We start from the raw sequence: 71,646 nt of genomic DNA on the forward strand, positions 1-71,646 counted from the left end.
TTTCATGGTTCGGGCTAGGTCCATTGGTTCCAGTGAAGGGAAATCTTAATGCTACAGCATACAATGACATTCTAGATGATTCTGTGCTTTTAGCTTTGTGTCAACAGTTTGGGGAAGGCCCTTTTTTGTTTCAGCATGACAATGCCCCCATCCACAAAGCAAGGTCCATACAGAAATGGTTTGTGGAGATTGCTGTGGAAGAACTCGACTAGCCTGCACAGAGCACTGACCTCAACCCCATCAAACACCTTTGGGATGAATTGGAACGCCGACTGCGAACCAGGCCTAATTGCCCAACCTCACTAATGTTTTTGTGGCTGCATAGAAGCAAGTCCCTGCAGCAATGTTCCAACATCTAGTGGAAAGCCTTCCCAGAGGAGTGGAGGCTGTTAAAGCAGCAAAGGTCGGGACCAACTCCATATTAATGCCCATAATTTTGGAATGAGATGTTCGACGAGCAGGTGTCCACATACTTTTGGTCATGTATAGTATGTATGCATGCATGCATGTATGTATGTAAGGATGGCTGGGGCAGGCCAGTATTACAGGTGTTACATACTCTGGTTGAAAACAACAGGGTTGAAGAGAGGTGATTCTCCAAGTCACAAGGCATGATAAGGTGAGAATGGTAGCTAATTGTTAATATTCTGACACTGTAGGGCAGACGAGAGGGTGAATCTCTACAACCCTCTCCAGGGGTAGCTAGTGGGGAACACACACACGCTATTGGGCCATACATGCGTCTGTCTATGCATGCAGCCAATGCAAAGGAAACCGAAAAACTATCACCACAAGCAGGAGATAATATATTACAGTATACTTCATATGTCATCTGAGCAGTCTACTGTTAACTCTACTGGACAAGAAGAATTGAACTGGAACTCAGGCTGTGAAAAAAAAAAAAAAAAAAGTTTAGACATTACAATAAAACAAAAAAGCACAGAGACAAAACACTAAAAAGCTTCAGTCTTGTGTGTTGTGGGTCAGGAGGACTGTCTGTGTGAGATTGGTCTGGTGGTGCAGGACTAAGACTTCTGCTCCGCTCCTGCAGCAGACGTGGCTGTGCTCTCCGGCTTAAGGATCTGATAGGTGATGAGATACTCTGGGTAGGCCTGCAAACACACATGGGACAGAAGTCAATGAGAAGAGCAAATACACTGACCTAAAATATTAAACGCAACAATTTCACAGATTTTACTGAGTTACAGTTCATATAAAGAATTCAGTAAATTGAAATAAATGAATTCGGCCCTAATCTATGGATTTCACATGACTGGGGAATATAGATATGCCTGCCTGTTGGTCACAGATGCCTTAAAATATAGTAGTAAGGAAGTGGATCAGAAAACCAGTCAGTATCTGGCGTGACCACATGCAGCGCAAAACTCCTTCACAGAGTTGATCAGGCTGTTGATTGTGGCCTGTGGAATGTTGTCCCACTCTTCAATGGCTGTGTGAAGTTGCTGGAAATTGGCGGGAACTGGAACATGTTGTCTTACATACGGTCGTACACGTCGATCAAGAGCATCCGAAACATGCTCATTGGGTGACATGTCTGGTGAATATGCAGGCCATGGAAGAACTGGGACATTTTCAGCTCCCAGGAATTGTGTACAGATCCATGCGACATGGGGCCGTGCATTATCATGCAGAAACATGAGGTGATGATGGCAGATGAATGGCACGACAATGGGCCTCAGGATCTCGTCACGATGCATTCAAATTGCCATCAATAAAATGCAATTGTGTTCGTTGTCTGTAGCTTATGCCTTGACATACCATAACCCCATCACCACCATGGGGCACTCTGTTCACAACATTGACATCAGCAAACCACTAGCCCACAGAATGCCATACAAGCTATTTGCAACTGCCCGGTACAGTTGAAACCAGGATTAATCCGTGAAGAGCACACTTCTCCAGGGTGCCTATCGCCATCAAAAGGTGAGCATTTGCCCACCGAAGTAGGTTACAACACCGAACTGCAGTCAGATCAAGACCGTGGTGAGGACGACACACACGCAGATGAGCTTCCCGAGACAGTTTGACAGTTTGAGCAAAAGTTCTTCAGTTGCATATACCCAGTTTCATCAGTTGTCCGGGTGACTGGTCTCAGACGATCCCACAGGTGAAGAAGCAGGATGTGGAGGTCCTGGGCTGGCGTGCTTACATGTGGTCTGCGGTTTTGAGGCCGGTTAGACGTACTGCCAAATTCTTTACCGTAAGCCGCCTCCAAATTTGTTTTAGAGAAATGAACATACAATTTTTTGGCAACAGCTCTGGTGGACATTCCTGCATTAAGCATGCCAATTGCACGCTCCCTCAACTCTTTAGACATCTGTGGCATTGTGCTGTGTGACAAAACTGCACATTGTAGAGTGGCCTTCTATTATCCCCAACAAAAGGTGCACCTGTGTAATGATCATGCCGTTTAATCAGCTTCTTGATATGCCACACCTGTGAAGTGGATGGGTTATCTTGGCAAAGGAGAAACGCTCACTAACAGGGATATAAACAAATGTGCCCAAAATTTGCAAAATACCTTTTTGTGCTTTTGGAAAATTTCAGGGACATTTTATTTCAGCTCATGAAACATGGGACCAACACTTTACGTGTTGCGTTTATATTTTTGTTCAGTGTAATGAGTACAAATTATTTTCCATTATGGATGCTTTTTAGTCCAGGTCCAGGCTTAATCTGTGTCCATAATGTCTGGAATTGCCTTTGGGTATAATTCAAGTTGTATTGAAAGGAGTTGCAGTCTCACCTGCTCTCCTCTGTAGATTACATACTCTGCGTAGGCCAGGCCGTTGACGCTGGGCCGGCCAATCACAGAGTGATGTCCAGGGGGGGCGTGGGCCATCTTCATGGCACTGAACTGGAGGAAGGACTTCCCCAGGGTTACACGGCAGAATAACATCTGCCTGGAGGTCACAAAGAACAGGGAGAAGAGGTGTCAAATTATGTTTCACTAATGATGTTTCACAATTATCAAAGCTCTGATGAAGGCCGGAATTGATTGATTAATTGATCGAAGGGAACTAGTTTGGCAACAGTGGTATAGAATGCTATCGAGTCATCAAGTGCTCTCTTTCATGAGTTAGAGTAGTAAAGCCTTAAATGCACCTAAATGTGTTCTTTCTATAGATCATGTCTCACCTGTGGCACAGGTAACAGGAGCGGTCTTTGTGAGTGGGGCATCCGGTGCCGCCCCCGATGCCATAAACATACTGGTTACTCTTAGAGGAGTTCTCAGCAAAGTAGATCCCTGCTCCAAACATTCCTCCGATGTACGCATGCCGCTCGTCAAAGCCTTTGTGGATGATGGCATTTATGAACGGAGAACCTGGAGAACCAAAAAACACGAAACAAGAACAATGTCAAATACGATTGAAACAAGAAATAAATGATACAGAGTTAACATGTATACAGGGATGATCAGTTAAGACATTATTGCCATTCAGAAATAACAAAAAGCGTAGTAAAAACAAAACAGGTTATAATATGAATATGTCTTGTTACCATGGAAGAGCATGCGCTCATTGTGGTGGTTGTGGTTCTCGTCCGAGATCTCCTTCTGGCGGTGTGTGTATCGCTCCCGCAGCTTCTTGTTGACCACCTTCTGGATCTGCATGGACACACAAACAGGAATCAACTAGAGAAGCAATACTGAGGACTTCTAATATTCCTTCCATTTCAGAAGATGGGCTTGTTAACACTACCCGAGCTCCTGAAACCATAGTGGATTCTTACCAACCAATAACTGTGATCAAGGGTAGTACCAAAGTAAAGATGTGTGTATTTCTATCTCAAAGAGCTCCATCATATGAGCAAATGTAGATAGTAGAGTGTGTTGTACTGTAATTGAATGTAAAGCTGACCTTGATGATGTTGTATCTGCTGAACACCCCTCCTGCGTTCCCTCCGTCCCTGTGTTCTCTGATGCTACTTTGCATCTTGAGCAGAGAGAAGAAAAAAGAAAGTTAAAATCATAAAAAATACAGGATTTCATTACATTTCTCCAAACATGGCACTCTTTCACCCTTGAGTAGGGTTGCAAAGGGAGGGTATATGATCAGAAACTATTAGAATTTTGGTAACCATCAAGGAATATAATTTCTTTCAGGCGACATCTAGTGGCGTTCCCGGGTACTTCAGATAAGAGGTGTCTTATCTCTGGCCCCCTGTTTAACATGTATACAAATTTTATTTAAATAAAGGAAAAACTGAATGACAAAGCAGTAAAACATCCTAAATTTAAAACAGTCAACTTAATGGATACCATTGTTGTTAAATATGAGGGTTTCAGCATGAAATTGTAAAATAAATAAAACATTTTATAAAATTGTCAATATGACCTTGTAAATGTGTCGGGGCCAAACTGGTTGTAGTTGAAAAAAAAAGAAGAAAATAGTTGGAAGGAAATAATGCCATTGTTGATTAGATGCTTTAAAAAAAAAAAATGAATTAGGCTATTTTCTAGGCTACACATATTAAACATTAATACTTTGACAGTACCAGTCACAAGTTAGGACACCTAATCATTCCAGGGTTGTAATTTATTTTTACAATTTTCTATATTGTAGAATCATAGTGAAAACATCAAAACTATGAAATAACACATATGGAATCCCTCCCCCCAAAAAGTGTTATAAAAAATCTAAATATATTTTCTAATTGAGGTACTTCAAAGTACCCACCCTTTGCCTTGATGACAGCTTTGCACACTCTTGGCATTCTCTCAACGAACTTCATGAGGTAGTCACCGGGAATGCATTTCACTTAACAGGTGTGCCTTGTTAAATTAATTTGTGGAATTTCTTGCCTTCTTAATGCATTTGAGACAATCGGTTGTGTTATGACAAGGTGGGGGGGGGGGGGGGGGGGGGGTATACAGAAGATAGCCCTATTTGGTAAAAGACCAAGTCCATATTATGGCAAAAACAGCTCAAATAAGCAAAGAGAAATGACAGTCCATCATTACTTTAAGACATGAAGGTCAGTCAATGTGGAAAATGTCAAGAACTTTGAAAGTTTCTTCATGTGCAAAAACCTTCAAGCGCTATGATGAAACTGGCTCTCATGAGGACTGCCACAGGAAAGAAAGACCCAGAGTCACCTCTGCTGTAGAGGACAAGTTCTTTAGGGTTACCAGCCTCAGAAATTGCAGCCCATAAAAATGCTTCAGAGTTCAAGTAACAGACACATCTCAACATCAACTGTTCAAATTTGAGATTTTCGGTTCCAACCGCCATGTCTTTTTGAGACGCAGAGTAGGTGAATGGATGATCTCCTCATATGTGGTTCCCACCGTGAAGCATGGAGGAGGTGGTGTGATGGTGCTTTGCTGGTGACACCGTCAGTGATTTATTTAGAATTCAAGGCACACTTAACCAGCATGGCTACCACAGCATTCTGCAGCAATACACCATCCCATCTGGTTTGCGCTTAGTGGGACTATCATTTGTTTTTCAACAGCAGAAATACCCAACACACCTCCAGGCTGTGTAAGGTCTATTTGACCAAGAAGGAGAGTGATGAGTGCTGCATCAGATGACCTGGCCTCCACAATCACCCGATCTCAACCCAATTCAGATGGTTTGGTATAAATTGGTCCGCAGAGTGAAGTAGCCAACAAGTGCTCAGCATATGTGGGAACCCCTTCAAGACTGTTGGAAAAGCAATTCACGTGAAGCTGGTTGAGAGAATGCAAAGCTGTCAAAGGCAAAGAGCTGTTACTTTGAAGAATCCCAACTATAAAATATATTTTGATTGGTTTAACACTTTTTAGTTACTACATGATTCCATGTGTGTTATTTCATAGTTTTGATGTCTTCATTATTATTCTACAACATAAAAATAAATAAAAAAAACCTGGAATGAGTAGGTGTCCAAACTTTTGACTGGTACTGTGCGTGTTAAATAACACACACAGTCAAAAGTTAGAACACACCTACTCATTCCAGAGTTTCTTTTCTTTATTTTTAATATTTTCTAGAACACACACGCACCTATTTGGACACCCCTTTGAATTAGTGAATTCAGCTATTTCAGCCGCACCCGTAGCTGACAGGTGTATGAAATCGAGCACACAGCAATGAAATCTCCATAGACAAACATTGGCAGAAGAATGGCCTTACGGAAGAGCTCAGTGACTTTCAACGTGGCACCGTCATAGGATGCCACCTTTCCAACAAGTCAGAAAGTCAAATTTCTGCACTCCTAGAACTGCCCCGGTAAGTTATTTTATTGTGAAGTGGAAACGTCTAGGAGCAAAAGTGGTAGGCCACACAAGCTCACAGAATGGGACCGCCGATTGCTGAAGCCCGTAGAGTGTAAAAAACATCAATAATCTGAAACACTCAGTTTCAAACGGCCTCTGAATGCAACGTCAGCACAATAACTGTTTGTCGGGAGCTTCATGAAATGGGTTTCCATGCGCAATGCCAAGCGTCGGCTAGAGTGGTGTAAAGCTCACCGCCATTGGACTCTGGAGCAGTGGAAACACATTCTCTGGAGTGATGAATCACGCTTCACATCCGACTGTCCGACGAACAAATCTGGGTTTGACAGATGCCAGGAGAAAGAAGGCTACCTGCCCCAATGCATAGTGCCAAACTGTAAAGTTTGGTGGCGGAGGAAAAAAGGTCTAGGGCTGTTTTTCATGGTTCGGGCTAGGCCCCTTAGTTCCAGTGAAGGGAAATCTAAATGCTACAGCATACAATGACATTCTAGACGATTCTGTGCTTCCAGCTTTGTGGCAACGGTTTGGGGAAGGCCCTTTCCTGTTTCAGCATGATAATGCCCCGTACATAAAGCAAGGTCCATACAGAAATGGTTTGTCAATCAGTGTGGAAGAACTTGACTGTCCTGCACCGAGCCCTGACCTCAACCCCATCGAACACCTTTGAGATTAATTGGAACACCGATTGCGAGCCAGGCCTAATCGCCCAACATCAGTATCCAACTTCACTAATGCTCTTGTGGCTGAATGGAAGTACCTGCAGCAATGTTCCAACATCTAGTGGAAAGCCTTCCCAGAAGAGTGGAGGCTGTTATAGCAGCAACGGGGGGTAAACTCCATATTAATGCCCAGGATTTTGGAATGAGATGTTCAACGAGCAGGTGTCCACATAATTTTGGTCAATCGCATTCCACACTGCCCTTTCCCAACTGGACAAAAAGAACACCTCTGTGAGAATGCTGTTCATTGACTACAGCTCAGCATTCAACACCATAGTGCCCTCAAAGCTCATCACTAAGCTAAGGACTCTGGGACTAAACACCTCCCTCTGCAACTGGATCCTTGACTCTGATGGGTTGCCCCCCAAGGGTAGGCAACCCCACACCTGCCAGGCTGATCCTCAACACTGGGGCCCCTCAGGGGTGAGTGCTTATTCCCCTCCTGTACTCCCTGTTCACCCACGACTGCATGGCCAAGCACGACTCCAACACCATCATTAAGTTTGCTGACGACACAACAGTGGTAGGCCTGATCACCGACAACGGTGAGGAGGTCAGAGACCTGGCAGTGTGGTGCCAAGACAACAACCTCTCCCTCAATGTGAGCAAGACAAAGGAGATGCTTGTGGACAACAGGAAAAGGAGGGCTGATTAACATCAAAGGAGCTGTAGTGGAGAGTTTCAAGTTCCTTCACCAACAAACTACCACGTGGTTCCAAACACACCAAGACAGTCTTGAAGAGGGCACAACACCACCTTTTCCCCCTCAGGAGACTGAAAAGATTTGGCATGGGTCCCCAGATTCTCAAAAGGTTCGTCAGCTGCACCATCGAGAACATCCTGACCGGTTGCATCACCGCCTGGTATGGCAACTGCTCGGCATCTGACCGCAAGCCACTACAGAGGGTAGCGCGTACAGCCCAATACATCACTGGGGCCAAGCTTCCTGCCATCCAGGACCTACATACTAGGCGGTTTCAGAGGAAGGCCCTAAAAATTGTCAGTCTCCAGCACCCAAGTCATAGACTGTTCTCTCTGCTACCAAAAGGCAAGTGGTACTGGAGCGCCAAGTCTAGCTGCAAAAGGCTCCTTAACAGCTTCTATCCCCAAGCTATAAGACTGCTGAACAATTAATCAAATGGCCACCCGGACTATTTACATTGACCCCCCCATTTGTTTTTACACTGCTGCTACTCGCTGTGTATTATCTATGCATAGTCACTTTACCCCTACCTACATGCACATATTACCTCGACTAACCTGTACCCCCACAAATTGACTCGGTATCGGTACCCCTTGTTTATGTTAAGTAATTACATTTTTTACTTAAGAAAATATTTACTAAATAAACGTAACTATTTCTTGAACTGCATTGTTTGTTAAGGGCTTATAAGTAAGCATTTCACAGTAAGGTCTACACCTGTTGTTTTCAGCACGTGACAAATAACATTTCATTTGACACACACACGCATCTGTCTGTACCCACCTCCTCCTCCACTGATTGGCCCTCTTTGTCGTCAGGGGCTAGGTCGATGAGGACCGTGCCCTGGTTGGCACAGTGGAATGTCAGGTACGGGTTGGCACCTGGAGAACAAACAAAGCACCTGTTACGCACTCATACTTGGTTATATATTGGGGTGGTTTTCCACCTATACTTTAAGGGCAAGTATACCAGAGACATATTAGGCCTAATCCTGAACTACAAATAACTTTCAATAGAGAATCTCCATTCCAGGAATAGGAAGAAAAGTCTGGGAAGTATTTGATGCAACAATAAATGGGAAGCACATCAGCGCCTCAGAGATTTCTCTGGGAATGTCCTGACCTTGTTGTCCCCCCAGCAGCCTCTCCACTCCCTTGATGAGTTTGTGTCGGTGGCCGTAAGCGTTGATCCCAATCTCCTTCAGTTCCTCGTGACCCATGTCAGCCAGCACATCCAGAGAGATCTGGGAAAGAACAGGACATTTCGTACAGAGCAGGGATCCTGAACTGTGACATGACAACAGCTACTCCAAGAGGGGCAAAGATAGATAAAATATCAGACTAATTAGAAGCCCTATTAAATTAAAAATTATAACATGAAACCCAAATCAATGAACACTCACCTGTTCTCTCTCAAAGATTTCCCTTATATGCTCCAGACCCAAGCTCTTCAGGAACTGACCGATGTTCATATCCAACATCGCCACTGGAATACAAACACCACAAGAGCAAATTCAGCATGTGAGTAAAATGATTGATTCATCTGTACTGACTAAGATTTCAACCATATTCTACCAAAACTAGTAGAATATCAGCTGCTTGCTAAAACCCAGCTCAGTTTTGATCAAGGCTCTTCATCTATACTCACATTCCCCCTCCTTCCTGTCAGAGCCCGCGGCCCCGTCGGCCACTCCGGAGGTCCCTGTGGCCCCGAGCTCGTTGAGGGGCCCAGCCAGGTTGTCGATGCTGCTGGCTGCAGACAGGCAAGAGGGCGTGGAGGCTGGGGAGATGACCGAGCCTGCACTGACCACCGTGGCCTGGGGCTTGAAGCAGCTGGGCAGGGCATCTGGGGGCATGGCATCCATCAGCAGGGCACGGATGTCATCAGCCTGAAAGAGGAGGACATATTTAGAGAGAGAAGTCATGGGTGAGAAGGGGCTAGAACTGTTGGCCTAATCCCTAATATAGGATAGATATAACGCCTTCGGAAAGTATTCAGACCACTCAACTTTTTCCACATCTTGTTACATTACAGCCTTATTATAAAATGGATTAAAAAAAAATATATATCTTTTTTTTAAATCACACAATACCCCATAATGACAAACCAAAAACAGGTTTAGAAATGTTTGCTAATTTATTATAAATATAAAACAGAAATAACTTATTTACATAAGTATTCAGAGCCTTTGCAATGATACTCGAAATTGAGCTTAGGTGCATCCTGTTTCCATTGATCATCCTTGAGATGTTTCTACAACTTGATGATTCCACCTGTGATAAATTCAATTGATTGGACATTATGTGGAAAGGCACACCTGTCTATATAAGGTCCCACAGTTGAAATTGCATGTCAGAGCAAAAACCAAGCCATGAGGTCGAAGGAATTGTCCGTAGAGCTCCGAGACAGGATTGTGTCGAGTCACAGATCTGGGGAAGAGTTCCAAAACATTTCTGCAGCATTGAAGGTCCCCAAGAACACAGTGGCCTCCGTAATTCTTAAATGGAAGAAGTTTGGAACCACCAAGACTCTTCCTAGAGCTGGCCATCTGGCCAAACTGAGCAATCGGGGGAGAAGGGACTTGGTCAGGGAGGTGACCAAGAACCCAATGGTCACTGAGAGCTCCTCTGTGGAGATGGGAGAACCTTCCAGAAGGACAACCATCTCTGCAGCACTCAGGCCTTGGTAGAGTGGCCAGACGGAAGCCACTCCTCAGTAAAAGGCACATGACAGCCCGCTTGGAGTTTGCCAAAAGGCACTGAAAGACTCTCAGACCATGAGAAACAAGATTTTCTAGTCTGATGAAACCAAGATTGAACGCTTTGGTCTGAATGCCAAGCATCACGTCTGGAGGAAACCTGGCACCATCCCTACGGTGAACCATGGTGATGGCAGCATCATGCTGTGGGGATGTTTTTCAGCAACAGGGACTGGAAGATTAGTCAGGATCGAGGCAAAGATGAACGGAGCAAAGTACAGAGAGATCCTTGATGAAAACCTGCTCCAGAGCACTCAGGACCTCAGACCTGTGCGAAGTTTCACATTCCAACAGGACAATGACCCTAAGCACACATGCAAGACAATGCAGGAATGGCTTTGGGACAAGTCTCAATGTCCTTGAGTGGCCCAGCCAGAGCCTGGACTTAAACCTGATCTAACATCTATGGAGAGACCTGAAAATAGCTGTGCAGCAACACTCCCCATCCAACCTGACCTTGAGAGGATCTGCAGAGGAGAATGGTAGAAACTCCCCAAATACAGGTGTACCAAGCTTGTAGCATCATACCCAAGAAGACGAGGCTGTAATCGCTGCCAAAGGTGCTTCAACAAAGTACTGAGTAAAGGGTCTTTCTAAAAAACAGTTTTTGCTTTGTCATTATGGGGTAATGTGTGTAGATTGAGGAGAAAAAAAACAATTTAATCAATTTTAAAATAAGGCTGTAACCGAACAAAATGTGGAAAAAGTCAAGGGGTTTAAACACTTCCCGAATGCACTGTAGATGGGGATAAATGGTAGGCATATCATAATTCAAGCAAATGCCTGCCATTTACAGCAAAAAACACTTGATTTTGTGGCATTGCTAACTGCTCTAACAGTAGGAGAGCAAGACGTTTTACCGTAGCCAGGTCCAGTGCGGTCTGTCCCTCCTGGTTCTTCATGGTGGGGTCTGCTCCGTGGGCCAGCAGCAGAGCACACAGCTGGGTACGGCCCTTCTGAGCTGCTTCGTGGAGCGGGGTGAAGGCCCACTTATCTGTAGCGTTCACACATGTGTTGAACTTTATCAGAAGTGCAGCAATGTCCACGTGCTGTAAGAGAGAAGAGGAGAGAAAGAGGAGAGACAGGAGAGGAGTAGATGAGAGACAGTGGAGAGGAGCAGAGAAGATAGAAGTAGCAGATGAGGAGACACGAGAGGAGAGACCAGCAACACGATTTAATCATGACATGCCCCAAAAACTGATGACATCCAAGCTGTTACATATCTAAGCTTTCCACAAGGTCACTTTCACAGTGTGGGTGTTTTGTCCTGTCCTGTATGGTTTTCTATAAGGTTTTGTAACCTAAACAATGCATACAATACCTTCTAAGATATCCTCCAAGCTGTTACATATTTTAGGCCAGAAGGTCACAGGGTAGGTGTTTTGTATGCATTGTCTATGCTAAAAAAAAACTTATGTCAAACCGTACAGCATGTACAATGGGTTCCAAGGCCTGGTGCGGACTCACCCCATAGGAGGCAGCGTTGTGCAGGGGGATGAGGCCTCCTTTGTCCTGTGCATTGACGTCAGCCCCGTGCTCCAGGAGATACTCCGCAACCTCCAGGTTGTTGTAGCCAGCTACAGGAGGGGAGAAACATGACAACATGAAAGATATTTCTGTAATGTGTCTAAGTAATAATATAGCTCCAAATTATCTACATTCCCAGGGTTTGATGATCTGCCTGTCATAATTGTATGTAAGGAGATAAACGTCTGTGTATGGGTTCCACATTTGCTATTAAATGAATTGATTCCACTGCTTTGCTTGCTATTATGGGTTTAGGCTAGGTAACTAAAGCAATGACAATTGCTAATGTAAAGAGTGCTTTATAAAAGTAGAACATTTATTTGATCCCATGAATAGATTCTGAGCGCTGGTACATCCAGTACCTGCGAGGTGCAGGGGGGTGGAGTTACGTCCCTGTGTGTCTCTACAGTTGATGTTCTCTGGGCTGCAGAGTTTCTGGACGCGGGCCAGACAGCCCTTCTTAGCAGCGTCCAGCAGTGCAGCGTCTCCTCTCAGCAGGTCCTGGATGTCCGTGTCGCCATCCTTCACCATGTCCAGAGGAGTGTTGCCGTCACGGTTCTTCTTGGTGGGGTCCGCTCCATGCTGGAGAAACATAAATATACACTGAACAAAAATATAAAAACGCAACAAGCAACAATAAAAATTCCATTGAGTTACAGTTCATATAAGGAAATCAGTCAACTGAAATAAATTCATTAGGCCCTAACCTATGGTTTTCACATGACTGGGAATACAGATATGCATCGGTTGGTAAGAGATACCTTAAAAAAGGTAGGGGTGTGGATCAGAAAACCAGTCAGTCTCTGGTTTGACCACCATTTGATTGTGGCCTGTGGAATATTGGCCCACTCCTCTTCAATGATTGTGTGAAGTGGTTGGGAACTGGAACACGCCATTGTACACATTGATCCAGAGCATCTCAAACATGCTCAATGGGTGACATGTCTAGTGAGTATGCAGGCCATGGAAGAATTGGGACATTTTCAACATTCAGGAATTGTGCACAGATTCTTGCAACATGGTGCATTGTCATGCTGAATCATGACGTGATGATGGCGGATGAATGGCACAGCAATGGGCCTCAGGACCTTGTCACGGTATGTCTGTGCATTCAAATTGCCATCGATAAAATCAATTGTGTTCGTTGTCCGTAGAGTATGCCATACCATAACCCGACCACCACCATTGGGCACTCTACTCACAACAATGAAATCAGCAAACCAGTCACCTACACGATACCACATCTATCATCTGCCAAGTATAGTTGAAACTGGGATTCATTTGTGAAGAGCACAATTCTCCAGCATGCCAGTGGCCATCGAAGGTGAGCATTTGACCACTGAAGTTGGTTACGATGCCCAACTGCAGTCAAAAACAAATTGACACCTGTGGCATTGTGTTGTGTGAAAAATGCACATTTTAGAGTGGCCTTTGATTGTCCCCAGCACAAGGTACACCTGTGTAATGATCATGCTATTTAATCACCTTCTTGATATGCCACACATGTCTGGTGGATGGATTGTCTTGGAAAAGGAGAAATGCTCTAACAGGGATGCAAACAAATTTGTACCAACATTTTTAACGAAATATGTTTTTCTGTACGGCATGGAACATTTCTAGGATCTTTTATTTCAGCTCATGACACATGGGACCAACACTTAACATATTGTTCAGTATACATACAAAAATCTCATAGTTTAATAGTTTGTTCTGTCGTAGAAAATCTCTTATAGCTATAGATACTTCCCTGTTTTGATTATATAAATGCCTCCTTATAGCCTCAGGCCATTTGGTCCTGATCATTTCAGAAGAGGCACAGGAAGACTAACCTTGAGCAGCAGTTTGCAGATCTCGTATTTGCCCTTGGCGGCAGCCTCGTGGAGAGGGGTGAACTTCCAGAGGTCAGCTACGTTCACCGATGCCCCGTGTCTCACCAGCAGCTCAGCCACCTCGTAGTGACCGTAGGAGCAGGCATTGTGGAGGGGCACCAGACCACTGCAGGACAGACAGAGGCTGACTAGTTACACCACTGAAGGAACAGAGATCCTATAAATGATGTATTTCAATCAATGAAAGTTTCAAGTACCGTGTGTATTTAATGCTAAATAAAATCCAATGATAAAGACTTATTCAAAACAGAATGAAAGCCTTTTTATTGACTATCTGAGGTAAAAGCAAAAGCAGCAGTCTTGTAAAAACAGACAGACCGAGGTAATACATTAACATTTTAATCATTTAGAAGACGCTCTTATCCAAAGTGACTTACAGGAGCAATTAGGGTTAAATGCCTTGCTCAAGGACAGACAGCCAGAGAGATTATATATAGATACAGATTTTTTTTTAAATCTGTCCGGCTCAGGGTTTCGAACCAGCAACCTTTCAGTTACTCGCCAAACGCTTTAACTGCTAGGCTACATTGTCCGCCTAGGGTGGACTAGGAGGACGACACGTACCCTTTGTCTTTAGCATGTACGTCAGCGCCATGATGTAGCAGGTACTCCACCACGGCCACACGGTTGTAGCCTGCAGCAAAGTGCAGAGGGGTAGAGTGACGACCCTCCAGGTCCCGACAGTTCACGTTCTGAGGAGTGCAGAGTTGCTACAAGACACAGACAGAAGATCAAGTGTGAGAGAGGATTGAGGGAGACATCTTGGATTCGTGGTAGTATGTAAAGCATCGTTGATGCATGTAACGGGATTGAACTCACGAACCTGAGACGATGTAGCTGATCAGCTTACCTGCACAGTGTCCAAATCTCCAGCCTTGGCGGCTTCCAGAAACCGGTAGTCGACATCAGAGTTACGAGTTGGAATATTTTCTGTAGGGAAGAGACCAACATTGTTAAATAACACATACCGAGATTTAAAAAAAATTGATTAAAAAAGAGATAAAATTAAAAAAAAAAAAACACTAAAATGATTGGGCAACATAAATCAATAGTTTCTCTGTTATACAACTTGCTAACTTTCCAACATTGATTAGCATAGCCTAGAATTTAAGGCCATGCATCTTACATCCACACAAGCAACATTGTCAATCACATAGAAGAATATGAAAGGTAATCTTTGTATTTAACCAAGACGCTCTACTGCTGTACCATTGAGGATCTGCTGCACGGCCTCGTTACCCATCTGTGAGGCAGTGAAGCCCTGCAGGGAGACGATGGCCGGGTCGGCCCCGTAGCTCAGCAGTAGCCTGCACGTCTGGATGTGGCCCGCCAGGGCTGCCCTGTGGAGGGCTGTCTGCCCTAGGGTGTCCACCGCATTTACCTGGAGGGAGGGAGAGAGACGGACAGAGGGAAGAGTCAGTCACTCAAACAGCAACATACTCACAGCTAAATATGATATTTATTTCATGATTTTTTTTTAGTCACGTTATCAGATAGAGGCAAGTGAGAGCGAAAGGAGAGAAAAGAGCTAGATGAAAAGGTACATTAAATGATATGGTAATAGAGAGACCCTGCAGTGTTCACCTTGGCTCCATGTTTCTGCAGCACCTCCAGGATGTCGTTGTGTGCTCTCTCAGCCGCTACATGCAGAGTCGTCATGAAGCTACAGACAGGACAAGAGAGAGACAGACAACCATTCGTACCTCACTATGGGGCTATTTGAATGCATATGGCAGTGTTTCCAGGCGTCGTGCAAAGGTCCCAAAAACTCCAACATTCTCAATTGAAAACAATAGGTACTAAACTATTTTTGTTGGGGGAGGGGCATCTTATACAGTGGTAGGAGAAACACTGATACATGGTCTCTGAGTTTTAATGGTGTCTTACTCTTTGTTCTTCTCGTTGACGTTGGCACCTTTACGCAGTAGCAGCTCGGTCACCTGCTTCCGTTTGGGGTGAGGGGAAGCAACGGCACAGTGCTGAAACAGAGGGACAACACCTTCCATGAATCACTGTCCATCACATGGTTTATGCAAAATCCCTCAGGTTTTGTACTCGTTTTATAGTGGTCATCCTAGGCTATGCATGTCACAGAAACGCGTTCTGATAGAGACATAATATTATGGCAGCCCTGTCCCCTATATAGTGCTCAACTTTTGACCGCAGACCACTTTTCAAAAGTAGTGCACTTAAGGGAATAGTTTGCCATTTGTGACACATCCATAGCTATATACACTGCTCAAAAAAATAAAGGGAACACTTAAACAACACAATGTAACTCCAAGTCAATCACACTTCTGTGAAATCAAACTGTCCACTTAGGAAGCAACACTGATTGACAATAAATTTCACATGCTGTTGTGCAAATGGAATAGACAAAAGGTGGAAATTATAGGCAATTAGCAAGACACCCCCAAAAAAGGAGTGATTCTGCAGGTGGTGACCACAGACCACTTCTCAGTTCCTATGCTTCCTGGCTGATGTTTTAGTCACTTTTGAATGCTGGCGGTGCTCTCACTCTAGTGGTAGCATGAGACGGAGTCTACAACCCACACAAGTGGCTCAGGTAGTGCAGTTCATCCAGGATGGCACATCAATGCGAGCTGTGGCAAAAAGGTTTGCTGTGTCTGTCAGCGTAGTGTCCAGAGCATGGAGGCACTACCAGGAGACAGGCCAGTACATCAGGAGACGTGGAGGAGGCCGTAGGAGGGCAACAACCCAGCAGCAGGACCGCTACCTCCGCCTTTGTGCAAGGAGGTGCACTGCCAGAGCCCTGCAAAATGACCTCCAGCAGGCCACAAATGTGCATGTGTCTGCTCAAACGGTCAGAAACAGACTCCATGAGGGTGGTATGAGGGCCCGACGTCCACAGGTGGGGGTTGTGCTTACAGCCCAACACCGTGCAGGACGTTTGGCATTTGCCAGAGAACACCAAGATTGGCAAATTCGCCACTGGCGCCCTGTGCTCTTCACAGATGAAAGCAGGTTCACACTGAGCACATGTGACAGCCGTGACAGAGTCTGGAGACGCCGTGGAGAACGTTCTGCTGCCTGCAACATCCTCCAGCATGACCGGTTTGGCGATGGGTCAGTCATGGTGTGGGGTGGCATTTCTTTGTGGGGCCGCACAGCCCTCCATGTGCTCGCCAGAGGTAGCCTGACTGCCATTAGGTACCGAGATGAGATCCTCAGACCCCTTGTGAGACCATATGCTGACACATGCACATTTGTGGCCTGCTGGAGGTCATTTTGCAGGGCTCTGGCAGTGCACCTCCTTGCACAAAGGCGGAGGTAGCGGTCCTGCTGCTGGGTTGTTGCCCTCCTACGGCCTCCTCCACGTCTCCTGATGTACTGGCCTGTCTCCTGGTAGTGCCTCCATGCTCTGGACACTACGCTGACAGACACAGCAAACCTTTTTGCCACAGCTCGCATTGATGTGCCATCCTGGATGAACTGCACTACCTGAGCCACTTGTGTGGGTTGTAGACTCCGTCTCATGCTACCACTAGAGTGAGAGCACCGCCAGCATTCAAAAGTGACTAAAACATCAGCCAGGAAGCATAGGAACTGAGAAGTGGTCTGTGGTCACCACCTGCAGAATCACTCCTTTTTTGGGGGTGTCTTGCTAATTGCCTATAATTTCCACCTTTTGTCTATTCCATTTGCACAACAGCATGTGAAATTTATTGTCAATCAGTGTTGCTTCCTAAGTGGACAGTTTGATTTCACAGAAGTGTGATTGACTTGGAGTTACATTGTGTTGTTTAAGTGTTCCCTTTATTTTTTTGAGCAGTGTATTATGAGATAATGTTAGGTGTCAGCACTGTGACATCGAGCATTAGCCAGAAGGAGAATGGATCTCACCAGGGCTGTCTCGTTGGTCTGTGGGTGTTTGAAGCTAATGATCTCCAGAGCCAGAGTCTTCTTCACTTTGGCCATGTCTGCCTCCCGAGCTGCCTGGAGCAGCGAATGACCTTTAAACTCATCTGGATGGTAGAAAGAGGATATTGACATTAATGTGAGAAGATCTGAGTGCTCAGGCAGGCCTTATCTTCAGTTTAGAAGACGTGTGAGAGTGTGTTGTGTGCTGTCTATAGTCTTTGTGAATAGGGAGTGATGTGTGTGTGTGTGTGTATATATATAAGTATGTTTTTCTTCTTTGTTAACATGTATAAGGGGTGTGTGTATGCATGTCTCCCAGCAGAACTCACAGGTGAGCCGTTCTTTGAGTTCGGGGGTGGGGGCCAAGTCCACGGCGCTCTTGCTGTGGCAGTTGAGCAGGTTGGGGTCGGCCCCGTGGCTCAGCAGCAGAGAACACACCTCCACACGGTTCTTAGATGCAGCCTCGTGGAGAGGGGTGAACTGCCACAGGTCCATGGCATTCACACACGCTCCATGCTGTAAACACATAGACGATTTAATCCATCATTCTCCATCAATAAAAGCATTCGACATTCTAAAAGTCAAATTAAAGCGGGGTTTCAATGACAGGTCTATAAAACCCTTACCTTGAGAAGAAGCTCTGTGACCTCAAAGTGTCCATAGGAGCAGGCGTTGTGAAGAGGGACCAGGCCACTGTATGACAAATATACAGCCTTTTAATTGAATGATCATCATTCATTTCAAGTTCTACAAATTAACATATTCTATCACTATGACAATATGGTTGACTTTCTCAGCTGTGAAAATGTCTGAGAATGGGGCTTAGATGAGGAAACAGGGTAATGGCTCCTAATATAATTCACTACTTTTAACCAGGGCCTATATGATGTTTTTGCGATGCAGTCTATTTCAGAATTGTCTTACCCTTTGTCCTTGGCATGGACGTCTGCCCCGTGCTGCAGCAGTAGCTGGACGATGCGTACGCGGTTGTAACCAGCCGCCAAGTGCAGTGGGGTGGACTGGAAAAGAGGACATGTTATTAGACACACAGAGCCCAGAGTCAATGCACCTCAGAACACACTGCCTTTAGGGAGCCAGAGTGAGTGAATGGCTGATTATACTTGGAAGCAAACTGTATACACTAGGTGGTCTGTGTGTTTTCATTGCAGTCAAGGTAAATGGTGGAAGGATGCAAGCTCAGAAAGGTTGTAGTCCACCCTAAAACAACAACTAGTGCTTTTTGAAGTCGGTTCGGTTTGATTATTAAAAAATAAATATATTTATACATTAAATGCATTAAGAAATAATGACATTAAAATGATTTTAGAGCTTTTAAAAGTAAATTCCCAAGCCAAAAATAGTGAACATTCAATTGCCAGGTTCACTATGAGTAGACATCAAGGAAATTACTATGAAATATTAAAATATCAGTTGTGTATGTTACTTAGTTATTTGATTACTTGATTTTTAATTCCTTAAAGTCATTATCTCTGCTCAGGCAGTAGCAGCCAGACAATATTATTTCTGTGTTCTCCATACCGTACTGTCATTAGTCATCCTATTTAGCTAGGTTAGCCTGCTTAAGTATGCTGCAGAGCAGTCTGACATTTTTAAATGTTTTATTAGTTCTTGAAAGTAGATAAGGCATACTTTCACAAACTGTCTCTATCCCGCTCTCGTGGTGTTGTGTACATTCCTCCCTCATGCGGTCTGTGTGTATCTAACCTGACGTAGCAGGCATACGTGTATCCATCTCTGTCCAAGATGGAAAGAACAGGCGCAATGGGTTATGGTCATTATGGTTGAGTTGCTGACGTGGTCTTCCTGTCTGGGTTGGCGCCCCCCCTTGGGTTGTGCCGTGGCGGAGATCTTTGTGGGCTATACTCGGCCTTGTCTCAGGATGGTAAGTTGGTGGTTGAAGATATCCCTCTAGTGGTGTGGGGGCTGTGCTTTGGCAAAGTGGGTGGGGTTATATCCTGCCTGTTTGGCCCTGTCCGGGGGTATCATCGGATGGGTCCACAGTGTGTCCTGACCCCTCCTGTCTCAGCCTCCAGTATTTATGCTGCAGTAGTTTGTGTCGGGGGCTAGGGTCAGTCTGTTATATCTGGAGTACTTCTCCTGTCTTATCCGGTGTCCTGTGTGAATTTATGTATGCTCTCTCTAATTCTCTCTCTCTCGAAGGACCTGAGCCCTAGGACCATGCCTCAGGACTACCTGGCATGATGACTCCTTGCTGTCCCCAGTCCACCTGTCCGTGCTGCTGTTCCAGTTTCAACTGTTCTGCCTGCGGCTATGGAACCCTGACCTGTTCACCGGATGTGCTACCTGTCCCAGACCTGCTGTTTTCAACTCTCTAGAGTAGAGATACTCTTAATGATCGGCTATGAAAAGCCAACTGACATTTACTCCTGAGGTGCTGACTTGTTGCACCCTCGACAACTACTGTGATTATTATTATTTGACCATGCTGGTCATTTATGAACATTTGAACATCTTGGCCATGTTCTGTTATAATCTCCACCCGGCACAGCCAGAAGAGGACTGGCCCACCCCTCATAGCCTGGTTCCTCTCGGTTTCTTCCTAGGTTTGGGCCTTTCTAGGTAGTTTTTCCTAGCCACCGTGCTTCTACACCTGCATTGCTTGCTGTTTGGGGTTTTAGGCTGGGTTTCTGTAGAGCACTTTGAGATATCAGCTGATGTAAGAAGGGCTATATAAATAAAATTGATTTTGGTAATTACCACATTCCTGAGCAGAATAAGGTTGAATATTTGCTTAATGAAAACTACAACTCCCTTCAGACAGCAAGTCTCAGATCATGCATCTTAAAAATATACTTCTTAGGTCACACACTGACACGAGCTTACCTCTGAAAATAAAGGAGAAATGGGAAATCTGACTTCCAACATGCATCAAATTAATGTGAAATGTAAACATTGAGCTAGTCAAAACGGAGTTTGTCCCTCAACTACACCCCTTACGAAACATAACGGTTGCTAAAAGGCTGGCTAAGGAAGGCTTGAATCTACTGTGTATTCATAAAAATGTGTTTGTGTATGCCCATTCCAAATCACATGATGCCTATGAACCAAGCATTACAACGTTAGTGTACGCAAAGCTGTGTCATAGATAACGGTTATCCACCCATGAGCCTACCAACAGTTGACCTCGCAGACAGAGAGGAAGAAACAGTAGCATTCATGCACTGGTATTACAATAAGACCACTGCACAACTCAGACATAGTGAAGATGATCATTGAATCACCAGAACACAACAGATTAACCAAATCAAATCAGGGCCCGGTTTCCCAAAAGCATTTTAAGGCAATGACAGGTCTTCGGTTCTTTTTGGAAACCGGGCCCTGACTAATAATAGGATCATTCAGTGTTTGATGAAGGCAATCACAAGGAAAGAAATGCATTAATACAAAAAGCATGAGCAGCGACGACGGCACAGCACTTAAAGATGAGGAAGTGATTAGTTTAGTTTTTAACCAAGGAATATGACCTAGTCAAGACTAGAAGAAGTGAGAAGTGGACAGTGACCAAATCACAAACAGTACAAGAACTGATTGACAAAATGCAGGTGGATGCTTCCAGACATGCGCATATGATTATCAAAAAAGACAAAAGTCCCAGGCCTACAATAAATAGAATGATTGAAGAGCAAGAAGTGATTGAAACTTGGCAGAGGTGAAAGGGTGTAAAGCAGTTAGATAGAGGGGTGCAGAAAGGAGGGAGCACTCTGGAAAAGCAGGCAATGTGGAATTTGAGCTCCTTTCCAAATCCAACAAGCAGAGCGGCCGTGGCCTTAGAACCACCTTCCAACCTCCACCACACGCACTAACACACACACACCACACCTGGGTTCAAATATAGTAGGCACGTCGGATTTCTTTCAAATACTTTCAGAATTTGATTGAGACTGCCTGAAGTGTCAAATGGGCGTAGTTTACACTTTGGGGACTAGTTCTACTCCATCATTACTATTGCACCAGACAAGCTCAATCACGCACAGCTAAAGTATTTGAAAGACAACAAATCATATTTCAACCCAGGTCTGGCACATAAACACACACACATCCACACACAGGAGCATTAGGGTGGGGAATATGAAAGTGACCAGTAGACCCAGGTCCATGATGTGCAATTATGAGTGAGAGCCAGCGTATTGGTCAAATACAACACGGATTAAAGAAAAAATGTACATCACAAAAGTGCAACAATCAGGTGGCTGTTATCGAGATAAACTTACCAGCATTTTTTGGGATGTTGACTGATCGACAATGTTGCCAGATTCACACAAAAAACAAAACAAAACAAAAAATTACAAAATTGTAGCATTTTTCTTTCACAGCAAGAGAGGATACTTCTAGCCTATCACCCTTTTAAAGTAATTGAGAGACACACCAGAATTATCACTTTATATAAATTCAAAGAGACACCAGGTACAATGAGTACACAGCTTAAGGGAAATGTGACTCCGAGGTATTCTTAGTAAGGCAGCCAGGCTCCCTGGTTATCCCCTAAGGACAAATGCATAAACATAAACCCAAATATGTTCCGCCAACAAATAAGAGATGGAGGAGGAAAAGCTGCTATGATTAGAAAAAGAGGATTTCCTAAATGTCAGTTGAGAACAAGGTAATGTGCTTGGAAAACATATATCAAAGAATATTGATTAGGATTTTAATTTATCCACTTTAGGGACCTGGTTAGCCAGAGTGAATTACAATGGCAGAAAAATAATGCTCATCCTAGTCAATAGCCTCAAGAGTACACATTACTCATAATTACGAAAAGGAGACCAAGATATGGTTTCTTGCCAACGAGGAGATTTTTGACGAGGACTTCCCTATTTATGACAATGCACTGGGGGTGAAAAACGGAATATTTAAAAACTGGTGCCAAACAGGAAAAGGGGTAAACAAAAAATTTAAAAATCAAAAACAACCCAGTCCTATGCCACAATTACCAATGCAAAGTAGAGCCTTCTGACTTTTCAAGTACACACTTTCCTCAGACTGAAGTTAATTGTCTAGTCATGACGCACTAAGTAGAGAAAGGAAGGCTCTGGTGAAGCACAATGCTCTTTGATCTAAACACTCACGCATCAACAGATAAAAACAACAACGCAAAGATTTCTATAATCCTAAACAGGCACTCTATCTACAGTATGTCGACAAAGCCCAGCATGAGTCATGACAACAAGTCAATGACACAGTGTGCTAAAGGAGGCAGAATGCAATGATTTAAAATGAAGTTCCCATAACATATACCCTACATGATAGAATATGAATGGACGTGGTTAACCATGACCTAATATTAAACAGATTTTTAGGCCTACATAAAAATAAAAAAGAGCTGAAAGCTTAGAGCTATTATATTCAATTAGCGCTCAAGATAACAGTTTTCTTAGGAATTAGAAAAATTCGATGGATATAGGGACAACTTGGTTATAGAAAACATTGGGTGTGCAGAAGACAGAGGATCAGTGTTTCTAGGGTTAGGGGTAACTGAGGGACCAAAATAAAAGTGGAAATATTTCCTACCAAACCCACCCGCCAAAAATATTTGGAGCAATACCTAACCACAGAAGGAGTAGAAAATAAGATAAAAGCCTTCGTCTTAACCACAGCAAAACATTTTTTACTTAACTTCTACACACAGGGATGGTTGAACAGGGTGAGATATGTTTATATACAATGAAACAAACGGATGACATTTCGACTCTGATCACAGGAGCTAAAAATATTTAGACAGATGGGCATCTTTTAGGTCAAATATCAGAGAAATCCATGTTGATAGATAACCGTTAAAGGGATACTGAAGGATTTTGGCCATTTCTCTTCTCCCCCAGAGTCAGATGAACACGTGGATACATTACCATTTTTATGTCTCTGTGTGCAGTGTGAAAGTTGCTAACTAGCGTTAGTGCAATTGGTAACTAGTTTTAGCGCAATGACTGGAAGTCTATGGTAATTGCTAGCATGCTAATAGATACCATAGACATAGATAGAACAATGAGACAGATATTTCACCAGATGTATAAATATGAAGCACCCGCTTGGTGTTTCCACTTACTACAAAATATAGTAGTGAGAGGAAGCCCAGTGGCCGGCAGAAGATGAAAGGAGATGGGTTTGGCCAACATTTAGCAAATTGTCTCATCGATGAAACATTTGAGCTCAATACAGTTTTCTGTTGCCAAAACTACAATCTGTTATGAACAGAGTGGACTAAGTTTTGTAGACTTTACCCCTTGCCAAAGTTTTAAAAAATGGCATTGTTTCGAAGGAATGCAAAGGTGAATTGAGTTATTGCATACGTGCACTTCACTGAGTAGGCGTTACCTAAAGGAAATATGCAGACGCTTGCTAGAACGGGCCAGTAGGATCTCGCTAGCTCTTGCTTGGCACTGCCCAACTCCTTGCTTGTTCTGCCCACTATGACTCATTTGGTCCTATTGGAAACGACAGGCTGTGGTCTATCTTGGTTTGGTTATAAAAATCTTTCCCACTGACTTCCAGACATAGCGCTAGTTAGCATTTGCTCACAAAACTACATCTAACTTCCTTCATACTGGATGCAGAGACATAAAAAATGGTATCCATTAGTGCATTTGACTCTGGAGAAGTAGACAAATGGCTTCCTTGCCAAAATCCCAAGTATCCCTTTAAGTCAATACAGTAAATTGAGTCAAGCTTCCCCTGCTTAAATCCAATGACAAATCCTTTTCAAATTATGCAGACTAGGATTAGATGGTGTTTTTAATCCCCACACCACAGTGACTTTGTTTTGGTAATTAGGCTGACAGAGTTTCTCCATACTTTTGTTGCTGTTGGTCACGCAAATCTTATGAACAAGTCAAGCATCTGCTACAATATTATACAACATTAACAGAATGTGTGGGGATGGAAGGTTGTGATGGTGATATTTTACCTTGCGGCCATCACTGGCATGGCAGTTGACATTTAACGGGGTCAGTAGTGCCATCAGTTTCTCCTCGTTGCCACTCCTGTAGCACACAGATAACAGAGGAGAGACATTACATATGTTGCATTATAAAATGTGTAAAGATGTGATAGGTAACATAAAAATAGCACTGACCTTGCTGCTTCCAGGAGTTCATCCTTCTTGTACTCACCTGAATACAAAATACCAGGTTAGAACAGCACAAAGTCAAGACAAGCCATGATTCACATAAAAGGTTACAGTCCAGGTCGTTAAAGTTGCAGTCAAGTTAAAACAGAAAGACAACCTGGAACATACCCAACATAATGGGGGTAGATAACTGACTGAAAGGGGATAGTTGTATGAAACTCACCAGTAAGCACAGCCTTGGCAGAGGGGTCTGCCAGATCTAGGGCAGACTTGCCGTCCGTATTACGGATGTTGGGATCGGCGCCATGCTGGAGGAGTACTTTGTGAAGGAGACAGGAAACAGTTTCAATATTTTAATTCAATTATAGTCTTATACCTTTGAGTTTAGAGTACTTTAATTTAACTATAGTCATGCACCTAAGCACCCTTGTAGATTACTTAAATTATTCAATATAGTCAACATAAACCTTGTTAATTTTGGAAAAGTTAAGTGTTGAAAGAAACAAAATAGTATATTTGGGTGCAGAAATAAAGCACTGGGCGCAGCAATATTGTGTGGACCTCTCATTCAATTGTCACGGTAAAAAAAAAAAATATTGTGCCCAGCACAGGTATTCTCAAGTTTAGGATGTGCATGTCACCCTCATTATATTCAAAAACAAAACAGACCATCATCATAGTAATCCATCCTTACCGATGCACACATCAATCTTGCCTTTGATGGCTGCCTCGTGCAGAGGTGTGTAGTTCCAGTTGTCCCGTGCATTGGGGTCTGCACCTTGGCACAGCAGGAGACTGACCACCTCGGCATGGCCAAAGGAGCAGGCGTTGTGAAGGGGAATGAGACCACCATCATCTCTAGCATGCACATTAGCTCCAGTCTGTAAAAGGTGCTCAACCACATCCTTTCGTCCAAAACCTGACATGGCAACAGACAAAACCTGGTCAGTTAATGAAACAAGTTAAGTTTCATTAGGTGTATGTAAAGGAGACACGTGGTATACACGTCAAACTAAATGCTTACTTGCAGGTTCCTTCGACATTGCAACAACCATAAGAAATAAAGATAAGAATACCAACATAAAGTAAATGGGTCAGTAGAAGAGACTAAACATTTTAGCATAAATACAATACAGGAAGGCAAAATGTATAAGGCGGCAGGTAGCCTAGCGGTTAAGAGGTTTGGCCCTAAATGGTAAAGTAATGTCGCTTCTACAAAAGAAAACAAAATTACAGAGAGCACAATATCAACAACCTAAACTACTTTTTTTGCAGCTCCTCTAGAATGTCAAAACGGGGTGTGCACAATTTTGTCCAAGCCCTGCACTAACAGTCCGGATTCCATAAATCAGCTGGTAACCAACCATTGCGTTGCTGAACAGGGGTGTGTTAGTACTGGGTAAGAACAAAACAAGTTAAAACACTGGGGGTCGCCAATTATTAAATGTATTAACACCCATGAAACAACACATCTGTGAATTTTTGTTTACACTTAGTAAGTAGTTAGCAGCTACGAGGGATGAGTTAGATTTGAGGCCTTCTGTCCCCATCGGTAGGTGTGCCAAACTGTTTTTAGCGTTATAGTTTGCTAGCCGTTTTCGATGGGCCTTGGTCTTGGCAAACTAGCCAGATAGTTAACGTTAGAGAATAAAAATATGAACATGTATTGTTAACTAATAACTAGAGAGCCATTCCCGTCGTGACAACTACAGATTGTGATCTTTTAGCACGCACAAGTAAGGCGATGTGTGAAAACACGTCAACGATCCAGCTCGCGCTGACAACAAAAACAAAGCTTGCTAACGCTTAGCTAACCTGCAGCGAAATGCAGAGGGGTAGATTTTCGCCCGGCCATGTCCTTCGCATTCACATTCACCGAGTCTACAAGTCTCTTCACACGGGATACATCTCCATTCCGACAGGCCTCAAATAGATCCCTGAAAGCTCCACCGACCCCGCTACTGCCGTCGCCGGGGCTCGTGCCTCCTGAACCGGGGCTCGAGACACTACTACTCTCCCCGCCGGAGGTTGTTGTGGTCGGGCTTGTGCTGCTCCCAGTGCCGAGGGCCGGGGCTGGAAGATCCGGAGAGCCCGAAGGATTCTCCATGCCTGCACTGCATCCACGCTCACCATCCGGGGGCACTGACGTCGCTGCCACAAGATCAATTGGCAGAGAGTCCGGAGGACTTACAGAAAGAGAACTGTTTCGTGGCGGAGATTGCAGGTTACCCTGCTGTTGTTGCTGCGATGAGCGACGAGACACCGCCATTTTCGCAGCAGCTCACTGGAAACAAAAACAGCCTTTTTCTTATTTTTCTTCAGTGTGGTTTATCGGCGGTTGGCATCCAACGTTATGGTGCATTACCGCCACCTACTGTCATGGAGTGTGGGCCAGCGACAGGGAGAAACTAAATCCTACCTGTCAGCCCGTTGCTCTTAATAAAACATATACAATATTTGAGACTATATCTAATGACGTTCTACTCAATATACCCTATAAACTAATTTCCTGTATCCCTTCTCTCTCATACTAGATCTCAACCTCTCTCTTCCCCCCTGATACTGCCCACACATGCTCCACGGTTTCTGTTTCCTGGCAATAATCACACTTTCCTGTTAGATACTTTCCTATCACATTTAAGGTCTTATTCAACTGGCTGTATCCCACCCTTAATCTTGTAAAATTAGCCTCCTCTCCTCTGTCCCTTCCTGCTGTCCTCCCCTCCCCTTCCTCTGCACATGAAATAAATGCCTGTCTATCCTTCTCCTGCCATCTCTGCAACATCACTGTCCATATCAGTCTTTTTACCTCTGCCTTGGTCATTGAAACTACAACTTCAACATTCCCACTACTAAGTGCTTGTTTAGCCTGTACATCAACTGCCATGTTCCCTTCCACCCCCACATGGGCTGGAACCGAAGTAAATCTTTTCTGTACTCATTTGTCTAATCCTGCAATGGGTTTGTAGCACCTCATAAAGCAGGTCTTGTCTGCTACGTGAGCTAAAGGACTGGAGACTCACTGTACATTAATCAGAGCAAATAACTACCCTGTCTGGTTTGACTTCCTCCACCCACTGCAAGGCCAACAGTATGGCCATCAGCTCTGCCGTATATACAACCAGATTATCTGTAATATGTTTCCTGACTGCCACACCACATTCTTGCACTACAAATTCTGACCAAGTGTTTCCTGTCCTTGGATCTTTTGAAACATCTGTGTAAATAGCCACAAAATTCTGATACACAGTATCCAGACATCTCTTAAATCAATCAGATGGATCAACGCCCTGCCTATCTTTCTGTCGTCTCTCCAACACTTCTAGATCAACTACTGGAGGTGGGAGTAGCCATGGTGTATTTACAGGAATAGCTACCATTGGACTAAACTCCCTTCCATACAATCCCATCTCCTTAGCCTGGGTATTACCCACCCACCCAAAGCTTGTGTTCTGTCTTCGCTCGTGTTCCCAGCATGCCTGTAAAATCCCTTTTGCAGACTGAGACATCCCATGTCACGGTAGGTTGACCCAATAATTCATTGCCAGCTGCTGTCTCCTAATCTGCAATGGCATATCCCCCATCTCCACCGGTAGTGCAGATACTGGGGAGGTCCGAAACGCCCCACTACATATTCTAAGTGCTTGCCCCGGTATGACATCTAGTCTTTCCAATGAGGTCCGGGCTGCCGAACCATATGCTATACTGCCATAGTCTCCAAGTTTCTCCCATATTACCTCAAGCATACCTCATCTCCCACCTTCCTCCTGCTAAAGAACACTGTCTGAGTTTTCTCGACAGAGAACCTGAATCCCCACATTAATTCCCACCGCTCTACCTACATCACTTGTTTCCTTTACCTTCCTGACTATGTATGGCACATTTCTTCCCCTCTTCCATAAGGCCCCATCTTCTGCAAATAACAACCTCCCAATATCCGTCCGTATCTGAAAGTAAACATCATTGATTATGATTGAGAACAACATAGGACTAATCACGCTCCCCTGCGGTGTACCGTTATCCACCCTGATAGACTTCCCCACCCTCACCTGGATAGACCTTCAAACAGGAAATTCTTTATCCAGTTGTACGTTCTTCCTCCTACCCTCATAATATCAAGCTTGGTTAACAACTCCTCCTTCCACATCATATCGTACGCCTTCACATCAAAATAGACAGCTACAACAATCTCCTAGTTCACCTGAGCCTTCCTGACCTCTGATTCAAAGCAGAGAACTGGGTCCATAGTTCCCCCACCCTTCCTGAACCCACTCTGATGTGGCGATACTAGCTCTCCAGAAAGTAAGTTAACCTCTTCGTAATCATACGTTCCATAATCTTACATACATGTGATGTTAAAGCTACTGGCAGATAGCCTGTTAACCTCGTTAGGTCCTTCCCTGGCTTCCGGATTGGTACCACTACTGTCTCCTTCCAACTGCCTGGTAGTTTCCCCTCCTCCCACACTCTGTTGTACAACACCAATACCTTATACAGTGCATCACTAAAATGGGAAAACATAACATAGCACACCTCATCTTCCCAGGTGAAGTTAACCCAACCTTACCTTTTGCCCTTTTCACCTCTGCCATTGTAAATGGTGCATTCAACACATCATTTACATCCTCCTATCCAGCACCCCAGGATGCTCCTCTCTCGTTCTCCCCCTCCCCCGACAAATTTGCCTAGCTATGCACTTGGACAAATGCTTCGGCCATCATTTCTGCCTTCGCATCTGTTACTGCCACATCCTTCCCACTCGTCAACCCCACTCCCTTCATCCTCTCCCACACTTCCCCCACAGGTGTCGCCCTTCAAATGGTGTCACAGCACCGAAGCCAACATGACCTCTTTGCCTGACGAATAGTTCTCTTCACCAGAGCCTGCTTATACTGAATCAGATGTTGGAAGTTATGTCCTTTTCAGTACTCCAAATGCCCTGTTCCTACTCCTCACCATTACCCCACAGGACTGCTTTCCTCCTCCTCCCTGAACTCTTAGGTATAGCCTCAGTAGCTTCCCCCACTAACTGTTCTCACCCAATTATTTATACTATCCACATCCCCTCTCATATCCACCTTCTCATTCAGCTCCTGAAACTGATCTCACTTTGCCCTTCCTAACACCCTCCTGCCTGCTCCATCCACTGATACCTCCAGCCTACTGTGCATACTATGGGGTAATCATCAATCCCTACCGTCAACTCCCCCCATAGAGATTCCTGCCATCGCATTAGATACCAGTGAAGTCCAAGGCAGACACTTTCCCTGTGGCTACATCAATCCTGGCCCCTCAGCCATCATTCAGTCACACCAGATCTTTCATTTCTATCAGATTTTTCATCACATAGCCATTTTCATCCATCTGTTTCCCCCCCAGTGGTGGGCATTAAAATAACAAAAACAGCCCTTACATTTCCTGTGACTTAATCATGCTTCCAGTTATGCAGTGACAGCTTCTCTCCTCCAGCTTTATTTATATATCATCAGTCAGTATCACCTGTCAAAGTGAAAGACTTCCATGTTTTTGCTGGTTGATTTCGAAGTGATAACCTTTCGGCATTATGGCAAATTACTTTGTTCTGGTCTGTGCCTAGTGACCTATACAACTACAGAGATGGTACAGCACATCTACTGGACTAAGTCAATTTCATTGAAAGCTTTTTGATCACTTGGACATGCAGCACAATTGGGGAATGGCCCCACAAACAAACTAGAAAAAAAGACAAGACTAACAACTTAAGAAAACTTCCCATACACACACCAGTTTTATTTGCAACAGCAATGTATCTGGAGCAACAAAACAGAGGACAACACAAATAAAACCCACTATGGTTGTATTAAATTAAAACAGACTTGAATTTCACACTATCACTTCACAAAAATAAAATCTCCTCTGGTCTCTGTGGGTCATGCAAACAGTGGAAAACTGGCCCTTTTTTTGTTTTATAAACATTTGTTCCCATTCCTCAAAGCAGCAATATTTCTTAACTCTCAAACGGTTAGCCATGTAAAATCGAACCTCAGCAGCAGAGCGAAAGTTTGTGTCTGAGGGCATGAACAAGCTGCTGTGTAGCAGTAATCAGTAGCCATAATCAGAATCTTTGACTAACCTTTAGTCTATACTTTCTTCGTTCTCGAGTCAGTGTTTTCTGAACTCCCATGGCTAGTTGCAGGGGGAACATCGGAATTTAGGAAATCCTTCATTATTAAATTAAATACATTTTTGCGCAAAGTAGTCCAACAATCTATACCCCGCCATCTTAAGAGTATCATTTGTCTTCTCTCATTGACAATGATACTCTATAATGGCGGTGTATACCTCGCTGGATTACTTCATGTGGCAAAAATAGATTCAATTTAAAAACAGAGCATTTTCTCTAAATTCCAACATACCACCTGCAATAGGACACAAAGTTTCTACGACAACAGTGCCTGGGGGTGGGGTGGGGTCTATGTCAGACACCATTAGAACACTGGCTGCTAAACAAAACAAAACAAATGGTTTTATCTGATCCAAAAGTCATAATGTGAAAGCCTCCCCCCTTCTCATTTATTTTCCTCCTTCCATTTCTTCTTCTTCTTCACAGCTTTCTCTGTTGCGACCTGTTAATTGTTGTGCAGACTGGTATGCTCATTCTAGAGGGGCTGAGGCTAAGGAGGCACACATCAGAGGAAGTACAGCTTGTCTGCCAGCTGGATAGCTGGCTCTGAGTGGAGGTACTGGCCCGACAGGAAGGCCAGTTTGTGGGCATACTTGCACGGCGCAGGCACTCGGATAGTCCCGGGCCAATTCCAGTACAGGTGGCACATTTTGAAGGTCAGCCTGAAGTGAGACCAAGGGTTAGATTGTGTTAACAAGGTTATATGTTAATGCTGCAAGAATGACAGGCCTTTATGTGACGCATCCAATCCACCCACCAACATATAAAATCAACAATAGCTGAGGTATTATGTAAACTGGCAGACACTATTTGGCCCTTACTGCCAACTAGAGATTTATGGTGGCATAATTCACTGTACATCTAACATTACCTTTGCAAGTGGTCTGGGGAGAGGTTTGCTGTGTTGTAGACTGAGATGTAGTGTGTAGGCAGGCCACAGCCCTGTCGAATGTGGTGCGCCATCAAGTAGAAGTCAACCCTGGGGAGAGAAAAATAAATAATTTGATAAATGATGAAGCGTTACAAAACTGATGACCTAAGCCCAATTCTGTCCACTTTTCCACTGAAGTATGCAGTCGTTCATCCCTCCCCCCATGGATAGGGTCAGAGGGGGAGAAGGGGGAAGAGAACCACCATTGCGCTCCATTAAAGGAATACTTCAGGATTTTGGCAATGAGGTCCTTTGTCTACTTCCCCAGAGTCAGATAAACTAGTGGATACCATTTTTATGTCTCTGTGTCCAGAATGAATTAAGTTTGAGGTAGTTTCACAACCCAATGCCAGCTAGCGTAAGTGCAATGACTGGAAGTCTATGGGTATATGCTAGTCGTTGTGCTAATGCTAGTTAGCATTGGCTCACGAAACTACCTCTAACATAAAAATGGTATCCACGAGTTCATCTGACTCTGGGGAAGTAGACAAAGGGCCACATCGCTAAAATCCTAAAGTATCCCTTAAAGACAGAGCCAGGACTAACCATTCCCTGTTGGTGATTGTGTGGTCCAGGACAGTTCCTGGCGGAGGCGTTCCAAAGCGGTCTCCGGAGCAGGAGTACAGGTTGGTGCTGACACGTTTCTGTACCACGATGAAGGCCAGCTTGGGCTCGTAGTTAGGGAACGTCTCAAAACACTTGAGCAGCTGAGGGATCTCATACAGCTCCACAGTCTTCAGCTGGCCGTCAGACACTCCGTCCCGATATACCACAATCTTCTCCGGGAAGTTATGGTTCACCTGGAAAAACATAAAAACATAAATCATGGCCTCCCGGGTGGCGCAGTGGTCTAAGGCACTGCAACGCAGTGCTAGCTGTGCCACTAGAGATTCTGGGTTAGAGTCCAGGCTCTGTCGCAGCCGGCCGTGACCGGGCAGCCCATGGGGCGGGGCACAATTGGCCCAGCGTCTTCCGGGTTAGGGAGGGTTTGGCCGGCAGGGATATCCCTGTCTCATCGCGCACTAGCGACTCCTGTGGCGGGCCGGGCGCAGGGCACGCTGACACGGTTGCCAGGTGTTTCCTCCGACACATTGGTGCGGCTGGCTTCCGGGTTGGATGGGCATTGTGTCAAGAAGCAGTGCGGCTTGGTTGGGTTGTGTTTCGGAGGACGCATGGCTCTTGACCTTCGCCTCTCCCGAGTCCGTATGGGAGTTGCAGCGATGAGAAGACTAACTACTACCAATTGGATACCACAAAATTGGCGAGAAAAAAGGGGTGAAAAAACAAAAAACAAAACAATTCATGGCATATTCTTTTATGCCACTAACATAAGACATTTAAAAAATCCCTAGCATATGGGTCTTTCTATAAAACTACGGTACCAGTGAGGATTTCCTACACTGGACAACTAACTATACAGTAGCTGCTGATAAGTCATTGATAATAATGAGCAAAAATGTTTAATATCATTACATTAAGATATAATGGGGATCATAGCTATATTCAATAAGATTCACGAGTTGATTTAAAACCGGTTTAATCCTTTATCATGGTTGATGTCTTGACGGATTTGTCCAAAATTGTGTGACATAAAACATTACTCTTCTGTCCTTGCATTTACGGCAGTGTAAGTTGTCTTTATATCATATATTAAGCATTAAATCAGTTAAATTAGACATTGAACTTGTAAGAATCCTGGATCTAGCTGTCAGGACAGTTTTTTGTATGGAGATCCGGGAAATGCCGTAAAATGGTGTGTCTTACGTTACGGGTGAAAATAGTTTCATGGGAACAAATCCAAAATAATAAATGCGATTGCAAAATTGAATGTCCTAAATGAAAAAGTCACCGTACCTTGCGTGATACTTCAAACCTAAACTCGATACTGTCATTAAAGTGGTTCTTCAATTATGCATAACACTTGTTGGATGCACATTTGGTGTCCAGCTGATTAGTTACGCCGTGAAAATGTACACACATCTGATGCAACAGTCCAAGTGCTGGAAAAATGTCCAGACAATGTGTGTCCCATTTGTTACACCGGTGAAGACAGTTGTGCCTGGATCCACGTTCAATCTAATATCCTAGCATCAAGGTAACATGTTCTCATATGTTTCTGGACACAGCCTACCGCACGCAATTGTCTAGGAAAGACTATTGCGCAACACCCAACGCTATTCCTATGAATTATTCTGGATATAATGACAAATTACATAGCCTAGTGGGATTATTCACGATATGATCTGGTAATGAAATAAAATGACAAATGCATTTTGTTTTCCATGTTACACCTGCAATTTTAAACAATGCAAGGGGATTGAAGTAGCCTAATTGAACCTGAATCTGGAGCTCAGAAATTCAAGTACTGGAATAGGACTACCTTCAATTTGATGCTTGAAAAGTTATTGTAATTATTGTAGCCAATGTATAAGTTCTCCTGTTCCCTTATAATTATCAGTGATTATTTTTGAAATACATTTTTGTGAGAGATGTGGCCACTTTTGTTTGTTTCCCGCCGCTTCAATTGAATGGTGTTGCGCTACTCTGTTGCAGTAAAACCATGTGCGGTTATGAGGAAGACAACATCCAATGTTGGTTTCAACTTGGCTTTCCATACAAATCCTTCCATTAAGAAAGGTTTTTGGTCACTTTCTCATAAAAAAGCGATGGCGAGATTCAAAATTGTGAGATTAATGCTACCACTATTCATGGCTTTATTACGTGTGCCTGTGTCGGCCACATGCTACAGAAAAATCCCCATACATCCAACCTATTTAGTCAGGCAATGGCCACATTATTCGCACGTATTTCAGAATGTAATAATAGTTTTAATATCAATGCATTGGCAAGGTCTAAATAATTCATTATTCTTAAAGTGGTAATGGCCTACTCTTTTTACACTCTTTGGGGAGAGGGGTTGTTCTATATTTAAGCAATAATGCACGAGGAGGTGTGGTACATGGCCAATATACCACGGCTAAGAGCTGTTCTTATGCACAACACAACGCGGAGTGCCTGGATACAGCCCTTAGCAGTGGTATATTGGCCATATACCACAAATCCCAGAGGTGCCTTATTGCTATTATAAACTGGTTACCAACGCAATTAGAGCAGGAAAAATACATGTTTTGTCATACCTGTGGTATACGGTCTGATATACCACGGCTGTCAGCCAATCAGCATTCAGGGCGCAAACCACCCAGTTTATAATAGAAATTCCACAAATTAACTTTTAACAAGACACACTTGTTAATTGAAATGCATTCCAGGTGACTACCTCATGAAGCTGGTTGAGAGAATGCCAAGAGTGTGCAAAGCTGTCATCAAGGCAAAGGGTGGCTATTTGAAGAATCTCAAATATAAAAAATAATTTTGATTTGTTTAACACATTTTTGGTTACTACATGATTCCATTATGTGTTATTTCATAGTTTGTATGTCTTCACTATTATTCTACAATGTAAAGAAAAGTAAAAATAAAGAAAAACCTTTGAATGAGTAGGTGTTTAAAACTTCTGACCGGTAGTGTGTGTATATATACCAGGCTGGGCTGAAAGGCCTTTAGTACACTGTGTTAAAAATAAATAAAAAGGCATCACAACTCATAGTAGGCCTATTTTAAAACGGTCACCTCATAGTATTTCTGCAGTGCAGCCAGCAGACACACTCTGAACCCGTTGATGATCTCCTCGTTGGGCATCTGGAAGGTCACTCTGGAGTACCACCTAGTCAGCAGGCTGGGGGAGGGGAGGAATAGGAGGAACTATCATAGGATGAATCCCAAATAACACCCTATTCCCTATATAGTGCACCCTTTGGGGCCTGGTAAAAAGTAGTACACTATATAGGGTAGCCATCTGAAGCCCAAAAGGCTAGGTCTAGCTCTGACTGCATGTGTGGGTACACAGACCCACGAGCCACTGTGGCCCCTCATCAGTTCAGATTTGTTGTGGCCCTCACTCCCATCAAAGTTGCCCATCCCTGATATAGGGAATAGGGTGCCATTTGGGATACAACTATAATTTGTCAGAAAAGCCATCAATTAAGTTATGTTAATTGCATCCACTGATATGTTACTGTGCGGTGTGTCTTTTAGGGGGCGTGTTTACCTATTCAGGCTGGCGACAAAGCCCATGACTGATCTGTTCTTCTTGCTGGTGTCGTGATGGACGTCCACTCCAATCACCATCAGATGTTTCTGTTAAAACGTAAAGCAAAGACAGATGCTAAAAATACTACACTAAAACAGAAAATCTAACAGCTGGGTAAATTCGTTTGAATGCAATCATTTATTGACAACCCCCCTTCTGTTGTTTAATAGAAAAACAACCAAATTGGATGTTCTAAGTCCACAACAATGCTTAAACCACCTCAGGAGACCACTTTTGAGGTTAAGGTTGAGAAATGTAGATTTTGGGGTGTAGCTACCCTTTAAAATCAACTGCACATCAGCCAGAGACCGTTGTTTGGTTAGCATTGTTACTGATGTTTCTGTAGCACTCGTGATTGCAGAATTTGCTAAACAAATGGCCAATGGATCGATGCAAATAATCATGATATCCTTCTGCCAGGTGGGCATAGGTTACTTCGTAGTTAACAATTAATTGAGAAGGTTTTAGGGAAAGCCTTTCCATCTACCAGAAGACGGTTGTCATTAAGTTAGCATCATCGCTAACAGCAACACAAAGTGGTAGACAAAGACACACAGGGGCATTCCTGTGCAGTCAGAGCCAGGGCATTCCTGTGCCGTTGCCTCTTCAGAAAGTTGAAAGAAAATACGAATCACTCATGCATATTATTCATGTTTGATGATAAAAATTATATTTAGTTGATTTCCTACTAAGTTCAAAAAGTTTTTGAATATTTTGAATTCCGTTTTAATGTCTGGATTCCATCCACATTCTCCACAACAAGAATTTTATAGGGCCCTACAACCTGTAGCTGTTGATGGCAACACATAATCCTGGTCACATCTCTCCTCCGCTCCAGCCTCCAAAAGAGTAAAGGTGCCCTGCATTTACCAGAACCGTAAGTTGCAGGTACATTTTTAAACAGCTGACTTGACAAAAAACAAAAACAAAAAAAACTTACCTCTTCAGACTGCTTACTGAAAAAGTCATTTTGCATTATAAACTCTACTTGTTTTATATTATTCCATTGGCATTTGTGTCCCTTTATGGGTAAATTGGTGTTCATTTCGTACATTACAGTATAAAATAAGGTATTTGTGACTTGTTCTGAATTCCTGATTGTGTCTCGCTTTATCTTATGCAAAGCTTTAATTCTGACTTGCATGTCTCTCTGGCTCCATCAACACACTGTCTCCATCTAGTGGACACATAGCATCCCTACAACCAAACTTAAAACGCAGTCAACGTCAGCCAAAACCTTACCAGTAGTGAAAAATATAACACTAACCAGAGGGACGTTCACAGTCCACAGCTCTCCTCCCAGTTTGCAGTTCATCTGCAGCAGGATTTTCTGGGCTACGCTCCTCAGCTTTTGTGGTTGGGAGATGGTCCGGACGTTAATGGCCTACAAAGCCAAAGAAATTTAAATTTTTAATTTTAGATGAACCTTTGCATTAGACAGTTGATAAACCTTTTGCTTCCTTGCCTCTTTCCCTGAACCTTACACCTTTAGTATTCACAGATCTTATAGGACCCGAGTTACAGTGGTGTAAAGTAGCCCTACTTAAGCAGTTTTTATGGGTCTCTCGACTTTACTATTTATACAACTTTTGCTTTTACTTCACACCTAAAGAAAATAATGTACTTTTTACTCTATACACTTTCCCCTAACACCCAGAAGTACTCGTTACATTTTGATGCTTAGCAGGACAGGATAATGGTCTAATTCACTCACTTAAAGAGAACAACCCTGGTCATCCATACTGCATGTGATTTGGCGGACTCAGCAAACACACATGCGTCGTCTGTAAATTATGCCTGAGTGTTGGGAGTGTGCCACTGGCTATCCGTAAATTTAAAAAACAATATTGCCGTCTGGTTTGCTTAATATAAGGAACTTGAAATTATCTATACTTTTACTTTTGATATTTAAGCATATTTTAGCAATTACATTTACTTATGATACTTAAGTATATTTAAAACCAAATAATTAGACTTTTACTTACGTAGTATTTTACTGGGTGAGTTTTACTTGAGTCATTTCCAATTAAGGTATCTTTACTTTTTCTCAACTTTGACAATTGGGTACTTTTTCTACCACTGCCGAGGTGTAGGTAAAGAAAAACTGTGCTGGCACCTAGTCATGTTAATATTTGTACGTTTACTGTATGTTGTGTGTTTGTTGCAGAGTGGACGATCCTGGCTAAATGAAGATCAATAGTGAATTGTCTGGAGGTGTGGCATGGTTAACCTGAGAGGGCACGGGACTCTGGACGCAGCACAGCTTCTTGATGGCACTGTAAAGGTCGTCTCTGTTGCCTGTCATGATGCACACTACCAACTGCACGTTGGGCTGAAAAATGGGCCAAGGTAAAAAGAGAAAGCTCATAATAGATTCATAATTAATAGGATTTATATAGTGCTTTTCCACATCAAAGCGCTTTAGAATGAAAGGACAAATCTCCCTACCACCAGTGTTTATGTATTACTGATGTGAATAACTCAAACAGCATCATAGAAATAATCACAAAGTTGAGATACATTAGTGAAACAAATTAACCTCCACATTTTTACTAGTCGAATGTTTGAAGTAGGCTAAAAGGTTTGGGGTATAATAGAGGTTGGGAAAATGTTCCGATTTTTTTTACTGTATTTCTCTTCATGGCCTATATACAGCTTCTGTGATTCAATAACAACAATTGTTCACAAAAAAAGACTGTTCTAAGGTGCTCAGAGGCAGTAGTGTCATGTCCTACCTCACTAGTGAGCTGGGAGTGGATGCTCTTGACGTAGGTCTCGGTGCGGTCGTCCTTCAGCTCCACGCGGATGGGCCGATCCAGCCTCAGGCCCATAGGTCCGGCCACCTTCCCAAAGCAGGACACTAGCTCCTCGGCCTGCTCAGCACAGCGCCGCGGGTAGAAAATGGCCCAGCAGTTCATGGGGATCTGAGAGAAAAACAACAGAACGGGCCAGAGGAGAAGTGTGAGCCTGAAATGGCATTATTCCCTATATAGTGCACTATGATTGGCCAGAGCCAGGCTGATTTCTTGATTCCTCAGTTTATTTTTCTTCAACTAAATCAAAATGTTTAAAGTGACTGCGTAGGAGACTGAATATCCTTAAATCAACCCTAAAACAGAGTGCAATACACACAAATTACAGTAAGCTAGTCATTCCCCTGACATCATTAGTGTGCTGTACTTGACCCTTTGACCCTGAGACTCACACAACTGATAGAAGCATCCCTGATAACCTCCCTGGACCAGCTGACATCAGCTCCGGTGACAAAGGACACTGACTGCAGACAGATGGTCTCCAGAGGCAGAATTCTTCCTGTAGTCTGGATGGAACAACAGAGAATAGTTCAAGTTTTCCACAAGCACCCACCCCCACCCAAAACAAATGCCTGCGATAAGTGATCAGTATGGTCGGGGTCAATAATTGTTGGTTATCACCCTAGCCATAGTGTGTGTAAAAGAAATAGGCCCCCCCCACCCACCATTTTTTCCGAACAACCTCTATTTTGGTGGCCTCTGCTCATTCTAATGCTAGATTGTAGTCCAGCTACTATCAGGAAATAACACTGATCACATTTTTTCACACTTTTACAGTGTTATTTTAAATCAGCTCTTGTACAATATGATATAAAACACAGGAAAAATGTAATTGACTGCACTGGGCATTTAAATAATCCTGTAAGAGTCTGCTGACTTCCACAGGCTTCAAGCTTCTTTTTATGGCATTTTCTCAGCTATCTGCAACACAGGTAAAATCAATATTCTTTGAAAATCCCACATAAGTATCATTAACTATTAGAACCATTCAATCCATTTTCTTTTATCATATTTTGAACCACTCTCGAATAGCCTACCTATTGTTCCTGCAGTGAGGAGGATTCACCATCTTCAAATGTTTTCAACAATTTATCTGCAGATAATTGCTAAAAAGCATACCAGTATGCAAATTAGGGAGCCAAATGAACGTCTTACCGATGCGATAGGCTACTGACGAGTTACTCACTTAAAAACGCCACTGTCTGGCAAATCCTGATGGACTGCATATCGGAAATACAAGTGAGATCTTTGGTTTACTTGCACCGATGCGATACCTTGGACATATAACTAAGTTACCAGGCTAGTTGGCCAAAAAAATCTGCTGGCCCGAACATAATTTATTGGCCCAGACATGGTATAGTTCTTAAATGCATTGGGGTCATGCAGGACCTATAGATTGGCATGCTTTTGCTCTATATTCAGCTATTAATAGGCTATATTTGGTTATTATGATATGTATTAAGATGCTATGTAATAATTTAGCAATACAAGTCTACTCTATTCTTTAGAATTGCGATGTATTAATTGCATTAATTTTTGCTTCAAAAGCGTGTCATTTTGAGAAGATTTGAAAATAGAACATTGCCTCTTAGACAAACATTCCAAAATAGATATCTACATGGCTACAGTAGGCTAGCGAAGACGAATGCTAGGCATCTTTTTGTAGCTTTATTTTTGCAGACTATCCACAGTAGCCATCATATTGCTAGTATGTTCACTATTGAAGGTTAACTTCTGTAAATCACTTTCCCTAAAATAAATAAGCTCAGCGAGTAGATTGATGGGCGCTTTTTGCTCAGGACAGCTCGCATGTGCTGTGTGAAGGCATCAACTCATGTACGCTCGGGTATTTGGGACTCGCGGGTGCGTAGCGGTGCTTGAATGAACGGTCATTCATTTTGCTCAAATACAAATAGCATGACTTTTTTTCTGAAGAGAATTGAAAAGTTGCCTATTAATTTAAGTGGAAAAAGTAGCCAGCTGAAAATGAGTCCGTAATCGGCTGTATAGCCGACAGCCGGTGCTAGTGGAAAAAAATATCTTGCTTATCAACTGAGATTTACTCCTGGGAATTGCTTTTATTACTTGACTACGTTTTATAGTTACACAAAGAAAGGTCGGTGAGCCTGTATGCATAGAACGTCTCCAGCGTGGGGAAAAGTAAAACCAGAGAGTAGTGGATATATACTACTGTGGTTAAGGGGTCAGGGTAAGAGCTCTGTATAAACATTCTTTACCCTCGAGTCTGATTAACTCACCAGGTATTTTAGGAGACTTTCTAACCCATTAAGAGCTATTCTAACCCATTAGGAGATGCCAGCAGGTCACTGCCAATTGTTAATCAACTTAGATTCACTCCTGGGAATTGCTTTTATTCCATGACTTTTAAAAGCAGGTTTTAGACAATTTATGACATGCTCTTGTGGGTAAACATCAAGGGATAAGCCATTTGTCCCCAAGATGAAAATCAGGGTGGAGACTGTGGATCCGTCTACGTCCGTTAGTACGTTCATTCGTCACACGCGATATCTCAGACAGCACTATCCCAATTTTGACTAAACTTTGGAGAAGGATGAGTCTTGCCAGAGATCTGGTATTTTACAAAATGACTCTGATTGGCCAGATGGTGGTGCTATAACAAGCGATTGAAAATGCAAAATCTGAAAGGTCACGTCCGAAACCCTGTTTGACCTAGTCATGAAATTCAGGGACATAGGTCCCTCTCCTCACAAGGAACACGTTTTCCTCAGGGACCCATAAGGTCATACATGTTGGAATTGAAAATGTTGTAAAAAAAACAAACAAACACTTAAAACACTAATCCTATGGCACCGAATGATCAATCTGCACAAAACTTGATATGTGGCATCTATGGACAAAGGTCTCAATGTAATCCTTTCCAGGCTAGTACCTAAAACAACATGAGTGTGGTCTGGCACATAAATCAGTCAAGGATATTTGTACTGTAACAACATTTGGTACACAAGTTGCAAACACTGTCAAAACTCAACATATGCAAGAACATTCATATCGACAACACGGTGGTGCTATAACAGGCACATGCTTATATCTCTTGATCTGTTTTATTCAGTGAGATTAAATACGGCACATGCTCAGGGATATAAGTCTAGCTGACCATTGCAATCTCAGACACCACTGGCCCGATTTTGACAGAAGTTGGGTCTTGCCATAGAGATCCACCATTTACAAAATTACACTAAATGGCCCAAGGGGGGGCGCTACATCATTCGTGGGGGACGACAACATTTAACGTTACCCTGTTTTTCACAGTTCTAAGTTGTTTTTCGAAGGCTAAACTCAGCTTCAACGTGGCCCCTGGGAGCTGTGCTGGGAACCTTTCTGCATACAGGACAAGCCAAATAGACCTAACCATAGCAAGTGATTAAGGACCAGAAGAACTTCATTAAATTTCATCGTAATCTTAAACTGTGCATTTAATTTAACACACGACTGACCTCTTGTCCATTTACCGTCAATCGATTCCACTCACGACGATCCAGCACCCGACCATTTTTGAAAAATGTGTGAGTGAGAATGTTGTCTATTATGTAATGAGCTGTGTGGAGTCTCACCACATTTAAAATACCCAAAAGCGTGACAACAAGATGATTTTGCGGGACAGTGTAGTAGATGGTGTTAAAGTATAAAGCCTTCCTTAATTTTGTTTCAATCAAAGCATATTCTGCCTAGTGGTCGGCACTGTTGAGTTTTGGCCACATTACATCATTTTTCTAAAATCGTATAAGAAATGTGGTGGTGTTTTTGGTGTAACATTGACGTTATACCAGGGCATAAAATGCACACCTGCCAAATGTGGGTAGGTTTAGTTATTGGCGGGTAAGAACGTCTATTTCACCAGCCACGTTGGTGGGTGGTCAATTTGCAGAGCTCTACATTGAGAGCATTACATTCGCAAATAAAAACTGTCAAAAGTATGAGCACGTGCGAGTTAGAACAATGCTGCGGTAGCTGTTTAAGTATTCCTGCCCTTTTGTTTCATAGCTGCTAATTGCACAAAGAAATACAAATCCTCTCACCTCGAGCATAAACTGCCTGGCATAGGAGATGTGCGCAATGAGTGCTGATGGCACAGGCATAAAAGTTGGTCTAGTTTACTTGACAGTCTACTAAGTGAGACTTTGTCCTTGTGATTTTTTTGGGGCTATTTACATTGTTTTGTTCACAAGTTCAGTTGTTTTTCGAACGTTAGAGTCGACTGCATCAATTGATAGCGAACAGACATCCTAGCCAGATTCTAAATCTCACACAAACAGACATGTGATAGGACTCCAGTGGCCACGTTAACTAGGTAACCTCCCGGCCTTAAAAGGGACATCTGAACATTGTCTCTGATATTTGATTATTAAAAGACTCCGGTCACAAAAAATGAAAGTGAGCATTACACCACATTACTTCTTACTAATACATTTCTTGTTTACGAAAGCATGCTCATCTGTTGTTTTTTTGTACTTAACTATGAAAAATATTTTAGCTGGTAAAAAAAAATCTGAGTGGCTGGTAGATTTTTAAAATCTACTTAGACTTAAAAACAGGATTGAATGAAGTAGAAGCAAATATGTGGAAAGAGCAACTAATGAGCACGAGAGCCTCGCAAGTTTGATGAAATTACCATATATCTTCAGAAGCAGATTCTTTTTTTTTGTAGTTATTAAGCCTAACTGTCCTCTCCAAGTTTAGCTGGAATTTAGCCCGAAAGGATTATATAAATATGATTGGTTGACGATAGGCCTATGACATTGGCCTACGTCTCGTCACATACACTACATGACCAAAACAATGTAGACACCTGCTTGTCAAACAGCTCATTACAAAATCATGGGCATTAATATGGAGTTGGTCCTCCCCTTTGCTGCTATAACACTCTTCTGGAAAGGCTTTCCACTACATGTTTTAACATTGCTGCAGGGACTTGCTTCCATTCAGCCACAAAAGTATTAGCGAGGTCGGGCACTGATGTTGGGCGATTAGGCCTGGCACACAGTCGGTGTTCCAATTTATCCCAAAGGTGTTCGATAGGGTTGAGGTCAAGGCTCTATGCAGGCCAGTCAAGTTCTTCCACACCGATCTCGACAAACCATTTCTGTATGGACCTCACTTTGTGCACAGGGGCATTGTCATGCTGAAACAGGAAAGGGCCTCCTCCTCCACCAAACATTACAGTTGGCACTAGGCATTCAGGCAGGTAGCGTTCTCCTGCAATCCGTCAAACCCAGAATCGTCATTCGAACTGCAAGTAAGTGAAGGTTGATTCATCACTCCAGAGAACGCTTTTCTACTGCTCCAGAGTCCAATGGCGGCGAGCTTTACACCACTCCAGCCAACGCTTGTCATTGCGCATGGTGATCTTAGGCTTGTGTGCGGCTGCTTGGCCATGGAAACACATTTCATTAAGCTTCCGACAAATAGTTCTTGTGCTGACGTTGCTTCAAGGCAAATTGGAACTCGGTAGTTAGTGTTGCAACTGAAGACAGACAATTTTTACGCAATACGTGCTTCAGCACTCGGCGGTCCCGTTCTGTGAGCTTATGTGGCCGACCACTTCGCGGCTGAGCCGTTGTTGCTCCTAGATGTTTCCACTTCACAATAACAGCACTAACAGTTGACCGGGACAGCTCTAGCAGTGCAGAAATTTGACGAACTGACTTGTTGGAAAGGTGGCAATGTTTGTCTATGGAGATTGCGTGGCTTTATGTTCAATTTTATACACCTGTCAGCAATGAAATAGCCAAATCCACTAATTTGAAAGGCTGTCCACACACTTCTGTATATATAGTGTATGTTTTCATAAACGCAACATGACTGCAAGAGGCAGGTCGGAATGTCTGACTGAAATACGGGACAAATATACCTTTTTTCAAAAAATGTTGGTGTGTGAATTGGTTGCACAAAAAAAATATATATAACATTATTTAAGGCAGTTGAGGACAAGTTCTCATTTACAACTGCGACCGTGCCAAGATAAAGCAAAGCAGTGCGACACAAAGAACACCAGAGTTACACATGGAATAAACAAATGTACAGTTAATAACACAATAGAAAAATAATCTATATACAGTGTGTGCAAATGAGGTAAGATAAAGGCAATAAATAGGCCATGGTGGCGTAGACATGACAATTTAGCAATTCAACACTTGTGTGATAGATGTGCAGAAGATGAATGTGCAAGAGATATGGGGGTGCAAAAGAGCAACAAAAAAAAGTATAACAATATGGGGATGAGGTAGTTGGATGGGCTAGTTACAGATGGGCTATGTACAGGTGCAATGATCTGTGAGCTGCTCTGACAGCTGATGCTTAAAGTTAGAGGGAGATATGAGTCTCCAGCTTCAGTGATTTTTGCAATTCGTTCCAGTCATTGGCAGCAGAGAACTGGAAGGAAAGGTGGCCAAATGAGGAATTGGCTTTGGGGGTGACCAGTGAAATATACCTGCTGGAGCGTGTGCTACGGGTGGGTGTTGCTATGGTGACCAGTGAGCTGAGATAAGGCGAGGCTTTACCTATCAAAGACTTATAGATGACCTGGAGCCAGTGGGTTTGGCGACGAATATGAAGTGAGGACCAGCCAACGAGAGCATACAGGTCACAGTGTTGGGTAGTATATGGGGCTTTGGTGACAAAACGGATGGCACGTGATAGACTGCATCCAATTTGCTGAGTAGAGTGTTGGAGGCTATTTTGTAAATTAGTTTTACGAGGGTGTGTTTGGCAGCATGAGTGAAGGATGCTTTGTTGCGGAATAGGAAGCCGATTCTGGATTTAATTTTGGATTGGAGATGCTTAATGTGAGTTTACAGTCTAACCAAACACCTAGGTATTTGTAATTGTCCACATATTCTAAGTCAGAACCGTCCAGAGTAGTGATGCTGTACGGGCGGGCAGGTGCTGGTAGCGATCGGTTGAAGAGCATGAATTTAGTTTTACTTGCATTTAAGAGCAGTTGGAGGCCACGGAAGGAGAGTTGTATGGCATTGAAGCTCGTCTGGAGGTTAGTTAACACAGTGTCCAAAGAAGGGCCAGAAGTATACAGAATGGTGTTGTCTGTGTAGAGGTGGATCATAGAATCACCAGCAGCAAGAGCGACATTATTGATGTATACAGAGAAAAGAGTCGGCCCGAGAATTGAACCCTGTGGCACCCCCCATAGAGACTGCCAGAGGTCCGGACAACAGGCCCTCCGATTTGACACACTGAACTCTGTCTGAGAAGTAGTTGGTGAACCAGGCGAGGCAGTCGTTTGAGAAACCAAGGCTGTTGATTCTGCTGATAAGAATGTGGTGATTGACAGAGTCGAAATCCTTGGCCAGGTCGAAGAATACGGCTGCACAGTAATGTATTTTATCGATGGCGGTTATGATATCGTTTAGGACCTTGAGCATGGCTGAGGTGCACTTATGACCAGCTTGAAAACCAGATTGCATAGCGGAGAAGGTACGGTGGGATTCGAAATGGTCGGTGATCTGTTTGTTAACTTGGCTTTCGAAGACCTTAGAAAGGCAGGGTAGGATAGATAGAGGTCTAACAGTTTGGGTTTAGAGTGTCTCCTCCTTTGAAGAGGGGGATGACCGCAGCAGTTTTCCAATCTTGGGGATCTTAGACGATACGAAAGAGGTTGAACAGGCTAGTAATAGGGGTTACAACAATTGCGGCGGATAATTTTAGAAAGAGAGGGTCCAGATTGTCTAGCCCAGCTGATTTGTAGAAATCCAGATTTCGCAACTATTTCAGAACATCAGCTGACTGGATTTGGGTGAAGGAGAAATGGGGGAGGCTTGGGCAAGTTGCTGTGGGGACATGCTTGTTGGTCGCCGGACAAAGGGCCAAAATGTGGGACTGTCCTGTATAATCAGGGACATGTGGTCACCCTACTCACCACTAGGCTTGGACGGTATACCGTATACTGGGGTATTTTGAAATACCGCCAAATAAATTATCTACAGCTCAGGGCTCCAGCTATGCATTTGGTTTGCTAACTTACTAGGTAAGCAGCTAGCATGCCAGATCAAGCTTTCGTGGTTACAGCAGAGATAAATAATCCCCTCCTGGATCAAGATCCCTGATGACTTAATATTTTTTGTGCTGTTGTTTAAAAAAAATCTAATTTGGAAATAAATAGCACCTATTCTGTACACTGCCGTATACCCCAGTATGGTACAGGAACGGTATGAAAATCTGAAAACCGCCCCAACCTACTCACCACCAGATAAATACATGTTAATTGTGTCTTTCTATGTGCGACTTTAGCTACACAACTAATTTGTTTCTGAGATAAATTAAATGTATTGTTTGATTGTGCAATGTATGCTTACCACCAGGATGTCTTGACTGATCTCCAGCCCCCAGCGTGACAGTTCTGTCTGGGCCTCTGGGTTGGTGTTGATGTTCTTCAGGAGCTGCTTCAGGGAGTGAGTGTGCTGCTCACTACTCACATTGATGTGCATCGTCAAGTCCTGGGACGGTAAAACCAGCACTTTCAGAATCTATACAGTACTAGACTTTCCGCCCCAGTTACTATGTGACGTGTCTGGGTACAAATAGCATTTGCCCCCCTATTCAATTGATTTCATTGCATCAGGAAAACTAAAGCAAGCGCAGCTAAAGTCTTTGATAGAAAAATTGGCTGGTTACTATTGCTATCAAATGCTGCGTTATCAAAATCACTGTGTTGCCTTCATGTACAGTGGATGTCATAGAACACTCCCCAGGGAGAATTCATTGCCGACACAATGACTTTACCTTCATGGCGCGGAAGTCCTTTCTCATTTTGTCAGGGATTCCAGTCATAAAGGAGAGCTCTGGCAGAAGCAAGATCTCGCCGGTTATGACTTGCTGTAAGACAAAAACACACAATTAAATATAATGTATATTGTATCTTTATGGAGAAAATGGCTCCAACTCAATAAAAACTCAAATGACTATCTACAAAGCATGTGTGATAGTAGAACATAAAGACGTAATGAATACAGACTCAAGCCACAAGGTGTCATTCTGTTACAAGGATACAGACATCTTGTTACAGGGTAGTTGGGTGTGTGAGGAAAGACAAGATCCTGTTTATCGATGAGTATGAAATAAATAAGCACAAAAAGTGAACTATGTCAAGATAAAGCTACATTTCATAACATCCTTTGAAATAGTTTTACCTTTCCCCCAGGCTTGGACCTCTCTTTGGGTCGATGGATAAGCATGGGTTGGTCCATCTCTTTTATGGTGATGCCATAGTTTTTGCTGTTCAGATTATAGGAAAAAAGTTAAAACAGACAAGTTTTTCCCTTATATTCATTTAGCAGCAGTGGCCACCGCTGCAAAAAATATGTAATTTTCTTTATATATACACACACATTTCTGCCGAGGCCCTTTTAAATGGATAGTTGTTGGCTCAATGACTGGAAGTCTATGGGAACAGCTAGCATGCCATTGCGCTAACGCTAGAAGAACTCTGCATAACAAATGCACACAATTCTCCAGCCTTACCTGTAGTACTCAACGAAAGTGGTCGTGGAGCCGTCGGCCATGGTGAAGGTGTCTTTGGGGGACTTGCCCCACTCAATGTCGTCGATGCGGTAGGTGCGGTTGTTGTATCGGGTGATGACAATGCTGCCGATCAGCTCTTTGGTGCACTCATCCTGGAAGCTCTCCCTGCTTTGCTGGTAGATCACGTTCCTGGATGGGAGAGGGGTCAAAAGGTCAAAGGTTACCAATCAGGGCCCCGCAACTCACCCCAATATGGCCTGAAAATCACCCCATTTATGCTCGGCATGTCATTCCATTTATAACCTCCACGTAAAAAAACAACAAAAGAAAAAAAACAAGGGAATAACACTCGCACTTGTCTTTTTATTCTACCACTGACTTTGCTGATAACTACTTTGAGGAAAAATGTACTTACTATATGACGTGGTTGTCTCACCTAGTTACCTTAAGATGAATGCACTAAGTTGCTCTGAAAAAGAGCATCTGCTAAATGACTAAAATGTAAACCCCTTTGTTCCTTGCATGTGACCCTTTAGTGCCCTAGCTTAGACATAACCCCGCAGTCTCAAGTCCCTGAGATAATATATCTCAACCACTTTAAAACGGTGTCCAAACCTCTATGAGCAGGCAGATTTACTTTCTGTGAAAGCTTGTTGATGTGTGTTGAAATATACAGTTGAAGTCGGAAGTTTACATACACTTAGGTTGGATTCATTAAAACTAGTTTTTGAACCACTCCACAAATTTCTTGTTAACAAACTATAGTTTTGGCAAGTCGGTTAGAACATCTACTTTGTGCATGACAAGTAATTTTTCCAACAATTGTTTACAGACAGATTATTTCACTTATAATTCACTGTATCACAATTCAAGTGGGTCATAAGTTTACATACACTAAGTTGACTGTGCCTTCAAACAGCTTGGAAAATTCCAGAAAATTATGTCATGGCTTTAGAAGTTTCTGATAGGCTAATTAGCATAATTTGAGTCAATTGGAGGTGTACCTGTGGATGTATTTCAAGGCCTACCTTCAACTCAGTGCCTCTTTGCTTGACATCATGGGAAAATCAAAAGAAATCAGCCAAGACCTCAGATTTTTTTTTTTTTAAGACCTCCACAAGTCTGGTTCATCTTTGGGAGCAATTTCCAAACGCCTGAAGGTACCACGTTCATCTGTACAAACAATAGTATGCAAGTATAAACACCATGGGACCACGCAGCCGTCATAGAACGCGTGCGTCTCCTTCCTGTCTCCTAGAGATGAACGTACTTTGGTGCGAAAAGCGCAAATCAATCCCAGAACAGCAAAGAACTTTTGAAGATGCTGGAGGAAACAGGTATAAAAGTATCTATATCCACAGTAAAACAAGTCCTATATCGACATAACCTGAAAGGCCGCTCAGCAAGGAAGAAGCCACTGCTCCAAAACCACCATAAAAAAGCCAGACTACGGTTTGCAACTGCACATGGGGACAAAGATCGTGCTTATTGGAGAAATGTCCTCTGGGCTGATGAAACAAAAATATAATTTTTTGGCCATAATGACCATCGTTATGTTTGGAGGAAAAAGGGGGAGGCTTGCAAGCCAAAGAACACCATCCCAACCGTGAAGTACGGGGGTGGCAGCATCATGTTATGGGGGTGCTTTGCTGCAGGAGGGACTGGTGCACTTCACAAAATAGATGGCATCATGAGGTAGGAAAATTATGTGGATATATTGAAGCAACATCTCAAGACATCAGTCAGGAAGTTAAAGCTTGGTCGCAAATGGGTCTTCCAAATGGACAATGACCCCAAGGATACTTCCAAAGTTGTGGCAAAATGGCTTAAGGACAACAAAGTCAAGGTATTGGAGGGGCCATCACAAAGCCCTGACCTCAATCCTATAGAAAATTTGTGGGCAGAACTGAAAAAGTGTGTGCGAGAAAGGAGGCCTACAAACCTGACTCAGTTACACCAGCTCTGTCAGGACGAATGAGCCAAATTTCACCCAACTTATTGTGGAAAGCTTGTGGAAGGCTACCCGAAACATTTGACCCAAGTTAAACCATTTAAAGGCAATGCTACCAAATACAAATTGAGTGTATGTAAACTTCTGACCCACTGGGAATGTGATGAAATAAATAAAAGCTGAATTAAATAATTCTCTATTATTATTCTGACATTTCACATTCTTAAAATAAAGTGGTGATATTAACTGACCTAAAACAGGGAATTTTTACTAGGATTAAATGTCAGGAATTGTGAAAAACTGAGTTCAAATGTATTTGGCTAAGGTGTATGTAAACTTCTGACTTCAACTGTACATGGTGTATCAATGAATATGCTATTTGTAAATATCTCTATGACCAGCGTAAGAATATGGCCTGTTTAAATTTTTATGAACTCATCACGTACTGTAGACAGTGCATCATGTGGACATACACACCATGTGAACAAATAGCTGGCAAGAGAAGAGATTTATCATGCATATTTTAGAGTATCACAAAAGTTAGTAAGTTACGTAATGCAACAATGCTTCTATGTGGTGTAAGGTGCACTGAAATAATCTCACATGCAGTCGAGGACAGAGTCATTTCGCAGCACTTTGTGGGACACATCCACCTGGAGGTAGAGGCCTCCATCAGTGTGCTTTATGCACGTTGAGTAACCTGGCCACACCTGCAACCTAGGATAACAGAAGACAGAAACCAAGGGGCTTGAGTCAGCTGCTATGATCATTGAGATTTCAATTGGAGTATAATTTCTAATCTAATTACTTACCGATGCTTCCCAAGTACGACTGCGCTTTTTGGATCGTAATGATTCCGCCCCACAAGCTTCAGTCCCAGGATCTTCATTACCCTTGACAACACACATGGGGAGAACAATGTCTTGTTGCACCAGACAAATGTAACATTTGGTAAAGCCAGCAACACGTTTTTTGGGGGGGGATTTTATGTTTTGTTTTTACAAAAATATAAAACGCAACATGCAAAGATTTTAATGAGTTGCAGTTCATATAAGGAAATCAATCAATTTAAATCAATTCATTAGGCCCTAATCTATGGATTTCACATAACTGGGAATACAGATATGCAGATTTTGGTCACAGATACACTGCATGGCCAAAACGATGTGGACACCCTTCATATTAGTGGATTCGGCTATTTCAGACACCCCCGTTGCTGACAGGTGTATAAAATCGAGCACACAGCCATGCAATCTCCATAGACAAACACTGGCAGTAGAATGGCCTTGCTGAAGAGTTCAGTGACTTTCAAAGTGGCACTGTCATAGGATGCCTCCTTCCAACAAGTCAGTTCATCCAATTTCTGCCCTGCTAGAGCTTCCCCGGTCAACTGTAAGTGCTTTTATTGTGAAGTGGAAACATCTAGGAGCAACAACAGCTCAGCAGAGAAGTAGTAGGCCACACAAGCTCACAGAACGGGAACGCAGAGTGCTGATGCATGTAAAAAAATGTCTGGCCTCGGATGCAACACTCACTACAGAGTTCCAAACTGCCTCTGGAAGCAACGTCAGCACAAGAACTGTTAGTCAGACGCTTCATGAAATAGGTTTCCATAGCCGAGCAGCCCACACAAGCCTAAGACCATCATGGGCAATGCCAAGCGTTGGTTGGAATGGTGTAAAGATTGCGGTCATTGGACTCTGGAGCAGTGGAAACGCGTTCTCTGGTGTGATGAATCACGCTTCACCATCTGGCAGTCCAACAGACAAATCTGGGTTTGGCGGATGACAGGAGAACGCTAACTGCCTGAATGCATAGTGCCAACTGTAAAGTTCGGTGGTGGAGGAATAATGGTCTGGGGCTGTTTTTCATGTTTCGGGCTAGGCCCATTAGTTCCAGTGAAGGGAAATCTTAACGCTACAGCATACAATAACATTCTAGACAATTCTGTGCTTCCAACTTTGTTGCAACAGTTTGGAAAAGGCCCGTTCCTGTTTCAGCATGACAACGTCTCCGTGCACAAAGCGAGGTCCATCCCAAAATAGTTGTCGAGATCAGTGTGAAAAAACTTGACTGGCCTGCACAGAGCCCTGACCTCAACCCTTTCGAACACCTTTGGGATGAACGCCGACTGCAAGCCAGGCCTAATCGCCCAACATCAGTGTCCGACCTCACGAATGCGTGACAACTCCTTTTCAAAGAGTGGATCAGGCTGTTGATTGTGGCCTGTGGAATGTTGTCCCACTCCTTTTCAATGGCTGTGACACGCTCTCGTACACGTCGATCCAGAGTATCCCAAACATGCTCAACGGGTGACATGTCTGGTGAGTATGCAGACCATGGAAGAACTGGAACATTTTCAGCTTCTAGGAATTGTGTAACATCACCTCATGCTGAAACATGAGGTGATGGTGGCACAACAATGGGCCTCAAGATCTCTTCACGGTATCTCTGTGCATTCAAATTGCCATTGATAAAATGCCATTGTGCTCGTTGTCCGTAGCTTATGGCTACCCATACCATAACCCCACCGCCACCATGGGGCACTCTGTTCCCAACGTTGGCATCAGCAAACCGCTCGCCCACACAACGACGGTTGGACGTACTGCCAAATTCTCAAAAACAAAGTTGGAGGCAGCTTCTGGTAGAGAAATGAACATTAAATTCTCTGGCAACAGCTATGGTGGACATTACTGCTGTCAGCATGCCAATTGCACGCTCCCTCAAAACCTGGCATCTGAGTTGAGATAAAAACGGCAAATTATAGAGCGGCCTTTTGTCTCCAGCAAAATGTGCCCCTGTGCAATGATCATGCTGTTTAATCAGCTTCACATGTTGCATTTATATTCTTGTTCAGTGTATAATTCGCTACTTCAGTGAAAAATCTTTAGGATTTAGGGGAAAATGGAACGTTTTAAAAGAAGTCTGGTTTTCTGTGTAAAACAGCTGAAGCCTCTCAATAAAGCATGTTATTGCATGAAGCTATCAAGCAAGCACAATAGATAATAGATTAGCTCATTACTGACAATATGGCTTCACTAAGGCCAGCTTAGCGCACAGAGAACTTCCCTCATAAGTAGACCACAGGCCTTTTTTTGAAAAACACCCCAATTTATCCTAATTTAAAGTGAAAATGTCAATTAGTGGTAGGCAATTAGCGGTTTATATTGCAGCACCAGTGTGTTATTATTAGATTCAAAATGGAAGCCAACAGAAAAACAGCAGGGACTACACAAACTTGTCCAATAAGAAACATTGTTTTCCATTGTAAAATATTTTGCTACAGTGTGCCCTAATGATGGCTAAGTTTTGCCCTAATGAATAAGGACGGCCCTGTTACCTTCTCAGCACCACGTTGTAGAAGGGGATACACAGGTCAGAGTTGGGTGGTAGGATCTTAGTCATCTGGACCTTGATGTCAACCTCCTGGTTGTCAGTTCGTCTCACACTCTTTAGGTAAACCACCTGTATGGAGGAAAGATTAACATCACAACATGGGGCACAGAGGAGAAGATAGCTAAAGACAGGAGTTTAGCTACCCTATGTGCCACATCGGTATTGCGTGTTAATGTTGGGTGTAGTTGAGTGAAGACACATTTAAAACAGTATAGTTACTACAACTCAAATGCGTAAGCAACTGTTCCCGTTTTGTGTATTTACAAGTATTAGCCAATTATCTGCACATAATTAATGCACATCTATAGTCACAGACACAGTAGGCCAGACAGAGAAAAGTGACATACCTCTTCCATCTTCACAGGGAGATAGAGAATTGAGCCGTCAAAAGCAACAACCTCCCCAGTGGTGGGGCGATGGTCCTTCATCATGCCAAATCGCATACCCATCGACTCCACATTAGGACTGAAAGGTGGGACAAAATGTAATAAGTTACTCCTCTTTAACAGACCAAATGATATTCCCAGAGCAGATATTTTACACAGGAATGCTGCATTAAATATGAATTCAGCTAAAACTTTTCTCTTAATACATGTACTTACGTGAAAGTGACATGGTACTGATAGACTGCCTCATTCCTGCAGTGAATGGTGATGTGGTTTGAGCCTATGGGCAATGGCGTTCCTTTGGTACCAGTCTTGTGTAATGTTTCACTGCAAAGGGAGAGGAAATAACCTTTCAATGAATAGGCCTAACAATAGTTATAGTCCTCATAAAACAATTCATAATTGACCTAAATACATTTCTGCATCATTTGACTGCCTTCAACAACAGTAACATCCTTTTAAGCAACATAATTTACTTCATAATAGATGGTTTCATTACATGGTTTTACAAATAATGGTACTTTGATGGTACTTACCAGGTGGCCTCCATCTTAAGTTCTCCCTTAGTCTGAGAGCAACCTGGAGTCATATGAGCCTCTTTGGGTGGGGATGGAGGGAGAGTAGGGGGCACAGTGGGTCCCCTCCCAGTACCCAAGGGGGGCATCGATGCTCGTCCCATTCCCACCATCTGAGATGGTACACCTCGGCCAAGGAAGCTGCAGACAGAAACAGACGCATTACAAGTTCTTGATTGAATTTTTTTTTTTTTTTTAATTCCCATCCATAAGTGTGTTAAATAATATATAGAAGGGAAAAAAGCGTTTCACCATAAATAATGAGATCTGTTATCGAATCAATCTTACTGCTCATCTATTTGTCTGAAGAAAAAAATTCTCAATTTTCATTATCTGGCCTAGTTGTCTTTGAATTATCAGGAACGAACCTTGACAATGAGTCACACCGAAAAGTGGAAAGTCTGATTACCTCCACAATAACAATGGATAATTCAATAATAATTTGAAATGAGATGGGCATATACTGAAGAGGATGGGGATATGTGAGAGGGACCTGTGTATGTGCACAGCATGAATTATGCATTCTAGAAGCATTACTGCCAGGCCCCTAAAGACCTTAGTAGCATGGAGGAATTGGCCTGCTTTAGCCACAGGTTAAGCCGCAGGGTTTGAGCTCATCACCTCCTTCTCACCTGTTACCTTGGCCCATCATGTCCTCAGGGAATCTGTCTCCACCCGGACCGGCGACTGCTCCAACAGGGGCTATCTGTGGTTGGAGCTCTGCTCCAAAAGCACCCCTCCCTGCGCCAAACACCAGAGAAAAACACACAAGAAGATTCAGTGGATTCATCCTCAAGGCCTCAGTTGGAGCATAAGGAAATCAAGCAACCTCCCTAAATATTTTAAAGCTCAAATTACTATTTGATTCTGTCTACATTTTGACAGTGCTCAGAACTTAGAGGCTATGTTGGATAAGGCAAATCTATTTATTGCGTAACAAAAATGGTTCAACTTTAGTGCATCAGAGTTAGGGCGATTAATGTGAATTTATGTTTTTGAGCATTATTCCAAATTCCTATTTTCGTTTTTATTAGTGTTTATGTCCACTTGTTCTCATATCCTTTTGAAATGTTCTCCTTTGCTGCATGCACCTTCCCATTTACACCAGATATCTGTATATAAAGATGAGATGCACTTGTCTCCACCCTAACAATGGGAAAGGTTGTCCTTAAGGCGGGGAGCCAAGCGAAAGCTAAGGTCCAAAATAAGCCCATAGAAACGCATTTGGCTTATTTTGGACAGATTTTTATCACTCTTCACCTCTTCCTCTGGTTTACACACACACACCAAGCCCCTCCCCCTGCCACTCACACCACCAAAATTGAGAGATCACATTTTCCTCTCTGAAAAGCGGTTTCAACTCGCTATTTGCATTTGAGGTTTGGTCAAACAGAAATCGGTTATATGGACACCAAAACACATTGAGACATTATTTTACTATAATAGAGGCGAAGTTAATTTTTCTAACAATACTTTTTTTTGTGCCTCAACTACTCAAATTGCACGGAGAGCACACTATGAAAACAAGAGTATTAATGGACATTGATTCTGGTAAATGAATTCAGTTTGTCGCACGCAGCATTGGGGTACCACATACTGCTAGCAGCATTTCAGCCAAAGACTTATAGTAGCTGTCTAGTCTGTTTTATAAATGTGCAATAAGCATAAAACAATTATAAGGAATTGGCAACTCGTTCTCATTCTGAGAAATAAGGTACGCCACTTGATTTCAACATCTAAACAACGTGGACAGGCTAACATGCTTTGCAAATAGTTGGCGACAGAGAAGAGTGTGCACATAACAATTCAACTGTTCAACCTTGTTATCTAGCAAATAGATCCAAGTTGGCTAAACTTGAAATAAAGTTTATCTGGCTAATCACTAGCCAGGGGCTTGAGAGATTGCTGATGAGACCTGTGTTACTTTTCTATAGCTTAATGCCTGCTACAAGAACATAGCCATTATTGGTGAATGTGCATTATGCATGGTTCTAGTTACATTTGTAACAAACGGGCATTTTCATTAACTTGACAGATCAGTGATTATTATAACAAAAAAAGCAGTTTGAACTATTTTGATAAAATGATTATGGTTGTGGCAGGCTTATACACTACATGACCAAAAAGTATGTAGGCACCTGCTCGTCGAACATCTCATTCCAAAATCATGGGCATTAATATGGAGTTGGTCCCACCTTCGCTGCTATAACAGCCTACAATCTTCAGGGAAGGCTTTCCACTAGATGTTAGAACATTGCTGCAGGGACTTGCTTCCATTCAGCCACAAGAGCATTAGTGAGGTCGGGCACTGATGTTGGGTGATTAGGCCCGACTCGCAGTCAGTGTTCTAATTCATCCCAAAAGGTGTTCATTGTATGCTGTAGCGTTAAGATTTCCCTTCACTGGAACTAAGGGGCCTAGTCCGAAACATGAAAAACAGCCCTACCAAACTTTACAGTTGGCACTATGCATTCGGGCAGATAGCATTCTCCTGGCATCCGCCAAACCCAGTCCCTCAGACTGCCAGATGGTGAAGCATGATTCATCACGCCAGAGAACGCGTTTCCACTGCTCCAGAGTCCAATGACGGCAAGCTTTACACCACTCCAGCCGAAGCTTTGCATTGCGCATTGTAATCTTAGGCTTGGGTGCGGCTGCACGGCCATGGAAACCCATTTCATAAAGCTCCTGACGAACAGTTCAAGCGCTGACGTTGCTTCGAGAAACAGTTTGGAAGTTGGTAGTGTGGGTTGCAACCGAGGAGACGATTTTTACATGCTTCAGCACTTAGCAGTCCCGTTCTGTGAGCTTGTGTGGCCTACCACTTCGTAGCTGAGCCGTTGTTGCGCCTAGACTTTTCCACTTCACAATAACAGCACTTACATAGTGACCTCACCTCCCGCGTTACATGCGTGAGCGTTGCAAAATAAATGTACACATACATGTTATTCAATAATTTCATACAAACTGCTCTCACGCACCAACGAGCGTCTGCATAGCAAAGCTCTAAAATAGAACTTGGTTCTATTTTTTACACTTGACGCGCTGCAAGTCCCACCTCTCCCATCTCCTCATTGGTTTTTAGGAGCATACACCCATGTGGGTGATTGAAAGATGAACTGCGGTCCACACTCCAGTCGGTGGTGTTAATGCACCTGTAAGTCGGTTGTCAACCGCCTTATAAAGTCCAAAGAAGAAGACTGAAGGAGGAGAGATTACTAGAAACTAACTCAGTTTATCCTTTTATCTGTGGATTAATTGTCGGAGTAGAGGACCTTGTGTATTTCAGGTAAAATAACCCAATGTTTATAACCCAGGACAAATTAGCTAGCACCTGCAAGCTAGCTAGCTAAATGGCGATGAATGTTTAATGTGTTTCGACAAATTAATATAGTTGGTTCAGAGTTCGTTTTGATATTTCAACCTGCGTCTTCTGCTTGCATCTGGTGTGGATGGACAAAATCAACATGCGCACGTGGATGCATGCGCCCTGTCTAGTCAGAATGTGACAGTTGACCGGGGCAGCTCTAGCAGTGCAGAAATTTGTGAAAAACTGACTTGTTGGAAAGGTGGCATCCTATGACAGTGCCACATTGAAAGTCATTGTACTGCCAATGTTTTTCTATAGAGATTTCATGGCTATGTGCTCGATTTTACACAACTGTCAGCAACAGGTGTTGCTGAAATAACCAAATCCACTCATTTGAAGGGGTGTCCAAATACTTTTGTATATATAGTGTATTTAGCTTAGGTATAGCTTCACAAGCCCTGAATTAATTTGATTATTTCTGACTGTTTGAAATGCAGTGTATTTTACCTTTAAATTGTACAACGCTTATTTAGAGAAAACATTTTTTTAAATCTAGATATATCGAGAATCGCCCATATGTTAGGGGGGGGAAAAGGATGATTTTTAGGCCATATTGCCCAGCCCTAATCAGAGTGCATCAATATGATGGATTTCCAAAGTTCTAATTTATTAAATGTAAAGGCCAACCATTACTCTTAACCCATGCCATTTGAGCTGGAGGGGAACACGTGATACTCTTCCCAGTTAGTTTGATCCAGTATGCCTTCATCTATGGGCTATGTACCAAATGGCAACCTATTTCCTATGTAGTGCACTACTTTTGACCAGGGCCCATAGGGAATGGGGTGCCATTTGGAATATAAACCTAGTTTTCATAAACTCAAGATTACTCACCCACTGGCAGCCCTCCCCTGCCCCAGGTCTTTGAGGGATCGATCCCCATGCCTCTGAACATGGACACCAGCGACGACCCCTGGCCTTGGGTGGGCATGTCCACCTGCCAATTACAATATCGTTACAAGAACTATAAGAGAAAAAAATAACTTGGCTAAAATGGTATTTTAACAATTTAAAATACTTAATCTGCCCTTGATTGAGCTTGCATGGAACTAATAGACTAGTCCTATAAGTGCAAACCCCCTTGAACCCTGGTCTGGGTAGAAGTTAGGAGAAAGACTTTACAACCCCAAGGAACACAACACAAACCTGTTTGGCTACTACTTCCTCTTCTGCCTGCAGACTTGGCATCTCTTCAGGCAAGTCTTGCGTTGCGAGCTGACCTGGAGTGGCTTGTCCAGGGTGAGGCCCCAAACCAAGAAGGGGTTCCCCTCTTGCCACACCTACGGTCGGATCAGCTGTCGAGAGAAGCCACCCTCTAGTGCGGCTAATCCCACCATCTTCTGATGTAGGCATGGGTATCCCCCTGGCAAAGCCAATGGAGGGATCGCTCACTGGGAAGGGCACTCCTCTCCCGTACTGCATAAGCAGTGTATCACCAGCGGTGGTGAAACCCCTGGCTCGTCCTAAGCCAGCAGACCCATCTGCTGCAAACATAAGACCTCTGGCTCGTCCTATTGCTGGTTCATCTGACCGCAGTCCTCGACCCCATGCTTGCTGCTGCAGCCAAGGAATGCGGGTTGTACCAGGGAGGCCTGGGAAACAAGGCTTCTTTGGATCCATTCCAGCTAGCTCCTCTCACATGCAATGCCTGTAGTGCAAATGCAAAGGCTTATTGGCAAGGGGAATTGTGTAAACTTGCTACACCATGTGAATGCTCCAGATGGCATGTCATTTGTATTTAGTCATAATGAAAGAACTAGTTACTTTGTTAGTATCAAAACATTTATGATAAATGTATTGACGGGGCAAGACAGGGAGCATATTGCCGAGTGTACCTAACTCAGACGGAGAACCACCTGAGTTGAGTACAATCAGCAAGGTGCAGACACCATTATTATTAATGTCAGGTCAAACGTCGTAATGCCAATCTCGACGCTTGCGCAAGCGGTTTCAGCCAAGAGCTGTAATCATTACGCCGATTTTGTTGCAAAACGTTTCGCAACAGACACCGTATACACAAGTTACTGTTTCCATAATGAATACACCCCAGTTGGGAATAAGCTAGTTACCTGCCTGCATATTTTCTCCCTAAAATGTACGAGACTAATAGCTACTTGCTAGAATAGATGGTTACATTTCACACCAAAGGTATATTAAATATTGCAATAGCTAGCAATGTATGTTTTAGCAAAAGCGAATGAACGTTAACAGGTTCGACATTAGCTAGCTAACTTTAGCTAGTTAGCGTGCTTGCTTTTGATTACAAGCAAATGCACCAGGGGAAAAACGGGAGCCGAGAGATAAACATTTTTAGGAACGTAAATGCACATTTCGTTGCGTCGTACGTTCTTTACAATTCAAATATAACTCCAAATCTTATTTTTCATCAACTTATACTGACTTTACATGCGTATGGAGCACTTTCTTCTCAACATTGGTACAGACCGTTTACCATCTGTAGTCAAAATTACCGGGAAAAGTTTGGCCACCTGGACACGCCCATGGTAATAAAGTATTGGTTAATCGAACAAATTTGTCAAAAGTGTATTGGTTCTCGAGAGCTGTCAGTAACCAGGTTTCCGTCAAACCTTTTTATGGAGTAAAGTAGACTAAATGTCGGATACAACATTTCATGACCGGCTGATGGATGGAAAATTAAAATTTTCCGGTAAATTTTCCAAATGTCAACAAATCAAAATACGCTAGACAAGGTGGGATATTTTTGTGTCGGTAAAATGAATTATGCGAGAAATATCGGCGGAAACGCTTTTATGCACAAATATTTACATAATAACCACCAAATCAGATCATATCGTAGTAAACTTGGGAGTCACACGATAACATTTGTGATTGTGTGGTCCACACTAGGACTTTACGGGAAAACATGCAGTTTAGGCCTGTGGATTACTTCACAGGGTGATGAAAGTGCAAGGTTGAGTTTGATGCTCTTTGGAGTAAATATCGAGGGTATTATTCTGGTGACATGATAATCAATGCTTGGCTGCCGTTGGACAAATTAAAATAATCTCGCTTCTTTGTCCATAATAATATGAAATATTATCATGTAGTCTATAAGTGCGCTCTAGCCAACAACGCTAGCCCAAAAATAGTTGAGTTGAAAAAGCGATGGGAGCCCATTTAATTTGTATTTTTTATTCGGTACCTGGTCATTTAAAAGCAAAATGTATTTTTATATGCACTATGTCATCATGCACAGCCTTTAATCTGCAACAAATCAATTTGATGGAAACATCTCTGGTGGGAAAATGCGCATGATTATATGCCGATTTTAGAATATTTGCATAAAATTCTGTCAGCAATTGGATGGAAACCTAGCTAGTCTGACAAAATACAAGTGAATAAAATAAATATATATATATATATATATGTGTGTAAGAAAATTATAATGCAATATTTTATTTGACAGCATACATTTCCACAAATGATGCTGTAAAAATGTTATCTATTTTATAATATTTTACATGATTTTGTAGAAGATGCTATGGACAATTCTAAACATGCCCATCATTGCCATGACCTGTAAGACAGTTGTTTTGCATGCATCAATGCTAATCATTAGTCAGACTTACCATTGACTTTGAAGGTTATATAGTATGGTTATAGGCTACAGTAGCAAGTCGTTTTTATTTGTTTCTCTGAATGTATAAACTCACTAGAGGGCACCTGAGTCAAGTAAAACGTTTTGTCTTGTGACTTGTCATTGCGGTCCTCTAAATCTTCTGATGCTGCTGCTGGATGATAACAGGATAGAATATATGCCTAGGTAAATAAAGGTTAGAAAGATATCACCGAAATCAGCAGCACAAATCACTTGAATGGAAGATGGAAGGTGGGCCTGCTGTTTGGATTACAGTTCCTTCATACTTTTGATAGCTGTACACAAGGGGCTGTGAGAGATTTGCTTGATGTGTTGCAACGAGATAAAATTGAACATACCCTGTGTTGCAGGCAGTTGCCATTTTTTGAGTAGTAAATATAATTGATAATATGTGGTCACACATGGTAACTGAAATGGTAACTATCGCAATTGGCCCATATTGATGAAAAGCAATATCTTTAGGGCCTGTACATGTTCCATATTATCAGGCAGGTGTTCGATTTTTGCAAAAGCATTAGCACCTGTAGCCTGATGCAGCATCGTGACTACATGGCTGGACCATGGGGTTGCTCCTCTGCATTGTTTACCACAATTAGCTAGTTCACAGACACTGAATATGATCTTGTTGCTTATTTAATGTCCTAAAAAACTACCACGGGCACTAATAAAATGATGTGATTTTGTGTTCGTAAATACAATGTAATTGTGTGAATTTTACAGTGAATGTAAGCCTACCGTTTATGGATTCGAATGGCCGACGCGCTTCCCGCGGTTACTTTTTTATTGTCATGCAAGACAGTCAAGATTATAAAGCGCTGCCTATTGCGCAAAAGTTGGGAAATAAATCATACAGCACTGAAAAGCTGGGATGCTGTTCTTTTAAATAATTGCCATAAAAACTGTTGTATTTTCCAGAGATTGCGTTTAGGAATGTTGCGCAGTGACTGGGCCCTATTAGAACACATTTCTTTCCACTCAGCTGTGTGTGGAGTTGCGTGAGCTTGTCCCTGCAACAGTTGATATTCAGTTTATAAATAAAGGACCTAGCTCATGAACACCTTTGGGAATGAATCTGTTTTTTAAACAGTTATATAGGCCTATATAGAATAGCATTGTTATAATATTAATTTTGTATTTAACCAACAAGTGATTTGTGTAATAATGGTCATGTCTTGACAAGCAAACATCTCCATAGTGTAAGCCTACGTAAACGTAGCCGCGGGAAGAAATCTTGATTAACTGGTCCGGTGAGCTCCGCAGATATTGCCGAGCAAGTGGGCAGCCCTTCAATCTCTTTAGCTAATCCACTCCCTGTACTCCATGTCATGTGCCAAAGAAAAAACGCCACCTGCTGGAGAAAATAGATTTTGGGCCCAATTATCCTTCTCGCTTCGCCTATTCCTCTCTGGTGTGACGCACAAGTTATGTTAGCCCAATCTACTGTACAAGAGGGATGCTGTGTCCTGACAAGTGTAATTTTGGGCAACATTTCAAAAAAAGATAAGGGAGCAAGATAGTTCAAACTTGGCAACATGACACCACTCACTGGAAGAACTGTTGCATGCTAAAGTTTGACATGAAACAAATAGTTTCATAGTGCTTCGCAAGTCATATCTTCTGGCTCCAGGAACCTATGAACACTTCATTTTCCTCTATTGAGTGGATGGAGATTATAAAAGGGCAGCCTTTATTGTGAATGTTTAGGTCGTGATAGCAGACCCTTAAGTTGAACTCCGAAAGATGGCGGAGGTAGACGTTTCCCATAAGCACAAGGGGGGACCAGTATGAGAAAAGTATGAAAATGTATGGTCTCAGTACTGTAAGTCGGTCTGGATAAGAGCGTTTGTTAAATTACAAAAATGTAGTGTTAAAGGGATAATTCAGGATTTTTGCAATCAGATGAACTTGTGGATACCATTTGTATGTCTCTGTGTGCATTTTGAAGGAATTTGCATTAGCGCAATGACTGGAAGTCTATGGTAACTGGTAGATAACAGACTTCTAGTCATTGCGATAAAGCTAGTTAGCACTGGCTTGTGAAACTACCTCTAACTTCCTTCATACTGGATGCAGAGATAAAATTGGTATCCATGAGCTCATCCTACTCTGGCTTCATTGCCAAAATCCCGAAGTATCCCTTTAAGGGTAAGCAGAACATTTTCGACCAACCTTTACTTGACAATACTTCTTCAATTCACAACTTAGAAGCCACTGCTGTCTTCTAAACTTCCATGGCTAGTTGCAGGTGGTTCGTTGGAATTTAGAAAAGGCTCCGTTATTAAATTAAATAAATGTTTCGCTCCATTAAGTAATCTAAAAATGTGTACACCGCCATCTTGTCTATTTCAAATCTTCTCTCATTGATCGAGATAGGTGGGTGCCCACCCCAAAGTGCTGCATGTCATGAGCGTGACTCAAAAATCAAGCGTTGCGATAAATGACACGTCTCAATCGATGAGAGAAGATTTGAAATAGACAACATGGCGGCATACACATTGTTGGTTTACTTAACACCACCTATGTATCCATGGCTATCCACCAGCTGGAACAGCTAGTAATGTCACACTAGTCATTGATTTATTAGCTACCCTATACCTTACTCTGACAAAACAGAGCAAGGTATGTTGTTCCATTCTCTTCCATTCCAAGGCACCAACCGAGATTCAACTCCATGTTACAACCAGCACTGAGCCCTCTGAAGCTACTGTCAGTAACACTATAGCATAACAGCTCAGCTTCTATGTTTCTAGGGGGACAGTTACTGCATGTCTCAGGAAAGAGGTCATGTCAGTAAGCTATAGCTACAATGAACAACATACACTGAACAAAAATATTAAACGCAACATGCAACAATTTCAAAGATTTCACGGAGTTACAGTTCATATAAAGAAATCAGCCAATTGATTAAATTCATTTGTCCCTGATCTATGGATTTCACATGACTGGGAATACAGATATGCATCTGTTGGTCACAGATACCTTAAAAAAGGTAGGGGGTGTGGATCAGAAAACCAATCAGTATCTGGTGTGACCTCCATTTGCCTCGTGCAGCGCTACACATCTCCTTCGCATAGAGATTGTGGAATGTTGTCGCACTCCTCTACAATAGCTGTGCGAAGTTGCTGGATATTGTTGCGAATGGAGTATGAAGGCGATGGAAGAACTGGGATTTTCAGGTTCTAGGAATTGTGTACAGATCATTGCGACATGGGGCCATGCATTATCATGCTGAAACATGAGGTGATGGCGGCGGATTAATGGCACAACAAAAGGCTTCAGGATCTCGTCACGATATCTCTGTGCATTCAAATTGCCATTGATATAAGAGACGAGAATGCAGATGAGCTTCCCTGAGACGGTATCTGACAGTATGTGCAAAAATTATTCATTTGTGCAAATCCACAGTTTCATCAGCTGTCCAGTCTCAGACAATCCCGCATGTGAAGAAGCCGGATGTAGAGGTCCTGGGCTGGCATGGTTACACATGGTCTGTGGTAGTGAGGCTGTGTCGCCAAATTCTCCAAAACAACATTGGAGGCGGCTTATGTTTAGTGAAATTAACATTACATTCTTTGGCAACAGCTTTAGTGGAAATACCTCCAGTCAACATGTCAATTGCACACTCCCTCAAAACATGAGACATTTGTGGCATTGTATTGTGTGACAAAACTGCAATTTTTAGAGTGGCCTTTTATTGTCCCCAGCACAAGGTGCACCTGTCTATTGATCATGCTGTTTAATCAGAAATGCTCACTAACAGGGATGTAAACAAATTTATGCACAAAATTTTAGAGAACATTTCTGGGATATTTTATTTCAGCTCATGAAACATGGGACCAACACTTTACATGTTGGATTTATATGATGTTTCTAGAGACAATATCTCTCTCATCACTCAATGCCTAGGTTTACCTCCACTGTATTCACATCCTACCATACCTTTGTCTGTACATTATACCTTGAAGCTATTTTATCGCCCCAGAAACCTGGTCCTTTTACTTTCTGTTCCGGACGTCCTAGACGGCCAATTTTCATAGCTTTTAGCCATACCCTTATCCTACTCCTCCTCTGTTCCTCTGGCGATGTAGAGGTGAATCCAGGCCCTGCAGTGCCTAGCTCCACTTCTATTCCCCAGGCGCTCTCTTTTGATGACTTCTGTAACCGTAATAGCCTTGGTTTCATGCATGTTAACATTAGAAGCCTCCTCCCTAAGTTTGTTTTATTCACTGCCTTAGCAAACTCTGCCAACCCGGATGTCCTAGCCGTGTCTGAATCATGGTTTAGGAAGACCACCAAAAACTCTGAAATCTCCATCCCTAACTACAACATTTTCAGACAAGATAGAACGGCCAAAGGGGGCGGTGTTGCAATCTACTGCAGAGATAGCCTGCAGAGTTCTATCCTACTATCCAGGTCTGTACCCAAACAATTTTAACTTCTACTTTAAAAAATCTACCTCTCTAAAAACAAGTCTCTCACCGTTGCCGCCTGCTATAGACCACCCTCTGCCCCCAGCTGTGCTCTGGACACCATATGTGAACTGATTGCCTCCCATCTATCTTCAGAGCTTGTGCTGCTAGGTGACCTAAACTGGGACATGCTTAACACCCCAGCCATCCTACAATCTAAGCTTGATGCCCTCAATCTCACACAAATTATCAATGAACCTACCAGGTACCACCCCAAAGCCGTAAACACGGGCACCCTCATAGATATCATCCTAACCAACTTGCCCTCTAAATACACCCGTGCTGTTTTCAACCAAGATCTCAGCGATCACTGCCTCATTGCCTGCATCCGTAATGGGTCAGCGGTCAAACGACCTCCAGTCATCACTTTCAAACGCTCCCTGAAACACTTCAGCGAGCAGGCCTTTCTAATCGACCTGGCCCGGGTATCCTGGAAGGATATTGACCTCATCCCGTCAGTAGAGGATGCCTGTTTGTTTTTTTGGAATGCCTTCCTCACCATCTTAAATAAGCATGCCCCATTCAAGAAATGTAGAACCAGGAACAGATATAGCCCTTGGTTCTCTCCAGACCTGACTGCCCTTAACCAACACAAAAACATCCTGTGGCGTTCTGCATTAGCATCGAACAGCCCCCGTGATATGCAACTTTTCAGGGAAGTTAGAAACCAATATACACAGGCAGTTAGAAAAGCCAAGGCTAGCTTTTTCAAGCAGAAATTTGCTTCCTGCAACACAAACTCAAAAAAGTTCTGGGACACTGTAAAGTCCATGGAGAATAAGACCACCTCCTCCCAGCTGCCCAATGCACTGAGGATAGGAAACTCTGTCACCACCGATAAATCCACTATAATTGAGAATTTCAATAAGCATTTTTCTACGGCTGGCCATGCTTTCCACCTGGCTACCCCTACCCCGGTCAACAGCACTGCACCCCCCACAGCAACTCGCCCAAGCCTTCCCCATTTCTCCTTCTCCCAAATCCAGTCAGCTGATGTTCTGAAAGAGCTGCAAAATCTGGACCCCTACAAATCAGCCGGGCTAGAAAATCTGGACCCTTTCTTTTTAAAATATCTGCCGAAATTGTTGCAACCCCTATTACTAGCCTGTTCAACCTCTCTTTCGTGTCGTCTGAGATTCCCAAAGATTGGAAAGCAGCTGCGGTCATCCCCCTCTTCAAAGGGGGGGACACTCTTGACCGAAACTGCTACAGACCTATATCTATCCTATCCTGCCTTTCTAAGGTCTTCGAAGGCCAAGTCAACAAACAGATTACCGACCATTTCGAATCCCACCGCACCTTCTCCGCTATGCAATCTGGTTTCAGAGCTGGTCATGGGTGCACCTCAGCCACGCTCAAGGTCCTAAACGATATCTTAACCGCCATCGATAAGAAACAATACCGTGCAGCCATATTCATTGACCTGGCCAAGGCTTTCGACTCTGTCAATCACCACATCCTCATCGGCAGACTCAATAGCCTTGGTTTCTCAAATGATTGCCTCACCTCGTTCACCAACTACTTCTCTGATAGAGTTCAGTGTGTCAAATTGGAGGGCCTGTTGTCCGGGCCTCTGGCAGTCTCTATGGGGGTGCCACAGGGTTCAATTCATGGACCGACTCTCTTCTCTGTATACATCAATGATGTCGCTCTTGCTGCTGGTCCACCTCTACGCAGACAACACCATTCTGTATACTTCTGGCCCTTCTTTGGACACTGTGTTAACTAACCTCCAGACGAGCTTCAATGCCATACAACTCTCCTTCCGTGGCCTCCAACTGCTCTTAAATACAAGCAAAACTAAATGCATGCTCTTCAACCGATCGATGCCTGCACCTGCCCGCCCGTCCAGCATCACTACTCAGGACGGTTCTGATTTAGAATATGTGGACAACTACAAATACCTAGGTGTCTGGTTAGACTATAAACTCTCCTTCCAGATTCACATCAAACATCTCCAATCCAAAGTTAAATCTAGAATTGGCTTCCTATTTCGCAACAAAGCAACTCATGCTGCCAAACATACCCTCGTAAATCTGACCATCCTACCGATCCTCGACTTCGGCGATGTCATTTACAAAATAGCCTCCAATACCCTACTCAATAAATTGGATGCAGTCTATCACAGTGCCATCCATTTTGTCACCAAAGCCCCATATACTATCCACCACTGCGACCTGTACGCTCTCGTTGGCTGGCCCTCGCTTCATACTCGTCGCCAAACCCACTGGCTCCAGGTCATCTACAAGACCCTGCTAGGTAAAGTCCCCCCTTATCTCAGCTCGCTGGTCACCATAGCAGCACCCACCTGTAGCACACGCTCCAGCAGGTATATCTATAGCCAATTCCTCCTTTGGCCGCCTCTCCTTCCAGTTCTCTGCTGCCAATGACTAGAACGAACTACAAAAATCTCTGAAACTGGAAACACTTATCTCCCTCACTAGCTTTAAGCACCAGCTGTCAGAGCAGCTCACAGATTACTGCACCTGTACATAGCCCATCTATAATTTAGCCCAAACAACTACCTTTTCCCCTACTGTATTTATTTATTTAGCTCCTTTGCACCGAATTATTTATATTTCTACTTTGCACATTCTTCCACTGCAAATCTCCCTTATCTCACCTCATTTGCTCACATTGTATATAGACTTATTTTTCTACTGTATTATTGACTGTATGTTTGTTTTACTCCATGTATAACTCTGTGTTATTGTATGTGTCGAACTGCTTTGCTTTATCTTGGCCAGGTCGCAGTTGTAAATGAGAACTTGTTCTCAACTTGCCTACCTGGTTAAATAAAGGTGAAATAAAAATAAATAAACAAAAAAATATATTTTTGTTCAGTATATAAACAGCTAAAATCGATTTGGTACTGTCTGTTTGCAGTTATCAAGTGGGCCATACTTATTTCCCTCATAAGTGTTAAGAAAGTATTTACTATATGAAAACAATAAATAAATACAAATTAAAATGAAAAAAAATAAGAAAATAGAAAAACAACAATAAAATAACAAATCAAATGTTATTTGTCACATGCGCCGAATACAAAGGTCTAGACCTTACCGTGAAATGCTTACTTACAAGCCCTTAACCAACAATCAAAAGTTAACACAATAAATGTACATAACAATAACGAGGCTGTGTACAGGGGTACAGGTTAGTCGAGGTAATTTGTAAAGTGACTATGCACAGATAATAAAAAGTGAGTAGCAGCAGAGTAAAAACAAAGGGGGGGGGGGGGGTCAATGTAAATAGTCCGTGTGGCCATTTGATTAGTAGAAGCTGTTAAGGAGCCTTTTGGTCTAAGACTTGGCGCTCCGGGACCGCTTGGTAGCAGAGAGAACAGTCTACGACTTGGGTGACTGGAGTCTTTGATAATTCTTTGGCCTTCCTCTGACACAGCCTAGTATATAGGTCCAGGGTGTTTGGAAGCTTGGCCCCAGTGATGTACTGGGCTGTACGCACTAACCTCTGTAGCGCCTTAAGGTCAGATGCCGAGCAGTTGCCATACCAGGCTGTGATGCAACCGATTAGAATGCTCTCGATGGTGCAGCTTTAGAACGTTTTCAGGATCTGGGGACCCATGACAAATCTTTTCAGTCTCCTGAGGGGGAAAGGTGTTTTCGTGTCCTCTTCAAAACTGTCTTGGTGTGTTTGGAAGATGATAGTTTGTTGGTGATTAGGCAAGTCAGTTAAGAATAAATTCTTATTTACAATAACGGCCTACCCCGGCCAAACCCTAACCTGGACAACGCTGGGCCAATTGTGCGCCACCCTATGAGACTCCCAATCACAGCCGTTTGTGATACAGCCTGGAATCGAACCAGGGTCTGTAGTGACACCTCTAACACTGAGATGCAGTGCCTTAGACCACTGCGCCACTCGGGAGCCAGATGGGTTTAATGATGTTGCATACTTTGTAAATATTATCAAGCAACAAATGTAATCATTTGCAATCCTATCAGAAATCAATTCATCACCTATCCTGGACATTAGTCCAGTTAATTATTACCTTCAAGGAGATGAAGCTGTTGGACAGCCACAAACCACTGAATACAACTTTTATAATTACTCTGATTATTGGCATTCGTTATCATCATCATGTGATTGTTTCACATCCCCGAACCGTTTCCCCTGACAGATAATGTCTGGGGATTAAGGTCACAGAAACAAATAATCCTCAATTTACCAGCAACTAAATGAGATGAACAACGTTTATCTTCATCTCGCCTAGAATGAGCCAGCATAATCACACAAACTGTCCCACAGAATGTACAATCTGCTGTTAAACGAGAAGACAGCAGAGAAGGGAGCTCTGTGTTTGATTGGCCAGGACGCTTATAGCTATTTTTACCCTGTCAAAGTCTCAGTAGCTTGGGCAGACTGACTCCTATACCCATTTCTCCCAATTTAGTCACCTCCGATAACAAAATAATTCACTCTAATCTAGTATCACAAAAGGCAGAGTTTTAGGGAATTGATGAATTACCTGGAGTCACAAAAAGAACAGAGATTGCTGGGCTGACTGATTGGCCACAAAGAGGGGCAAGGGTATGCTACACTTGTAAAACTCATGACAAGAGGCCCGTAATACAAAAATAAATACAAGATTTGTTTTCATGATTTCCTTGAACTTGTTTTGTCGACGGACTGTCTCAAAGCCAAAGTGACATCCCAATCAGCAGCTACTATCTACAGTTAGTTTGAGCTGTCACTCACTGCATAAACTGGCGCTCTTGCATAAAATTCCACAGCAGGAGTGTTCCACCAGTCTCCCAGAGCTTAAATCCCATTTAATCACATCTACTTCTCCCCTCCTCTCGATTACAAGAGCCTGACTGGCTGCTGACAGGTTGTTTTCATAAGATCTCAATGCTTGTGCCCTCCCTGTTTTCCTGGGTAACAACGTGTACCACCGTTCCTTGGCATCCAAACCATTGATTAATAATAATAATTAATAATGTGCCTCATTGTAAGTGGGGCAATTTCAATGACAGTAAGGCTGGCCAAGCACTGTCACTAGACACTGTTGGTAATCTAATGCAACGATCATCATTACCAGCATGCCCATCAGACCCAGCAGTGGGTAATGGCGAGCAAAGTCCTAGGCTGTGCTGGTGATCATATCCGGGGGAGAGACAGACAGCCCAGGCAGTGGTGGTATGTGGGAAGGAGCTGGCCTTCTCAAGGCCCAAAGGGGTTAACGTACCACAGCTGTTCCCTGGATGATGATGTGAACAGCCTGGGAAGCGCTCTATCCCTTATGTCCTGTCCACGCTGTCTGTCTCCCCCAGCATATTTCCAATGTTGAAAATAATATGTTTTATACTCCAGTGGTTTTGACTGAATATTCCTCATCAGTTTATTTTTATTAACAGGTGCCCTCTGTTATGCCCAGGGGTGGCATAGAAGGAACCAGAAGGACTGTTTCTTGTCTGATCTGCAATGTCACTGTCCACAGATCATCTGCATGGGAAAATCAGGTC

At 43.0% G+C, this 71,646-nt stretch overlaps 2 protein-coding genes across 3 annotated transcripts; both read right to left on the bottom strand.

Annotated features, from left to right (window-relative positions):
- Nucleotides 1-418: 418 nt before the first annotated feature.
- Nucleotides 419-27,126, bottom strand: LOC120034885 (poly [ADP-ribose] polymerase tankyrase-1). Of its 2 annotated transcripts, XM_038981579.1 has the most exons (28): nucleotides 26,640-27,126; nucleotides 25,519-25,743; nucleotides 25,048-25,143; nucleotides 24,831-24,867; nucleotides 24,663-24,738; nucleotides 21,976-21,996; nucleotides 18,647-18,741; nucleotides 18,349-18,415; nucleotides 18,052-18,238; nucleotides 17,705-17,826; nucleotides 15,728-15,819; nucleotides 15,425-15,503; nucleotides 15,050-15,221; nucleotides 14,691-14,770; nucleotides 14,405-14,550; nucleotides 13,781-13,946; nucleotides 12,314-12,533; nucleotides 11,892-12,001; nucleotides 11,285-11,473; nucleotides 9,314-9,554; nucleotides 9,069-9,151; nucleotides 8,789-8,909; nucleotides 8,450-8,547; nucleotides 3,882-3,956; nucleotides 3,523-3,628; nucleotides 3,160-3,346; nucleotides 2,768-2,924; nucleotides 419-1,112 (listed from the first exon to the last, which is right to left on the bottom strand). In XM_038981579.1, the coding sequence occupies exons 1-28, from the start codon at nucleotides 27,091-27,093 to the stop codon at nucleotides 1,026-1,028; spliced, it is 3,789 nt and encodes a 1,262-aa protein (XP_038837507.1). In that variant the 5' UTR covers nucleotides 27,094-27,126; the 3' UTR covers nucleotides 419-1,025. The 2 variants fall into 2 exon arrangements, with proteins under 2 accessions (XP_038837507.1, XP_038837595.1); XM_038981667.1 differs by lacking the exon at nucleotides 21,976-21,996 and having other exon boundaries at nucleotides 1,002-1,112.
- A 4,366-nt stretch (nucleotides 27,127-31,492) lies between these two features.
- On the bottom strand, nucleotides 31,493-59,692 carry LOC120054976 (piwi-like protein 2). The gene is made up of 22 exons (XM_039002782.1): nucleotides 59,219-59,692; nucleotides 58,907-59,009; nucleotides 55,335-55,443; nucleotides 54,664-54,843; nucleotides 54,344-54,454; nucleotides 54,089-54,206; nucleotides 53,686-53,810; nucleotides 51,158-51,238; nucleotides 50,949-51,062; nucleotides 48,395-48,583; nucleotides 48,064-48,148; nucleotides 47,657-47,749; nucleotides 47,230-47,370; nucleotides 39,274-39,387; nucleotides 38,804-38,992; nucleotides 38,299-38,400; nucleotides 37,336-37,452; nucleotides 36,027-36,115; nucleotides 35,549-35,654; nucleotides 32,465-32,718; nucleotides 31,859-31,966; nucleotides 31,493-31,649 (listed from the first exon to the last, which is right to left on the bottom strand). The coding sequence occupies exons 1-22, from the start codon at nucleotides 59,690-59,692 to the stop codon at nucleotides 31,493-31,495; spliced, it is 3,159 nt and encodes a 1,052-aa protein (XP_038858710.1).
- Nucleotides 59,693-71,646: the final 11,954 nt, after the last annotated feature.

The sequence above is a fragment of the Salvelinus namaycush genome, chromosome 1 (genome assembly GCF_016432855.1).
Source record: "Salvelinus namaycush isolate Seneca chromosome 1, SaNama_1.0, whole genome shotgun sequence".
NCBI lineage: Eukaryota > Metazoa > Chordata > Actinopteri > Salmoniformes > Salmonidae > Salvelinus > Salvelinus namaycush.

Bases quoted from the DNA above. Each gene is read 5' to 3' on its own strand.
- LOC120034885 (XM_038981579.1), bottom strand. From the start codon at position 27,093: ATGGCGGTGTCTCGTCGCTCATCGCAGCAACAACAGCAGGGTAACCTG. The intron at 24,868-25,047 runs GTGAGTTTCATA...TTTTGTATTCAG, and splicing joins TGCCAAGGCTGTGCTTACTG to GTGAGTACAAGAAGGATGAA. The intron at 1,113-2,767 runs GTGAGACTGCAA...GTGTGTTTGCAG, and splicing joins TAATCTACAGAGGAGAGCAG to GCCTACCCAGAGTATCTCAT.
- LOC120054976 (XM_039002782.1), bottom strand. From the start codon at position 59,692: ATGGATCCAAAGAAGCCTTGTTTCCCAGGCCTCCCTGGTACAACCCGC. The intron at 55,444-58,906 runs GTGAGTAATCTT...TGTTTGGCGCAG, and splicing joins CAGGGGAGGGCTGCCAGTGG to GGAGGGGTGCTTTTGGAGCA. The intron at 47,371-47,656 runs GTAAAGTCATTG...TTACCGTCCCAG, and splicing joins AGGACTTCCGCGCCATGAAG to GACTTGACGATGCACATCAA.